Consider the following 60,496-nt stretch of genomic DNA (forward strand, 5'->3'; position numbering starts at 1 on the left):
TAAAAACAGGAGTGTTAAGAGTTGCAATTGCATAGTAAGATCAGAGAAAAACCTTGCACAGCAAGTCGTTTTAGTCTAGTTGCACTTATACCTTTCCCTTATAGCTATAACCAAGTAGTGATAAGTAAATAATATTTCAGGGATGCATACATTTAGCCACACATGTGAATTTAAAAAGAATGAGTTAAAAAAGTATATATCCAGCTTAGCAAAAGAGCTAGTGTTGAAAAACAATGATACATTGATGACACAAACAAACAAAACAAGTTGAATAGAAGAATAGGCATGGAAAGATAGCAGTAGAAGAGAAAACAAATACAAGAAATGGACAGAAAATATTTACATCGATCAAAGACAGTTTCAGCAAGGTCCAAGATTGAACCACCAGTCATCCACACCACACATTGATTGATATGAGGCTAGACAATGGAGTCTCACATTTTGTTTGTACGGTACTCTTTTTTCACCAATAACATGAATTCCTTTGAAAGTGGGACTGTCACTTAGAATTTTACAGTAGCATTTTACTGTCGGCTGGCTAGAAAAGGAGAGAAATTAAATAAGGTGCCCAATGTATTACATAGAGCATACTGTATGCATGTGGAGTGGGAGGCAAACACACAGTGTAGCAGAGGTCCTGTGCAGGAAGTGCAGGAATACTTAGAGTCTGTGTAAACAGCAGCCTGCTATATGAATTCTGGATTGTGTCTATTCAAGCACAATCCATACACAATCTATAATACTTATATATTTTTAGAAAGGGAGCAGGGTGGTGAAACTAGCCAACTGAAAATAACATTAGGATAATATTGGTGTGTAACAGAGGGGATTAACAAAAAAGACAACAGATGAAGCTACTCCCTTATTAATGTAAAGCTGCCCTAATATGTATTGATATGAACACAATTGTTTAACAGGAGTGTGATAATAATAAAAAGATAAAAGGAAAGAAAAAAAAAGATATAGATGAATACAATTCTCAACGCCTTTTGGTGCATATATACTCGTGCTATCATGAGAAACAAAACGAGGACTGACATTGTTTAAGGTGAATTGATTGGATAAATGTAGTTGGATACGAAGGTTTGAGTTTGATATTAGTGTTTAGCCATATCATGCCGGTATCCTTTAGATTCTGGTGGTGCCTTCTCCCATGTGTTGCCTCACTTTTTGAAGAACTTCTTGTTGAGGAGGAAGATGAGAAGGTTGACATTGACTTTGGCCTTGTCGAACATCTTCATCACAGCCACACCCTCGTACTGCAGCTGCAGCAGGTCCTGCATGAGCACACACATTTATCACACATATACTGTATATCCAGAATACTCATTATCATCATCATCATCATCATCATCAGTAGCTTGGTTTCCACAATCATCTCTTTTGGCCCTAGACTTTCCTAGTATCCTTTCATGAATTTGGAGCTCCACCTTACTTGAACTAAATCATGATTTATAAAATGAAGCAACTGATTGACTCACCTGGTATTTGAGAGGGAACTTCTCCATGTCCACTCCCATGAAGCGAGCCTTCACCTGGAACGTGCCTCCCTCCTCGCTGGGCACAATGTCAAAGATCACATTCTTAAACCTGAGGGGGGACACACATTTATGTTTAGGCTCCTTTCTGGGGACAACAGGGAGGCAGTAGGTAAGAGGACTGTGTGTGTGTGTGTGTGTGTGTGTGTGTGTGTGTGTGTGTGTGTGTGTGTGTGTGTGTGTGTGTGCATGCATTCTCACTGTGTGACTGGCAGGTCCTCAATCTCAAGCAGGACCCCTTTCTCGTGTAAGCGGGCGGCGGTGTAGGTGAGAGTGGCCTGCTTGCTCTTCTTCCCTTTGCTCTCTGTTGCCTTCTTTCCATTCACCTTACTGAGAGAGAGAGAGAGAGAGAGAGAGAGAGAGAGAGAGAGAGAGAGAGAGAGAGAGAGTCAGCAGAAGCAACAAAGTGAAATTGCTGCAAGCATGGGCGATCCACCTGAAGTTTAAGAAGTGTGTGTATGTACTTATATTTGGTGGTCAGGTTGTCCAGACAAGTGATGGTGGCTGGGTGCTGCTGTCAGAGGAGTGTAGTGTGTGTGTGTGTGTGTGTGTGTGTGTGCGTACCTGTGCTTCGCGGTGAGGTTGTCCAGACAGGTGGTGATGTACTGGCTATAGTAGTCCACCTGTTCGCTGTGGAAGGAGCTCTTGGAGTGCAAGCTGATCAGGGTGGGTCTGAGCTTCACCAGCTCTGCCTGACGACGCTGGCGGTACAGACGCTGATGACGGATGTCCTGAGGGGTGGGAGGGTCAGGGTTCAGAAAACACTCTTCTTTATGCTCAGACAGGATGAAGGTACACAGTGCCCTCCATAACAAATTGTGTTTGTTCAGTGTTTAGTGGTCCTAAAACCGTGGTTTGTTATATTGAGTCGGCTCTTCAACACTTAAACCTTCGTAATATACAGTATATATATAAAAAAAAAAAAAAGGAAAACAATAAAAATTTTTTTTTTTTTTTTTAACTGCTGACATGGCTCCTCCTCTGGCTACCTGCTACAAGAGAGTACGTTACCATAAAGTGGTATCGGGAGCAGATGTATCTGTACATGTAATGTATGTAATTTTACGAGTACAGTATCGGGTACGAGTACTGGTATCGGTGCATCCCTACTAGTAGTTGCTATGGCAGTATGTTTGGGATCACTGTATGATGAAGCACCATCCAGTGAATTTGGAGGCCTTTCTTTGTTCTCGAGCAGACAAGATGTTTCTGTACACATCAAAATACATTCTTCTGCTGCTGTCAGCACTAGTAGCTTCATAAATTAAGACCAGTTAACTAAGTTCTAGTGGAAGCTATACATGCCCAAACCACATTTCTGAGATGAGGTGGCATGCTGTAAATCTTGGGCATATCCTTTTTTCTCCAAACATGTGTGTGTGTGTGTGTGTGTGTGTGTGTGTGTGTGTGTGTGTGTGGCTATGAGCTGTAGCATTGTAGATGGATTTGATGACAGACAGTGATAGTTTGATCGACAGTTGAATGTCCATGCCTGATGGACATCCTGAAGAAATGGCACCTTGCCTCTTGTCAATTACTTTCAGATTGTAATCTCATACCTGATGTGTCTCATACTTGTGTCCTTTTGTTGGCAAGGGGAATGATATTTAAGGAGATTAGGACAGCACAATCTCAGCACAGCTCGGTCTTATAATATATATATATATAAATGTTTCTAGGGCATTTCTGCTTTATCGGGATAGAGACAGTAGAGATTGACAGGAATGATGGGTGAGAGAGACGGGGGATGACACACAGGATATGTCGATGGCCAGAACAGAACCAGGAACCATGATGATATGGCATGTGCCGTAGTATGCTACCTCACTTGCGCATCCGAGCAAGGCGGCTTTTGAGCTTCTCTCCTGTGTTGTCCTTGACACGTATGGACACGTATGATTAGACTTAGTCAGGGTTTTTCTTTGAAACTCTACTCTATTCTCATTCTTCCTATGTGCATTAATGTGATATTGTGGGCTAGATAAAGGGTCTGTTAATACCGCACGACATAATCGTCACCAGGTTCTCCCATTTAATGTCTACGGTTCACATGCAGCGTTAATGACACGTAGAGTGAGTTTCAGATATTGGCCTGAGCGTAAACTCCTTGAAATCCAATTTATCTTAACTTAAGAGCATGGTAAAATAGCATTTTGGTTATTCAGGGTATATACAGGAATCTTGAGGTTAATTTCAATACCTTTCTAAGACTTTTTAAAGACCTTTCCAGACCTCACGACCACTTCGAGCTGTAACCGTTGACATCAGTGACGCCTTTAACTTAAAAGTTTTAGTTTGCAATAGACTAGACCCACTATCATACAACAGAATTTCCGGTTCATCTTTGTTTTTTTAATAAAACTAATAAATTCACGAACTTTTACTACAAGTTTTTAGGACTCAAACTCTTTGGACAGAGTCTAATTCAGAAAAATACCAACAAAATTCAAGACCTCATAAAATCGTGATAAGACTTTTTAATACTTATTAAGGGTCTTGATTTTCTCAAAATTGATTTATCAACTTTTAATACTTTTCAAGACACTGCGGATACCCTGTTATTCTTAATGGAATCTAGGGGTATGTGTGTGTGTATACCTTGGCTATGAGCTGTAGTATCTGGGTCTCTGAGTCTGGTGGGGTCAGGACTCCCAGACTCTCCAGCCTCCTCAGGCTCCTCTGGATCTTCCTCTTCTTCTCCTCCAGAGTCAGGTTGCCGTCGGCAACGAGCGACTTGTTTCTCTTCATCTTCTCCGGAGTGCGGGCGTCTTGCTGGGCGCGACGGTGCATCATCCACCCGTGCTGCACTTCCTGTTGATGAGGGTGCGATAGAACACAATGCATTAGCCCTACAGGCCTCTCTTGGTCTTTGTTTTGACCTCCCATGGTTTTAATACAAGTTGAATTAGTGGGCTTGCTTCAGCAAGTCCAACTATTGTTATTGCTCATACTTATTCTTCAAAATGTTCAGTATGCTACAGCTTTTAAGCTATTCACACCAATCAAACTTGAGTTGCTTAAATGTATCTTTTTACACTATACTTTGTGTAACTCAAAAACTCTTGTCTTTTAACTGTTAGAGTACAGAGCTAAAAGAAGACAAGATGCGTCCTTTTTCCAATACTTATGGAGGGCACTGTAGTACTGATATGGCGCTTCTCCATTGACCAGACCGGGTACGGTACAGGACGGCACGCATTTGTACCTTACCCGTACAGTATTTTCAGAAACGTTTCTCCATTATACACAACAGACCTGCCTCCTAGAATGTATTTCGCACCGGCCGGCAGCGTGGATTTTAAATCCTCAATTTTAAACCTCCATTGGCTAAAAGCTGTAATTTTGGCTCTACAAGTGTTAACATCCTTTTTTTGTTGTTGTTGTTTTAATATGTTTTCAGGTGAGAAAGTTACCATATATATTCCCAAAATGTGTCCCGTTTATATATCTGATCTGACATTTTCCCCCCACTTCAGTTCGCTAGCTACATTACATTGCTTAGATACCTTCACTGCGGGGTTCGACAGAAACATTGTAACATAATTGCTAAACAAGTTGTAAAATGATTTGGGGGGCCAATATCTTTAGCTAGCTAAAGTAACTAGTTTACTATATTGTGGTCTTAGCAGTTGGTAAAAGAACAGGATTAAAATAAATAGGCTATATATGAGCAATAACATATCGTGGGCTTGCTACAGCAAGCACAATAACAACCAAATTGTTCCGTCTGAAGCTACAATACTGGGACCATTCGTGACTAGGCTACAGGCTGTCAAACACTAGGCGAACGTGTGTAAGACACAAATAAACTTGGGTTTAATGCATTTCAAGTGGCATCTCTGTAATCATGACGATGTAGTCATGTCTAAGAAAATAATGCATTTCACCATGTAAATTCCCAATATAATGAAAATACCACCGCTCATCCGTGATCAGACTTAGCTGGGGTGCTGCAGCTGAAGTATCAAATAGAGTGCAAAAAAGCAGCATTTGCACACTCAAAGCTTTCGGTCTCAAGGCTCTCGGACCATTGTAAACAACAGCTGTATGACGCGTCACTTATCAAACCAATCAGCGGTCTGCAGCGTCACATCGTAGCACGGATAGTACCTTTCGCTCCAAGTCAGAAAGGGTAGCTAAAATCAGTGCGGGTACTACGGCCCGGTTGGGAGTGGAAAAAGCAAAACAAAGCGGGAGCACGGGTTCTGCTACGGTACGGGACAGCAGTGACGGTAGTAACACGGGTGTCCTGGCTAAATTCTGAATCCAGCCGTTGTCCCAGCTAAATTCCCAATCCTGCCTCAATCCTTCATGGCTACCTATTGTCTTTTCACAGCCAATGTTTCTCTAACCACCAAAAAATTACGCAAAGTGATTGGATCCATCGAATAGACAATTCTATTGAGCCTGAAGAACCTCCTCCTCCACAGTGTTGTTTTTCATTTTCATCCGAGTTTTACAAAATGAAATTATTTTGAACACCTGATTACTTATTCAGGGCTTAAAGTGGGAAAAAATCCTGTGCCTGAAACTTTTTCTTGGGGAGGGGGGTCACAGTTTGAGATATTGGGAGAGCGGGTACAGAAGACAGCTTCTTGTCTCAATGTTTAAATGCATTAATACTATTTTATAGTCAATACAAAATATATGTCTCAATGTTAAAATGCATTAATACTTTAAATGAATGTGCAACAATACTATGTGCAATATGACAACCCTTGTGTACATAAGGTTCAGATATAGGAAAAGTTAGGATATTTATAGCATAGCATAGAGTACAGCACAGTGTTTTATTGTATTGTATAGTAGTATAGTAGATAGTGTACATAGCCTTTATTTATGTAAACCAGCTCTTTTCCCTTTTTTATTTTACCCTTGGCCCTCGTGTTTTTAGTCTTTTTCCAAGCACCAAGGGAGCCCCCCCTCCTAAATGGCGTTGTATGGTACCTGTACTGTATTACAGTTTTTCTCAATTGCTAAAACACATTTCACAAAACTTTCCTCCATTTCCCCAAAACTCTAAACACAACACACTTTTCTAAAGCTACATAAGCAAAACCACACCTTCTCTCTTCAAAACTCAAACTCAAACCCTACCCCTAATCCTAACCCTAACCTTACTGTAACCCTAGCACCTAACCCTAACCCTAGTTTTCCCACATGTATGATAGTCATGCATAAAAATAAATCTGCGCTCCCTGTCTAACGTTATATCTAACATTACATATTTTACATTACAGTAAGGCTGATTTTGCATGATAGTCATGCATTTTTAGATATCTATTTCCCCCCTTTAAATGGCATATGATGTCCGAAATTTTACTAAAGTTCAGCCGCGAAGTTGTTGCACTGTTGTCCTATCGAGTTTTACGTAAATAAAGGTTTGAAAAATGTTACCGTATTCCCACATGTACCGTAACATGTACAATACTGTACTGTATCACAACTCAATGCAAACACTACAGAGGATCCATTACACACAACAATACTCACTGAAAACAATGTTCAGAGTGTGATGTTTTTTTATTTATTTATGGAACTATACCACACACACACACGCACACACACACACACACACACACCACAATCATTTGCAACAAGTGTCTTACATTTTGAGTTGTTATGTTTAATGAATGAAGCCAGGTGTGTTCATTGTGTTAACATTTTGCTGACTATGGCAAGCATTTTGCATCACATGAGCTTTAATTTGAGAATTTGACATTTTGAGCAGAGTTTTTTGCAACTTGTGTTTTAGCAAGACAAAATGTGTTTAGATTTATGAGAAAAGGAGGATTGTGTTTTGTGAATTGTGTCTTCATGTGAAATGTGTTTATGGTTTTGGCAAATGGGAGCTACCGTAGTTTTATTAAATGTGTTTAGAGAACTGGTCATTTGGTTTAGAGAATTGGCTTTTGTGTTTTAGCAATTGGGAAAAACTGTAATGACAATAAAGACCATTCATTCATTCATTCATAATACTGTTTTATACTTAATAAAAATAAAATAAAATTAGATGTCTTTAAAAGGCCAAACTGATTGCATCACTTATTAAGCCACTATCACTATAACAATACAGAATAAAATATATACATGTCTTTAAAAGAACAAACTGATTACTTTTTTAAAGTAAATATTAAGCCACTATCACTTATATTCTCCTTCTTGGCACCACGTCCCATAAGGCTTCCCGTCACTACTCAGGGGTTTTCCTGGCTCAAAATGAGGCGGAGGTGGTACCAGTGGTGTTTGACATCGGGGGGGACCCATGAAGCAGGGCTGTCTGGGGGTCCTTAAACGAGCATCAAACACTTAATTTCTTGCATTCTGGTGAATTGATATGCACCAATTTGTGCCCTTTCGCCATCAATTTATGGTGGAAATGTCATTATATATGTAAAGGAAAAAACAATATTCAGGCACCAGATGGCCATTCAAAATATAATGTAATATAATGCAATATAAGGCTCTCAGGCATTCTGTACTTTCAAATATGTATTCTCCTTGAGCAGTCAACATCAACTATCAGCTGTTTCGCTAGCAAACACGAAAGCTAAGTTATTTGTGAAACAGCGCCCCCGCCACCACGTCGGCGCAATGCCGCAATTGCACTTTTATTTTTATTTTATTCTCCCGCGCCGGAAATCCGGCACTGTGCCGGAGTACTTTAAGCCCTGCTTATTGGAATGATTCTCCTCAACTCAGCATTGACAGCTGATGTGGTAAACGTTCTGGTGCCTAAAGGCTGTCGTGGCATCACAGTGTTTCCCCTAGGTTTGCTGCCTTGGGGGGGTGGCATGGACACCCCCCCCCAGGGGGTAAGACCCTGCGACATACCAGCGTCATGTCCAGGGGTGTACTAACTTGTACATTAAGCCGCCTCACGCTACTGAAACAGGAGATAGGCTCCTGCCCTATGGGCCATTAGGCTGGAGAACCATCGGTTCTTAAGGCTACTTACTTATGTGGTCTTGACTACCTGTCCACTTTCTCACCTGGTTCTTGCTCTCTCTCTCTCTCTGGTGCACCATCCTGCTCTCTCTCCTTCTCTCCCTCTCTATCCTCCTCTCTCTATTTTGCTGTCAACCAAAAGGCAAACATAACAACCAGAGTATTTATAATCTAATAAGAGGTATACATTGATCCATATCAATTTATAACATAATTATAATTGAATATTGGATTGCTGTGGGCAATGCAGTCAGATAATGTCATTTTGACTTTACTCTCTCACCTGAAAAAAAAATCGTATGTCCAACTATAAAAAACAGACATTTCCAATGCTTCAATCCACTGACCATGTACTGTAAATATGCCATTATGGTATTACCATAAAGCCCAATTCTAGCAGAATAAGAAAGATAGTATATCTACTTTAAGTAAAATAATAAAGTGCATCCAGTTAGCTCTTTAGCTGGCATGTGTGCAGCAGACTAGCTCATCTAATCACCTCTGAACTAGCTAGTTAGCTTGCTAGTTCTTTGACACTATTTTACATACCATGGAACTATAATCAGACACTTTCTAGTCATAATAATAACGACCAATTTGAACCAACTTGCTCTAGAACACTCAGCAATTATATTTGCTAACGTTTCAACTTGCTTACTTTCATCTGCAGACATGTCACCCTGCAAAAACTGTCTCGCGTCGCGCGCACACATTCGCGCACAATCTTGTACGCGAGTGTGCGAGTGTGTCCAGCGCGAAGCGAAGTGTGGAGAGATAGGTTTGGCTATGCGAGACTACTGGCGGACTAACGTTACCAACGAGCCTATGGACTTGCCACTTGCCAGATTCGGGTGGGGGCATTTAAAAAAAAGCAGATATTTTAGCCTACTTGTCAGATGTTTGGTGTCTACGTCTGTAATAGTTCCTCTTTCTTGGGGGGGCGGGGGGTTCCGTTGGGGGGCCGGCCCGCCCCCCCAAGGCAATGGTAGGGGAAACACTGCATCACTTGTGGGTGCTACCCATTGGTAGTGACTTCTCCCACTTAACAAAGAGCTTCGGGTGTCTGGATTCGTTTTGAATCTATTCGGTTCTCAGATCTGTGGTTATAAAGGCAGACCCAGATGAAGAAAGGGACATGTTCAACACAACCAGAGAGAGGGCTGAAACTGTCGTAGAAGCTCTAAAGAGACATGGAGGGATGAAAGAGAAGGAGGGGAAGTGAAAGAGCCAGTGAAATGTACCTGATCCTGTGAGGTGGAGGCTCTGAGCACCTCACTCAGTGTGTCTCCGGGTTGGGTTCGGATCACATCAAGGATCAGCTGCTTGGTGCTAAAACACATACATTTTACATTAAGTACCGTACCCTAAATAAAGAAATATCACAAACATCCCTAACAATTCTATAAAGACCTGATGATTTATAAAGAGCATTACAAAATGCTTTTCGATTCCAGCGACCCAGGCCGACGAGAACCTATTTTTCCAAATTATCTTACAAGACATCCGTTGCTAATGTCATGCAACCTGTGTGTGTGTGTGTGTGTGTGTGTGTGTGTGTGTGTGTGTGTGTTTGTGTTTGTGTTTGTAAAAACAAAACGCTAAATGCAATATTTGAATATTCTTTATGTGTTTCTGTATGTGAAATCTCATATGTGCTCTCAGTGAGTCAGTCTGTCCCCTGCCTGGTTACTTCCCCAAGCGCTCATTCCCAGGCAATCATTTATTTTCTTCTACTGCCGCTGACATCAAATCTATCCATCAACATGGCTGAGAGCTCAGAGCTTAATGTGGAGGCCAGCGTAGAGCTCGGTTCTTAACCCGAACCAGACGGCTCCTCTCTTGAAGCATTGCATGTGTGACGTTTTGACAAACTATTTGCGGTAGCGAGAGACTGGAGTCGCACCCCAGTTCACTCTCTCCCCCACTTGCACGTTCCCACTTGAACAAGAGAAGACCCGGCAGTTTATATGTTTCTCTACAGTATCTAAATTTGCAACAGGGAAAAAGCCAGCGTGAATATCATAAGACCACCTGATTGGTGAATGATGTGTTTTGTTTCTGCTAATGTAACGGAGGTAACCGGGCGGATACTAACTATCAATCAGGTTTTCAGGAACAACTGAAAACAATTACAATGTGCTGCTGCCACCCAACCCCCCTTGGATTATGTAACTCAGTGCCTGAGATACATGTTACATTCTTCTACACTCGGGAGACGGTTTGACATTGATTTTTCACACATACACTTAAATGTAGATATTTGAAATATTATATATAAACAAATATTCTAATCTAGTTTTTGGGACATTTTGACAGCCTGGTGTGTGTGTGTGTGTGTGTTCGTGTTCCCTACCTGAGTAGGATCCCCTTAGCGTCGGGCCGGTCGTCTGAGCCCCTAAACACATCAAACCTGCTGGTGAGGGTGAGGGACACCTCCATCTTGCTGTACTGGGCCAGCGTCTGCTCCGTCTGGGGGTCGCCTGGGTTCAGTGCACCCTCCCCTGCCATGGCACAATCACACATGCTTCATGGACCAGTAAAGCTCAATACATAACAGTTAACCAAACATGTATTGCAATGCATCTATTGCAATCTGAGATGTACAAAAATCGTACAGTGTTTCAAGGAACATGTAAACATCCGATACAATAAGAAACAGAGATATATATACAGTGGGGAGAAATACGTTTTCAAAACATGAACAATTTGTAAATTCAACATATTTCCATTGCAGCTATTCACATGAAATTTAGACCAGACATTTTTACATTCCCTGCTGCAATGGAGATATATATAATTCAAATATGTTGAATTAAAAAAGTATTGAAGAAGAATACTTATTTTCCCCCACTGTATATATTCCTTTAAAGAAATGATAACTTACTGCTTGTTATAGCAGTAAGGACCTGACATCAATGGAAAAGCACATTTTACATATTATGATTCAAAGCTGTGATAAGTCTTCAGTTCTGCTGTCAGGGTGGGAATAGGAAGAAGGTAGAAGGGAAGAAGAAGCAGGCAGGGTGGGAATAAAGGGATGAAGAGGCAGGCAGGCAGGGAAGAAAAGGAATGAAGAGACAGGCAGGGAGAGAATGAAAGAAAGAAGAGGCAGGCTTGCCAGTAAAGAATTCCATTATACAGTCATACACCCTCCTGTACCCCAGTACATATGACAATAACACATTGAACTTCAACACTTACCAACCAGAGCCTGGATAGTAGGCACCTTCCCGAGGTCTGTCAACAGAGCCAGCAGTGGGTCAGAGGGGCCTGAGCACAGGGCGTCCTGGTGCTCGAGCAGAAGCTGGAGACACAAACACAGACACAATGAGCAACACACGTGTTACAATCCACAGGTCCACGGGTCTTTAAGAGAACAATTAGATGTCTGTATACTAGGGCTGTCCCAAACGACTATTTTTCTAACGATTAATCTAGCGATTATTTTCCGGTTAGTCGATTAGTCTAACGACTAATTTAACGATTAGTCTAAGGATTATTTTTTTTACTGTTCGGTTAATGTATCACTTAATTTTTCCCAAAATAATGGCTGTATTGTCTCTCTCTGTTTAACAGTGTCTTTATAAAGCACTCTGGGTAATAGCTGCTGCTCTTATAAAACAAAGCAGCGTGTGACATGCACATTACTCAGACGGCCGCCCCTTTAAATGATCAGCTGATGTATGGGGGCTGTCTGTGGGCCCGCAATTAAACACAGTCACCTTTAATTCGGCGACCTGCTGCTACTACTACTACTACTACTACTACTACTACTACTACTACTACTACTACTACTACTACTACTACTACTACTGTAACTGCCTCTGTCAAACAGCCCCATACACAGGGCAGACTCACTGCTATGTTTAGCCAACTTGAATGCCAACATGGCCATCAGGGTTTTGCCTGGCTCAAAATGAGGCGGAGGTGGTACCAGTGGTGTTTGACATCGGGGGGGACCCATGAAGCAGGGCTGTCTGGGGGTCCTTAAACATCAAACACTTAATTTCTTGCATTCTGGTGAATTGATATGCACCAATTTGTGCCCTTTCTGCATCAATTTATGGTGGAAATGTCATTATTTATGTAAAGGAAAACACAATATTCAGGCACCAGATGACCATTCAAAATATAATGTAATATAATGCAATATAAGGCTCTACGTCGACGCGTCGTCCCAGCCCTACTGTATACGATGGTGACTCTTATTCTCTTAAATCAGAAGTTTGGTATTCTGTGATAGTGAATTCTACCACAGTTCCATCCAGACCTTGTGGGTGTTGAGCAGCTCACTGATGGAGATGTAGATAACAGGCTTGTTGAGGATGACCATTTCAGAGTACTCATCAATGCTGAAGCGCTCCCCTGGCTCTGGCACATCACAGGCGGCACGGAGGAACTTACTGGAACATATACAGTACATGAGTGGTGTCTGACAGTGGCTTTATGCAAATGCTTAAAGAGGGTGTTGGTAGCATTCAAAAGGATGTTAAAATAAAAAAAAATCTATGTTTATGCTAATATTAAGTAGAGCTGTGTGGCTCACATTTGAAAGGAGGGGCAGTGCCAATTATTAATCAAATATATTAACTAATCTGACAGTTCTCACCAACATCAACGACAGAAACGGCTTTTGGGTAAAACATAATTTACTTTGAAAATGAAAAAAGGTTAAGCTAATAATAACAAAAGAAAGCCTCCCCAGGCCCTGGATTGAAAAAACACTGTTCTCGCTGACAAATGTGGAAAGGCCCTTAAACACACCCCTGTGGGACCCCGTACCTGAATTTGGCATGGGTCATGGTAATGTATTCGTTGAGGGAGCGCAGATGGGCACTGTCTCCGTGGAAGTGTTTGTGGGCTGCGGCATGCTGCAGGATGCGGGCTATTGAACCCAAAATACGACGCTGTTCTGGTAGAAGGGTGGAACCGACCGAGAAGTCCACCACGTCAAAGCCGTCCGGTGCCACCACAGCAGGGTTCATGTAGCGGTAATATACCAGATTCCCCACAATCTGCCAATCAAACAAACAGACATAAATCACTACAAAGGGCGTAACAAAATGTATGTTTGATTTTCTAAGGACCACTTATGTAGCACGTTAAATATTTATGGTATTAGGGTTTTATTTATTTATACCTATATTTATGGTAAGAATGTTTTAAATCAAAATGTTCATCATCAGATGCTAGCCAGCCTAGTGGCATTCTTTCAAGCAAAAAATAAATAATAGAAATCTTTGATTTGTAAATAGTGTAGAGTCAATGTACCTTATACAGCTCCTCTTCGCTTGTCTGCGGGAACTTCTCATGGAGAACATCTCTGAGGACCTTGGCTGTGTAGCGCATCCCATACCTAGAACATCAGGAATCAGTCTTGTTGAATCAAGTGTGGAATTCTTACAAATGAGCATTTAAAAGTGCAGGTTACTGGAGATGATTGAAGGGCATTGTATTTAAATGGAGTAGATTGTGGGTGGGTGGGTGAACTGCAATACATAAACGTTATGATGTGAGACTACATCCATAATGGAATGTTATGGTTGAATATTTACTTTTCTTATGGTAACGACACTTACGGAAGTCTGTCCAGGTTGTTGGTGATGGCGTTGAGCACGCGGTCCGTGAGGTTCTTAAGGTTAACGATGGCGATGTCCAGACGGCGGTGCACTTCAGGGTGGGCCAGGGCCTGTTCCGCACTCACCTCATAGGGCAGGGAGCTGAGAAGATCACAGCACCAGTTAAAACAGCCATCCAATATCAGTGTGCGTCTGCGTCTGCATCGGTCTTACCTGCCAGTCTAAAGCTGTGTGTGCGTGTTTTATTTTTTTTTAAACAGTAAGCCTGTGCACGGTCACTGTAAATCTGTTGCATGTCAATAACCTTATTGGGTTCCATTTATTGTTCCGTGGTGACATCCTAAGGCATTGTCATCTCATAGTCGTGGCTCTGTTCCAGTGTCCAGAGGAAAAATCTCCAGAGGAAAATACACCTCCTGTGCTTTACCAGTCTAATACACAATGTAACAACATCGTCCAGGCATCTTTTGGCTATTTCAGCGACAAGGCAATCCGCTCAAAAGCGGAGAAGGCGGCTATTTATCTTATTATTATTTATCTCTGCCTCACGGAAAGGGAGTACCATTATGATATTCCTACCTCCGTAAAGTTTACCATCGCTCTCCTGTAACCTTACCCCTGCGCTAATAGCATTCACCTCCAGATGCTTCATCTCTTTCTCATGCTCAACCTACAAAAGACGACCCCTAAATACACAAACGACGTGCAATGTATTAAACACAAAACGCAGCTACACAACAGTAGCGTGCAACACAACATTGCAAACAACAACAACGCTTAGCTGTCTGCATCACAATGACAAGTGCAACAACAAGCAACACAGCAGACAACAAAAGCGCTAGCTGGCTACAAAACGGCCCATATCCTGCTGACATACACTCTCCTCCTTACTTCCTGTCTTTTTGTACTGTCTCTGTCCAATTAAAACAAAAAAGTGACAAAAAAGAGAATACTAAATAAAATAAAAAGGGCCACAGCGCAGGTGGTGCTCCAACACCACCTCCCACAAGGTACCCATATGGGACAGTCAACTGCATCAGAAACTGTCACTAAAGACAGAGGAACGTGTGGCGTCTCTTCACTGGTCACCCAAGAAAACAATCAACAGAGTGTGTGTGTGTGTGTGTGTGTGTGTGTGTGTGTGTGTGTGTGTGTGTAAATCTACATCTATGAGTTTGTCTTGCTCTGTGCTGACCTCTTGTGGCCGGTCTGGGTCTCGGTGTGGTTGATCCAGCTCTTATAGATATCGACAGGGTCCGTGCGGATGCTGAGCGTGCGGTCCTGCAGCACCTCTTGGATAGCCGGGCCCAGGATCTCCTTCAGGGCGTTCTGACCACGCGCATTGCGGTAGAAACTCACCAGCATCTTAATCACTGTAGGGTTCCCCATCACCACATCCCGGGGCTGGTCTACATTCAGTCTAAGGGAGGGATAGAAAGAGAGAGAGAGAGAGAGAGAGAGAGAGAGAGAGAGAGAGAAAGTTGGATGTGAGAAATAGGAACTTTGTGAGTGATAATTAGATGCAGAGAATGGTAGAGCAGTCAGACGGATCTCTTGGTGCAGGGCAAGGAATGTGTAACAGTATTTATTTAACTGTGTATGTAAGTGTGTACATTGCACAGGTCAGCAAGTGTACTGGCTGATAATACTCTGTATATATCAGTGGTGTGCCGTCAGGGCCAGCAAGGCCTTCTCTGCTGGCCTAAACATCATCAGAATATACATTTTATTTTAATATATTTTTTCCACAAATATGTATTAATGATTCCCCATAGTCTATTCTCTTCATTTCATAGCTTTCCTCTTGGTTGCGCTGCTTCCAGTCTCCGATTGAGATTTGGAGGGCTGGCCTTTATGTTAGAGCTTTTATCCAATCAAAATGTTTTGCTAGGGGGCTCCAAAATCTGCCCAGCCTGCACGCTAAACGGTGCCGCGGATTCGACCTGTAACTTAACGTTGGAACGAGAAAACCTGTGGCGTTCCTAGTTAACCTACGTAGATGCGAGCAAAAGCAACAACGGCGCCTGCTGTAAGGCTCAATGATGTCAGCACCCAGCACGTCTTTTGATTGGATACGCACTATTGATACGCACTATTGATACGCACTATTGATATTCACTATTGAGATGTGTAACTATGCCGGTAGATGTGAAACTTTTGAAAGTGCCAGGGAAACGGAGCGCCACAACGAAAGCTTTCGTTGACTGATCGATAATACTGATCGATTGTGTCCTGTTTTTGGGTAAACAATAACTTTCATTTAGGGGACACGATAAAAGTGCCGAGTCCACAAACAGGAAACTACGTTGAGCTTCTTTCTTTTCTGGCTGAAAACAACCCAGATTTACATTACCACCTGTCCACAAACAAAGTGTTTACTGGGACGTCAGGCAAAATACAAAACGACCTGATTTTTGCTATTGCTGAAGTGGGAGAAGAGATCAAAATGGAGATTAAAAAGGCACCCTTTGTCGCTATTATGGTGGACGAGACGACAGACGTGGGTAATGTAGCGATCTTAAAGATGTTAGTTTAACACTCTTCATTGTAAATGCGGATTTATTGATTAAAAATGCTTCGGAAATATTAATATAACTCTGTTGTACTTGTCTGACTATGTTAAGGTGATGCAACGCCCGGTTATACTGTGTTTCTGTCTAGTTTCTAGAGCCATGGCGTCATAACGATGGTATTAAGAGGTAGAATAATTCAGGTAGGAATGTGTCGGACATCACTGAAGGCCTAGGTGTGAAATGCACCGCCCGCCACTGGTATATATATATATATGTAGTATAATATACACAATATATATGTGTGTGTGTGTGTGTGTGTGTGTGTGTGTGTGTGCGCGTGTGTGTGCGTGTGTGTGTGTGTGTGTACTGACTTGATCTCATGACGCAAGGCAGTGGTGAACAGCTGCAGCAGCAGGTATGCCTCCCTGCAGTCAGAGCCGTAGTTGAACAGTGTGAAGATGACCGTCTCCATGAAACGAGTGGTCTTGTTCTGGGGCATCAGGAAGATGAGCTGGGCCAAGTACAGGGGTTGGGTCTGAATGAAAAAGAAAACACATACAAGTTATATATACAGTTCAGTTCAGGGACAGTGAAGCATTGTTTCTTTTTTTTGGCTCTATACTCCAAAAAGTTAAAATATAGATTCACAGCTTTTATTTTGTGGTATTTGTGTACCGGTATATATTGGTTTTATCATTTAGAAACAGAAACACTATGTATACACACTATTTTAGGGCACCAAGTACCGTAATGGGACAATTGGCATGACAGTTTCTGGTTAGTCAGAACCATCACTGACAGCTCTCTTATGCCTACACAAATTACATCTAGTATTGATTCTAGACTTTGTATTTGCCTTTGGAGTCTTCTATAAGGTCAAGGAAACCATAATGAGGCTGACATTTTAAAAGATCAATCAGAAACATAGGTGAAGGTAGATGCAAAAAAAACAAAACATAATTAAATAAGAAAGAAAGCACTGGTGAGCTCAGCAATGGCAAACTGTCTGGGTATGCCAAGGAAGACTTCCACAGCGGATGACCGAAGAACGCTCAACATGATTAAGAAATACCCCCAAAACAACTATCCCACTGATCAGGAACACTCTGTACGAGGTATATGTGAATGTATCAGACAGAGACTACCATCCACAGAATACGTCACCAGCCGAACTATAAAGGCTTCACTGCATGGTGCCAACCACTAGTTATCCTCAAGTTGCAGTTTACTAAAAAGTATATACCGTAAAAGCAGGAAATTAAATGCATGTTTAAGTGGATTTAAATCCAAAGATTGACTTGACCAGTCAAGACTTTTTGGCCCTAAAAAATATCAATAGTTGTTATGGCAGTACTACCGTATGTTTTGGGCCATTGTCTTACTGTATGAGGAAGTAAAATCCAATGAATTTGGAGGCATTTGCTTGTACGAGCAGACAAGCTGTTTCTGCACAGTTCAGAACACTTCAAAGTCCCTACAGAGATACTGTACATATATCTGCCCCATGCAGATAGAACTTGAAGTCAGCAGAAGAAGTCATGTCACAGCACAAATAAAACGTCCTAATCTTGACTCTAAAAACTCTTGCATTTTAAGGTTTTCGTGGTTTTCAAGCATCCCATCTTTGTCATTTCATATCCCTTTTCTTATGTGGGGGGAGGGTGAGTGTGGCCCTCCGCTCACCTGGAGCAGGTAGAAGAGGTGCTGGTAGGCCTCTAGTTTCCCCCTCCGCTCTTTGTTCAAGGCCTTGAGCCCCTTGCCCTTGTCCAAAGACATCATGTCTGACAGTTGCTCCTTGTTCTTCTTGGTCAGTTTCTTGCAGTGGGAAACCACCTCCTGTACTCACAGAGGTTGACAGACACAGGAGTGAGAAAACAAAGTATACTTCAGGTAAAACGAGACATGATGTTTGAGGCCAACATGCTTGTGTCCTGCAGCACTCGAGTGAGCGTGTGTGTGTGTGTGAGCGTGTGTGTGTGTGTGTGTGTGTGAGTATATGTAAGAGCGTAGTGAATGTACAGATGGGTCGCTCTAGATCTGTTTGTTTCTATTAGCCAACATGTTTACTGTCATTGTAAAAAAAAAAAGAATAAACAGCAGTGATAGGAGTTAGCTCCTAGCATAAACAGATGTGGGGACCATGCATGTACAGTCTAGGTGTGTGTATGTAGGTGTGTCTGTAACATGTTCATCCCTACCTGCAGCGTGACGCGGTTGCGGACCAGCAGGCCTATCTTGAGGTCCATGAGGTCCAGATCGGTCTCTAGCTGGCGGTTGGAGCGGATGGTCCTCACCACCTCCTCCCGCAGCCGCAGCAGTTCCCCCTCCTGGCGGATGTCATTGTCGCCCATGTCTAGCAGATGGGCAAACTTGCGCACCACCGACAGGGGAGGGGTAGTGGAGTGGACTAGAGAAAGAGAGAGGGGAGAGGGGAGAGGGGAGGGTTTAAAGCAGGGTTTCTCAACGACAGGCCCGAGGAGAATTGCAGAATTGCACGTTTTTGTTCTCACCCTTCAATAACACACATCCGGTTCCATTAGTCATCTTATCATCAAGCCTTTAAGAGTAGGATAACAACATTTCCCAAATGTCCTTCCCCTAACGCTGAGGCGGTTACTGTTGAACTGAACCACAACTGTTGTGAAAGTGTTCCTTTGGGTTTCCTTCTGACCATGTCTACTAGGAGAGAACAGGAATTTCCATAGAGTCATTTCTGTGCTTGTGTCAGGTCAAGTTAGGTTTCCCTACCAGTTCCACTAGCATAGGTATACACCAGCCCTGAGCTGCCGCAAACTTGGCTGGTATCTTACCAAGCATTCTGTATTCCCCGCGGGCCCGGTTGGCTCGGAAGAACGCCTGGATCTTTACAATGGCACCAACCTGTAGGGTCAAGAGGAGAGGTTACATTTATTTCCCGTCACTTTAATTTCCTGAGAAACACTAGGTTAGTGGTAAAAACCTAGACCTAATTAAGACAAATGAGGAGATGGAATGTTTGTTGATTAGTTCGATGGGACGGACGGATGCACGCTCACATGTCGTCTGAAGAAGCGTTGGCGGGACTTGTATTTCTTACGAGCCAGCCACATCTTCACAGTGGCCTGGATCTATGAGACGCGCACACAAGCAGAAATCAAACAAACAATAGAACTTGGGATGTGGATCACAGACTATGTAACTATACTGCATAATGAGTGGCACCTACATTTTACGACACCACTAGACTTTCAATCGAATGTGTAAGAAGGAGACGTATACAGTAGTGAATAGATAGTTAAACAAACCTTAACCACAGCTCTCCAGTTCTGGTAGAGGTACTGCAGCCTTCTTCTGTAGGCCCTCTCCTGAACGAACCTCCTCCAGTGGGACTGGAAACACAGACGCACGGACAGACACACGGACAGACACACGGACAGACACACACGAACACCATGAACACTTAGGAAAGTGTAATCTGTTCTGTACTAGTGTTGTAGGGTTTTGTGTGGTGAAGACACTATCTGTCATTTGAAAAACAACAAAACATCAGCCCATCAAAAAAGGCTTTTACCAATGACAGATTGTGTCTGTAAGGACTGGTTAAGAGGTGACTGTAAGGACTGGTTAAGAGGTGACTGTAAGGACTGGTTAAGAGGTGTCTGTAAGGACTGGTTAAGAGGTGTCTGTAAGGACTGGTTAAGAGGCTACTGACCTGGATGGTGAGGACAGCCGGGAGCTGGGTGTTGAGGAAGTGCAAGCGGGCCCCAAGCCTCTGCCTGAGTAGGAAGCCCCGGACCCTGGCCTGCAGACTCACCACCAGGCCCTCGCTGGCCTTCCATTGGCCCTGCCGACTGTGTTTCGACGTCACGCTGCTCAGCACCGACTGCAGGGGGTGATGGAGAGTTTAGAAAAGGGTAGCTTGTGGCCTGGGGTGGTGCAGTGGTCTAGCACCGTGGTCTACAGTGCACACATATGCCCATGTCGGCATGGGTTCGAATCCGGCCCATGCCCTGCTGACATGCCTTCTCCTCCTTACTCTCCTGTCTACCTTCACTATCTCTATCCAATAAAATGAAAAATATGAGTGGGACTGCCCCACTCTGAAAAAAATAACCCAGTGTTTCCTCTACATGCATTTCATTGTGGCGGTCCGCCACGATGGAATTTCCTCCGCCACCATTCAGATTTCTCAACCCAAAAAAAAGTTTAGGCCGCTTTTCAGACCTTCACAGCGCTAGACACACCCACAAGCGCTGAAACTGGACCAGTCCGTGTGTGTCGCGAGTATTGAACTTGAGGCTGCGTTCGTAAATTCGCTCTGAGAGCCCCGGAGCGCACACTGGGTTCAACGTCATAAAGGGACCAAGTCATTTGATTGGACAAGAGGCATTCCGTGAGTGCTGATCAGATTTCCAGAGCGTATTTACGAACGCGCCCTGGCTGTCACCCGAACACCGCGAGCTAGCGTAGTGTAGTGTAGTATAGGATGCGTAGTGTAGTGTAGTGTAGGATGGAGAGAGAGACGAGAAGCCTCTCTATGTGTTACCTATGTCCAGTGTACTTTCGCCGCTGAGGGTCATCAATGTGTACGGCCCAACCAACGTGGCCAAGAGAGTCTCCCTTTTCAAGAAACTTCGGTCTCTCCTCCTCATCCCCACACCAGTCCTAGTGGGGGGAGATTTCAACTGTGCCCTCCGGGATGAGGACCGCAGCAGGCCCAGGAGAGACCGATCCACTACAGAACTTCAGTCCATCATAGACGACTTCCAACTGGTAGACGCCGGTGGCACCTCCCCGCCGACACACACAAGGGTGAGTTCCTCCGGGAATTCTTCCTCCAGGATAGACATGTTCTTGCTCTCGCCAGGTCTGAGGATGGGAACCCTGACCAGCCAGGCGGCCCACTTCTCGGACCACAGGATGTTGACAGTGTCCCTGGAATGGGATGGCCAAACAAGAGCGGGTAGGGGTACCTGGAGGATGAATACATCGATCCTTCAGGACCCAACAGTGGTGCATTCCTTCTCCAGGCGCTACCTGGAGTGGAGGACCCTAAAAGAACTGTTCGACTCCCCGATAGAGTGGTGGGAGATGGTTAAGGCCAGGACAAAGGGCTACTTCGGGTCAGTCGGAAGGAGGAAAGCGGCAGAACAGAGGGCCAGGTTTCAACACCACAACGCGGCCCTCCAACGCCTAAGTCTCCTACAACTGGGTGGTCTGGATGTGGCCCGAGAACTGGCTGAGACCAAACAACACCTTGCCACCCTCTACCGGGAGCAACAACAAAAGAAACAGTTCAGGGAAAAACTCCAGGGCCTGGAGGAGGAGGAGAAATGCACACGCCACTTCTTCCGCAAGGCACGGTCAAAACACAAGCCTATCCTGTCCCTATACGACACCAATGGGGACACCGTGTCAGACAGAGGCAACATCCCGGGGGTGGCAAGAGAGTTCTACGAGAGTCTCTACAACATCAAGACAACCGACGAGACTCTCATGGCCACCTTCCTGGATGGTCTGGACCGGGTCCCCGAGGGTGGTGAGAGTGAGAACCCAGAGCTGACCACGGAGGAGCTCACCCGGGCCGTGCACTCCTTGAATACACACAAGGCCCCTGGACCGGATGGGATCCCAGCAGAGTTCTACAAGACTCTCTGGGATCTCCTCAAGGAGGACTTGGCGGAGGTCTTCAAAGCCGTCTACAGGGAAGGGAGGCTTGGAGAGTCAATGAGACAGAGTACGGTCACACTGATCCCCAAGAAAGGGGACCTCAAGGACCTCCGGAACTGGCGCCCCATCAATCTCCTCCCAGTGGACTATAAAATTATGACAAAAGCCCTCACCCAACGGTTTCAAACCCTCCTCCCCTCAGTTATAGCCCCTGACCAGACCTGTAGCGTCCCCGGTAGGTCCATCAATGACAACCTGCTCCTGGTGAGAGACCTCATCCTGCACTCCCAGGAGCGGAGGTCCCCTTTAGGCCTTCTCAGCCTGGATCAGGAGAAGGCCTTTGACAGGGTTAACCATGGTTTCCTGCAGAGGGTGCTGAGAGGCATGAACTTCCCCCAGCACCTGCTCAACTGGACCGAACTCTGCTACAACAACATCACGAGCAGAGTTCGGATCAACAACCAGTTGACAGACCCCTTCCCCATCAAAGCTGGAGTACGGCAGGGATGCCCCTTGGCCCCTCTACTGTACGTCATCTACCTGGAGCCGTTCCTACGGAAGATCAGGAGCTCCCCCAACATCATGGGCTACCCTCTACCAGGGGCCCGGGGGGAGAGGCTCAAGGTGGTGGCGTACATGGACGACATTACCATCGTCGGCACGGATAGTCGCTCCATTTCCACAGCAACGAAAGTGGTGGAGGACTACTGTGCAGCCACTGGCGCCCTGATCAATAGGAGTAAGTGTGAGCTGTTTCTGTCGCAGCACTGGCAGGAGAACCTGGCAACCTCCTTCCCTGTAAAGACGGAAAACATTAAGCTGCTGGGGATCACCTACCAGAAAGATGGAGGAGCCTCCGGCAGCTGGAAGGAGACCATCCGCCAGGTCCAAAAGAAGATCTGTGAGTGGAGTGCACGGCCTCTCACAATGACAGGCAAGATCCTGGTCCTGAAGGCTATTGTTCTTCCCATTCTCCTTTACCTGGGCAGGGTGTTTCCCCCAGACAGAGCAGTATCCAAAACCATCGAAAGGATCATGTTTACCTTTGTCTGGGGGAGCCAGATGGAAAAACTAAAACGCACCACCCTGTACAAAACAGTGGAGAATGGGGGGAAAGGGGTCCCAGACATCCTAAACATCATTAGGGCACAGGGACTCTCCAACCTCATCAACAACATCAACAACAAAGATAGGAAAGCCAGGTTCTTTGAAATATACTATGCCACACCCATCCTCCGGACACTCAGGGTGACCGCATCAATAAATCACACTGTGCCCTACAGCTGGGACCCCCCTCCTGTCTACAAGATATGGAGGGACTTTGCCTTCAAGACAGGATTGTCCGCGGCTGGGCTGGCCTCATGGAAATACAAAGACATTATGACCTTCATAAGGTCGAAGGAAACCATTACTCACCCCAAGGCCAGCACAGCCGTGGACTCCAAACAGGTATGGAAAAACATTAATCATAAATGTACTAACAATAAACAAAAAGACATTGCCTGGATGGCTGCTCATGGTTGTCTCCCCACTAGGGAATTCTTGCATAGGCGGCACATCGCAACGACTGATAAATGCCCCCACGGATGCACGGACACAGAACACATTAACCACCTGTTCTGTGAGTGCTCCGTGGCCAGGCGGGTCTGGGCCCTGTTTGTTCCCTCTGTCTCCCTAAACAGCCTGCTGACCCTGCCCCGCTTGACGGGCGATAACATCCTGTATGGTCCTCCCGGGGGGTGCACAACCCCCCAACTACAACAAGAGTGGAGGATCATCAGCGCCGTCAAGCAGGTACTCTGGGAGACGAGGAACATCAGGGTCTATCAGAAACAGAGCGTCCACCTGACAACCCTGAGGAGGAGAATCACCCTCTGCCTCAGGGACCATGCTATTGTTGACTTTAAAAATAACCCGGATCAAGCAAGAGCGGTGTGGGGGGTGGAGAGATGGAAGGACGTCATCCTCTAAACCCCCCCCCATGCCGCGCCGCATCGACCAACCCCCCCCCCACCCCGGGCCTACCTCACTACACCACCAGTTCCTGCACTATCACCTTCACCACTGTTCCAGCACAAGCCCTGGTCAGCAGTATCACCATCACAAGGACCAGGAGAGGAGCAGCGCACAACACCAACAGGGAAGTTTACTGCACCTTCCACCACCTACACATGTACACAGCACTGACCCACTTCCTACTCTCACCAGAATATCAACACACACAACCCACAGCCGAACCAGCCGTCTCTGCCAGCACCACCAGCACCAGGATGACCAACACCACTGGGTCACAGGGAAGTACTGATCACCCGCCTGACACCAAAATGCACACTACACAAACCATGCACACCTCCCTTCTCTCACTCCTGTATCTTTTCAGGCACATGTCATATCCAGCTCTGACACCTACCCAGGCTTCCAGACCCAGGAGCAGAGACCGGCGGGAACCACCACGTCACCCCAGCACCAACCCCAGGTTCCAACTCAGCGACCCCAAACCCCCTGTTCCGGGCCCCCCCCCCCCAACTCCAGGCCCCCAGCTACAGGCCCAGTCCCCTACCCGCCAACCCCCAACCCCCAGCCCGGAACAAGCTGAGAAGAGCCAGGGAGCTTTTTCCCTGGATAAGCTGTGTACAGGTTTTTCGCCTCTGCTTGCCTGCCATGCGCCGAGCTCTCTGGGCCTCTCCTCAGGGGCCTCCGGTTGGCCTGCGTGCTCGATCTGCTCCGCCGCTGGGGCACCTGGTCCGGCTAGCCTCGTGAAGGGCTACAGGAGTCTGAGCCTGGTGGGCTGGGCCGGACGCGCCGGTGGTGGGTCGGGTGAGTCGGGTGTGTGGGGTCCCTCGGGGGAGGGAGGTGGGGGAGCCACGGCTTTGCACTGGTGGGCAAACTGGATAGTAGTCGCTCTACAACTAGAGGGCTGCAGGGGAATTTTTTCCCGGATGCACAGCGAACAGGTTTTTTACCCCTGCCTCCTACCGACACTGGAACCTGGACACTGAACACTGAACACTGAACATTACACTACACTGGACAATACACTGAACACTGAGCACTTTAGTTAGTTTAATGTTGGTTGTTGTTGAATGTAATGTCTTAAATGTCTGATTGTTTGATTAATTGATTGTATACACGGTGTTGCGTTTTTATAAAAACCAATAAAAAACACTATGTCCAGTGTACTAGAACCACTCTAACAGGAGTGTTTGTCCGTGAATAACACCGGCTATGCCCGGGGTAGAAACACAAGACTATAGCTGGATAAGGTCTATAGGTCTACACGGTCATTTTAAGCCGTCGACCAGCCCTCTACGACCACGGGAAGTCATGTTAAAAGTGAAGATACTTCTGTTAAACTAAGCTAAGCTAAACATCGCTAATCGCTAACTCCCTCCTGGGCTTAAAGTGACAAGTAATAACGTTGTGAAAAAACCCGTCAGATCAGTGTTTTTGTTTTTATTGACAACGGAATTACATGCTGGAAAAACATGCAGACACAGACAATAAGAGACACACGGGAGAAGTACAGGAAAACATTTTATTTTTTTGGGCCATCCATCCTCGAGTTTTGGCTGAAATTGCGTCGTTGTTTTGAGCGCGCGTGCGCGTTTCATGCGCGTGCACGCGAAAAATTCGCGAGCGCGCAGCACTACCCGCCACCATTGTAAAAATTCCTGGAGGAAACACTGTAACCTATATATAAAAATAAAAAAAAGGGCAGCTTTGAAGCGTGCCATCAACATTGTACTTGCTTCTGTCCAATATTTGTATTCCTAATATAAGCTTTTTGTAACATTCAATTCGGAGCGACTAGAACCAAGCGATAATCATTAAATAAAGTTGATAAGAAAATGTACACCCAAGTTCATGGACTACTAAAGTTTAAGGACTACATTCTGCTGTAGAGAAGCCCACCGAAGGTCCCAGACACATTCTGAATTCCAAATGGTCCCTTGGACAATCCTGTGCAGTCATCAGTCCTGAATGTTCCATTTGATTCAATTCCTACAACTAGATTGACTAGAAATACACATGAAATGGATTTTGGATAAACTTCCTCTTTAAATACATATAGAAGGAATTTAAACTAGCCCAAAACAGAGTGCGGAGAATAACAGTGCCGAAGCTATGCTGTTTACTGAGTATAAGGGTTTTAGGGTCAAGTCAGTAAGTCAAGTCTGACCTGTATCTCGTGGCGGGTCAGGAACACGCTGCTCTGGAGGAAGCCCTGAGGCCGATCCCAGGTGCCCTCCAGTCTCTGCAGGTGGAAGTAGTAGGAGGTCCCATCATCATTCTTGGTTCTCAGCCAGGGGCTCCTGTTGTCTCCTGAAGCCCCAACACATCAACAGACCAGCAGGGTTGGTGTTACTACTTGAGGTTCTAGAAGCAGCTTGCACAGAGAGTGTTCTTCACATTTGTTCCTAGTGTGGGCCGCAGTGTGTTTAGTCCCAGCAAAGCACTGAAACACACCGCATTCAACTACTCAATGTCTTAAAAGGGATATCAACAGCCGTATCACGATAAGGCCCAATGTTGCATATAGGCAACAATGTATTTAAACACCTGGTAAAATGTCTGTACATGATCAATTCACGAAAGGAAACTACGGCCTGTCCCATTACTTAACCCGTTTCCGGGTTACGACGAATGTTTGTTTTGCTGCTGCTGCTGGACAGCGCTAGAATCTTAAAAACTGCTATCTATACTAAACTCTATTGAGAAAGCATTTCCTATAAATAAATAGCTTTCCTATCCTATATAACATCGGGACCTCGTTCCGCCGAATCCGACGCCGGGAGGCTAAATCGGGATTACCAGCGTTATTAGTTAGCTGCCGCGGCTAACCAGCTAGCCATCTTTACACTTTTTAAACGGACTTTTTTCTATTGGGATACCTCCACGAACTACTAACTACAATAAATAGCTTTCCTATCCTATATAACATCGGGACCTCGTTCCACCGAATCCGACGCCGGGAGGCTGAATCGGGATTACCAACGTTATTAGTTAGCTACCGCGGCTAACCAGCTAGCCACCTCTACACTTTTTAAACGGACTTTTTTCTATCGGGATACCTCCCCGAACTACTAACTACCCCCACTAGACCACCACTACCCCTACTAGACCACCACTACCCCGACTAGACCACTACTACCCCTACTTGACCACCACTACCCCTCTACTAGACCACCACTACCCCCACTAGACCAACACTACCCCTACTACTACCTCTACTAGACCATCACTACCCCTACTAGAACCTTATACACTTTTATATCACATATCTCTGAAACACTGATTGATCACTATCAAATTGTTTTTCTCTCTCTCTGCAAATAACACCATTTTTCTCTTTCATGGCCTGCCAGCGCTGCCTGGAGCTTAGCTTCCAGGTTGAGGAGATGAAGGGTCGAATCTCGAATCTACACCATATAATAATTACAGACATAGAAAGCACACAAACCACAACATCAACATCAAAGTCTCCACCTGTAAGCCCAATTCCAGGTGTAACTCACACTGCCCCTATATCACCAGAGACTTGGATCACCGTCAGGAAGAGGAGTCGTACCCACGACTCCTCTGGCGCCAACCCCCATGAGGCCCTCCTGCTGCGGAACAGCTTCGAGGCGCTGCAGAGCCACCAGTCCACACCGAAGCCGAAGAGAGCCAGGGCCTGCACCCCCACCCCCAGAGACCACACGCCTGACCCCGCCCCCGCCCCTAGAGACCACACGCCTGGCCCCGCCCCCGCCCCTAGAGGCCACACGCCTGGCCCCGCCCCCGCCCCTAGAGACCACACGCATGGCCCCGCCCCCGCCCCTAGAGACCACACGCATGGCCCCGCCCCCGCCCCTAGAGACCACACGCCTGTCACCACCCCCGCCCCAGAGACCACATGCCTGGCCCCGCCCCCGCCCCAGAGACCACACGCCCCCCCTCTCTCTCTCCCCCTCTCCCACCCTGGGCCCCCTACAGGTCCATCACGCCACCGGCAGAGGAGACTACAGTTCGCGTCTCCTCCCCCCCCCGCACCCGCTCTTCTCCCCCCCCCCCCCCCCCTCTGTGCTTGTAATAGGCTCGTCCATGGTCCGCCATGTTGTAGTCCCGAAGGCCAAAACCCACTGCATCCCAGGTGCCAAGGTGAGGGACATCGCCATGGCAGTCCCGATGCTGATGAAGGATGCCCCCCCCCAGGTCACCTCCGTCATCGTCCACGTGGGTGCCAACGACATCGGACGGGAGAGGTCGGAGGAGCTGAAGGTCGACTTCCGAGCCCTCATCGCCACCGTCAGGGGCACAGGTAAGACCTGCATCATCTCGGGCCCCTTCCCGAGTCCCAGGTATGGCGACACCAAATACAGTAGAATTCGAAGTCTTCACCTTTGGCTACAGGGATACTGCTGTCTTATGCAAATCCCATTTATAGACAATTTCACCACGTTCTTTAACCGTAGTGAGCTGTTTGCGAGAGATAGATTTCACCCAAACAGGTATGGTGCCCGCCTGCTGTCGATGTCCATGGACCTCGCTGTCCGATGTCATTGGCCGGTGCCCTGTCAACGCTGATGTGGGATGAGTCCGATCCATTCCTCTAACACCAAACATGCCATCCAGACTATTGTCTCCCATCGGACTCCCTCCACCACAAATAAGGCAATACATGGCGCAAATTTGAGAAATCTATTACCCATTTCATTAAGTATGCCCACGAGTCAGCCCCAGTGTCAAAATGACATCTCCATGGCAATTTTGAATATCAGGTCCCTATCTAACAAAAAAACATTTATCATAAATGAGCTCATTTGTGATAGAAAACTCGACTGCATGCTACTCACAGAAACCTGGCTAGATACAAATGGAGCAGCAGCCCTTATTGAGGCATCTCCCCCCAACTACAGTTTTTTCCAATCAATCAGAAATGGAAAAAAGGGGGGAGGAACAGCTACCATAGCTTCAAATAACCTAAACTGCAGGAGCATATCCTTTGATATATTCTCCTCCTTTGAATATCATGCCACAGTTATGGCATGCCAACCACCTATTCTTACGGTAACTGTATACAGGCCGCCGAAACCAGCCCCTACCTTCCTACCTGACTTCTCTGAGTTCCTATCCATTATCCATCCCAACTATGATAGGATTATTATCACTGGTGATTTTAACTTTCATGTTGATAATGAGGCTGACTTGAGGGCTAGGGAATTTATTGACCTCTTGGAATCCATGGATTTTGTCCAACATGTCAATGAACCCACCCACAATCATGGCCATACCCTTGATCTTGTGATTACAAAGGGTCTTGAGGTCTCAATATCAGGTATCAGCGACCTGGCCCTCTCTGACCATTTCTGTATTTTCTTTACCATTGTAACACATAAAGCTGAAAGCAATGCTGAACGTGTTGTTAAAAAACGTTATCTTACCCCTGCAGTGGCTGAACATTTCAAAGCTTTAATGAACAGTAATCACACAACTCCCACGTTATGTGAAAACGACTTAGTAATTACCTTTAACAATAAAGTAAAAATGGCCCTAGACTCCCTGGCACCTACCAAACTAAAAAAGGTTGGAGCCAAGAGGAGAGCACCATGGCGAAACAGTGAAATAAATCTCTTAAAGAGAACATGTAGAAAAGCTGAGCGCAGATGGAGAAAGAGCAAACTACAGATTGATCAGAATACTTTTAAAGAACATCTATCTGCCTTTAACTTGGCAATGCGAAATGCTAGGAAAAATCACTTCTCAAAGATAATATCTACAAACAAGAATAACCCCAGGGTCTTGTTCTCGACAATTGATTGCCTTGTAAACCCTGCTCCTAGGACTCTAGACGGCGCAGCCTCTGTCACCAAATGCGAGGAATTTGCAGCCCACTTCAGGGATAAGATAACAAATATTAGAATGTGTATTACTCAGGAAAGACTAGGTTTGTGTAGCACCACAGATCCGCCACCACAGAACATGACTATGAGCATGTTCACCATGATTAGTACGGAAACACTAGGTAAAATTGTGTCACAGCTTAAACCGTCTACGTGTCCTCTTGACCCTATTCCTACCACCTTTTTTAAGGACATTTTTGAATCTGTGTCTGATGACATACTAGGCATTGTAAATCACTCCCTACTTAAAGGGATATTTCCTGCGGCGCTAAAAACTGCCCTGGTTAGACCCACCCTGAAGAAAAGTAACCTAGATCCTTCTGATCCAAAAAACTGTAGACCAATATCCAATCTTACTTTTCTAAGCAAAATTTTAGAAAAGGCAGCGTATAGACAGCTTCATGAATTCTTAGTCCTAAATAATAGGTATGACCCACTTCAGTCAGGTTTCCGATCATACCACAGCACAGAAACCGCTTTGCTTAAAGTAACTAATGACCTTAGGATAAATGCAGACTCGAAAAAACTCTCGATTCTTGTACTCTTAGACTTAAGTGCAGCCTTTGATACGGTAGACCACTCCATACTTATTGAGAGACTTGAAAACTGGGTTGGCCTCTCAGGTCCGGTCTTAAACTGGTTCAGGACCTACCTGGCTGACCGTGACTACTTTGTAGCCCTTGGTGACCATAAGTCAAAAAATTATAGCACAACCTGTGGAGTTCCCCAGGGGTCCATTTTAGGACCGTTGCTTTTTAGCCTATACATGCTACCCCTCAGTTCTGTTATCAAGAAGCATAGCGTTAACTACCACAGCTATGCTGACGACACTCAGCTTTATATCTCAGTAACTCCCAACGACTACAAGATGATCGACCACCTGATAGACTGTATTGCCGATATTAATATTTGGATGACACAAAACTTTCTCCAACTCAATCAAGAAAAAACAGAGGTATTGATCATTGGCGAGAAAACTGGGAGAGAGAAATTATCTGCACACTTGAAAACACTAGCTCTTAACACTAAGTGTCAGGCCAGGAATCTTGGTGTCATAATTGACCCAGATCTAAATTTTGAAACTCATATAAATAACACTATTAAAACATCCTTCTACCATCTAAGAAACATCACTAAGGTACAATCATTTCTCTCCCAGGCAGACACTGAAAAATTAATGCATGCGTTTGTTACTAGTAGGCTAGATTACTGTAATGCTCTCCTGACAGGTCTCCCCAAAAAAATGATAAATAGACTACAAATGGTTCAAAATGCTGCTGCTCGTGTCCTTACTAGGACCAAACGGAGAGCGCACATCACACCTGTCTTGAGATCACTACACTGGCTCCCTGTCAGTCATAGAATAGACTTCAAGATCCTTTTACTAGTTTATAAATCACTTCACTGTGATGCACCCAATTACATGGTGGACATGCTCATAAGATACACACCAGCTAGACCCTTACGGTCTAGTGGCACGGAACTTTTAATAGTGCCAGAGGCTAGGACAAAGAGATTTGGAGGATCAGCTTTTAGCATATATGCTCCTAGATTGTGGAACACCCTACCTGAGGGCCTGAGGTTGTCTAAAACTCAGGACATTTTTAAGCGTGACCTCAAAACCTACTTATTCAATGTCGCCTTTTGATACTACGGGAGACATTGGACATTATAGAACTAGGATCACTAGGCCACTACACCATACTCGTGTTTTTGAGATTTGTATTGACAGGAAAATGGACCCGGGTGCTGATGAGGCACTGTCAGCTCCAAATAGCACCTAGAGCAGTACTGGAACCGGTACAAGAGTGTACCAGGACCACCATCAGGTTGTATTGCTGTCATCTTTACTGTCTCTATTGTGTTGTTGCATTATAACTGTGCTTAAGTTTCTCTTTTGGCAGGACCTGTGACCATACTGGATGCAGAACGATGCAAATACAACACAAAATTTATGGACAGTGTGTACGCCGATAATATGCAAGGAATTTTTCCTGGATACATGGTGTACAGGTTTTTGCCCTTGCTTGCTTGCTTTGTGCCGGTGGTCCTAGCCTCCCCTGGGGGACCGCTGGGTACTGGTAAGCAAACTGGCTAGTAGTCGCTCTATTGGTAGAGGGCTGCAAGGGAATTTTTTCCTGGCTACATAGTATACAGGTTTTTTACTTTTGCCTGCTCGCGGCTCTGTCAGTATTGATTGATTGATTGACTGATTGACTGAACATTTTCATTGTGTGAAGCGCATTGAGTTGCATCTTGTAAGAAATGCGCTATACAAATAAAATTTGATTTGATTTGATTTGATTACTTATGCAGACACTTATTCATGTCTTTTTTGCATTAAAAAGCCAGAGAAGTTGATGAATGCTAGGGATGTGCGTAACTCGATTAATCAGTGGGTGGTATGAACGATTAATAGATTTTTCGATGTGTGCCAACATTCACAGACAGCCATGGATCATCGTCAAGAAATCACTTAATATCTTTAACGCAAAAAAACCCACCTTTAACAGTGAACAATCTAATTTGTTCTGGTATTAATCCTCATGAATTTCTTCTTCTGAATACTTAAGCTAACATAACAATAATGCAGAACAGAAAAAAGGCAAATAACCCATTATGTATAGCTGTCCAGCCATTTCGAATTACAATGTTTACCTGTGGTCTAGCTATAGCCTACCCGATATCAAAACGGCCAATTACACACAAACAATTATAAAGATTAAATGGAATTTGTGGTAATAGCTACTCAGGTCAGTTTTGGCTATGTGAACGGACTCAGCATGCATCTATTCGAGAGGTGAAGTGCTGGTTTTTCAAATTGGAACCGTGTACTCATGTCAGCAGCATATCTTTAGCCACCATGTTGGCAATTAGGGCAGTAGTTTTTTTAGCTGCGGGTTCTGTCACATGCCTCACCTTCTCAATTATCTTCCATTTCTGTTTAAATTCAAAACCCGAAAGAGTCCGGTAAAATTTCGGAGAGACTATACTTACCCATGTTAGTGTCATAGGGAGACTGAGGGGAGAGAGAGATGGACAGAGAAATATCGGTCTTAATGATTTATTGTACGCGGGGCAGAGCTTTTCTTTTTATTGATTAGAAAGAAACTAATTCATAGGGGGCAACTTTTTTCCCGTCTCCCTCTTCTATACCCTCTCTCTCGCTCTGTGGGTGAACGGCGCATGTTTTTTACCTGTTCTCCAGCTGTATTCCTGGTGGTGATTTGCAGGAATATTTGACATTTTTACAAAGCGACCTGTGTGTCTTATCGTCATTGTTATGATTGAATATGTTTGTGATTATGACATGTATATTTGAATAGCAAGTGGCAGCTGACAGACTGAGTTTTGCGATCCATGAGAAGATAATTTTATATGAAATGTCAGATATGGATAAGGCCTATCTCACATAATATCAAATTGCTCGAATTTCAGTCGGCTGTAGGATAAGCTATGAGCCTATCTGCATTGAATAAGACATGTAAAGGCTATCTCAGGTAATGACCATGAGATATTAATTGTTAGTCCGTTGTTGCCGATAGGGCTTCGCTTACGATAGCATCGTTGACGTGGAGCCATGGTAAGATAATTTTGGTCTACCCACATATCCCACACTGGACACGATTGTCTATTGTTATTGTTAGCCTATTCCAACAGCACTCTGTAAGAGAAGGGTCCAGCTGCGGCCTCTGCTCTGTAAACTAACTTACACAACGCACAGTTGAATGACGTCAGACTCTCGTCCCGTTCCACACTCATAAGTCATAAATAATAATAATTACTGAACTATATATGCTTGTGTATTGTGTATATAGTTTTTCTGTGCATGATTAATACAAAAACAACTACTAGTGCTACAGAACCGACATTAGTTCTGTCCGTTAATTTGCTTGATACTCAAGTCAAACTTTGGCCCTATTTGATTGTGACCTACAGAGTAACCTTACTGAGAGGCTTTCATTCTAACACACTAATACAGTACCAATGGACTTGAACGTATTAGACGAACACAGACCTCCCATGCCTTTGGCTCTGAGAAGGGCACTGAGTTCCGCCTGATAGCCACCGGCACACTCTGCCACCAGGCTCCGCAGCGCCACCTCTGGTAGACGCAGAACGCGCAGTGTCTGGGACGCCTTGCCCTCCTTCACCGCCTGGTTGACTGCCGCCATGCCTAGGGACACTGGCAGGGGGAAACACACATCACGCACACAGCCTGTCACAATGTGGTCTCCTTTTCTAGAAATAACTGGTATAATATATCTGACGGCTACAGATTCACGCTGTGGAGATAATATGCTGACTCACTCTTTAGGGCTCTCTGAGTGTCCTGATTGGCTCTTCTGACGCCCTCCTGGATGTCAGCCAGCCACAACTCAGCTCCTGGGTCACGGCTCACCTAAATAAGATAGAACAGGACACGGCATTGTTGACATCCCCTCTTTTGGCTTCAAATGGTTTCATCAAAGGCTGCACAGATTTAAGCTTGTTTCCTTCTTGCCTCCTATTAAAAGACTCTCTAAAAAGGCACAGCTGTTCTGCTGTTCAATCATTTCAAATTATGATATGATTATATAACCATATATTGTTTTAGCAATAACCATAGTAGTACTGTCATACCCTATCATAACCCAAAATATAAGGCTGTTTGACTTTCTTTTTATAAAAAAATGTCATTGTAAACCAACAGCATGCTTTAAAATGTGTAGTTCAATGTCATGGTCCCGGCATCTAGAGGCCTGTTGACGAATTTGAGAGCGGTCACTTTTTTCAAGTACCATTTCCCAATTGCACAACTGCACCTTTAAAAGGCCCACTGATGTGACTTTGATTTCCATATCAAATCATTTCTGGGTAAATGTTATGTTACATACTTCATTTGTTTAGAATTAAAATGCTCAAAATGAAGCAAGACGTAACATATTTATCATAATTTGAAACAGATTACAGGTTGACTGGGTGTGACGCTAAGATTTTTGATTGACAGTTCATCTTGTGAGCCTTTCATTCCTAAGTTAAATGATTATCTTTTAGCTGAATCTAATGGTGACTAATTTGTTAGCAGTCTACAGTGCCTCTTATATGGATTTATGCAGCCATTCTGTTTGTAGGTGGAAGCTATTACATTTTTGGCAAGTTACTTTAAAGCTAGCTTCGTAATATTCTTAGCAACTCCACTAAATTAGCAAACAGGTTGTTTTTTGAGCTTGCAAAATACAACACTGTACAAGATCTAACTTTAGCTCCACAATTTCTTTGCATTCTGAACTGTTATGCTGCATTTTACTTAATAAATGGCCACTTTCATCTAGTCTGAGCTGTTATCTGTCCCTGCCTGGGGCTGACACTGTACATTGTTAGTACTGGCTGAAATGGGAGGGATGCAAAATATAGTGTTTCCTCTACATGCATTTCATCGTGGCGGGCCGCCACGATGGAATTTCCTCCGCCACCATTCAGATTTCTCAAAAAAAAAAAAAAAAAAAAAATCTCAAAAAAAAAAAAAAAAAAAGGAACATTTTAGCTGATTAAAATATATCTGATCCTAGATCAGCGCTATAATGGATGTTGACTAAAAGTGCACCTAAATCCACGCCCATCTCTCTCTAACCGCTGATCCAAAATCAGATTAATGACATTCAGTTGACGACGTGACACAAGGGCTCCTGATTGGTCTAAATGTGAACTGTGGTATTATTGTTATTGTGTACAGGCCACCGTAGTGACATCCGGGGGGTATTCCATCAACATCGCTAAAGGGAAAATCCAGGTTTAGTCTGATAAATCTCGCGAGAGTTCTTACAAATATCCAGGCATATTCTGATAGGTCTCGCGAGAGTTATCAAAAATAAGCCAGGATTTTCCTTTAGCGACGTTGATGGAATACCCCCCAGGTCAGGTGGGCAGGTTACGACGAGACAACAAGAGACCGGTATTGTAGAGCTTACAGAGCGAGTTAAAATAAAGACACTTACATTGAAATACAGAAGGACTCACGTGTATGTTTAATAGAATAACACGACATGGTGTCAGAAGTCCTGTAAGTGAGTGTTAAGAGTTAGATCGGCCGACAAGTGTCATTTGAGCTCGTGACGGTGAGAAGGGAGAAGAAAAGATGGATGCTAATGCTAACGTGGGAGCAGCTGCAGTCCAGAGAACGGCGCCAGTTTCAAGTGCTACGTTAGCAGACATTAGCAAGTCAAAAAACGATTCTTATGTGCCGTCACTTTAGCAACGACACAGTATTGTCAAGGGGAAAAGAAGGGGAGACGATTTTTTTATTGACAACGGAATTACATGCTGGAAAAACATGCAGCTAAAATTCAGGGAACATTTGGACAATAAGAGACACACGGGAGAAGTACGGGAAAACAGGGCTCATGTGGGTCTCATCAAAGGTAAGAGTTTGTTTTCTTTAACTCAGCTGATACTCAGCTGTTTACCGAATGCTCCATCTGACTGTGATTTTACTTCTGTAATGTGGTGGGTTGACATAATTCACGCACGGAACTATAGGTTGAGACTATTGTTCCGTCCGTAGTACCCAAGTTGTTTAGACTGTTCTATTTACTGCTTGAGTGTGTTGTTGACAATCGTTCATGTCCTTCATTAAACGTTTAGCTTTGTCATTTGATACGCCGCCTACGACTACCATCTCTCTGCACTACAGTAAACAGTTAATCAGTAACGTTAGCCGCTTTTGTGCTCATGTAGGCCTACTTCGTATTATATTATAGCTGATGATCTTTGTGTGTGTATGTGACTGTCAGTCACAAGTTTATATTCTGTATATTCATAATTTTTTTTTTTTGGCCATCCTCTAGTTTTGGCTGTGATTAGAAAAAAAAAAAAAAAAAACGTTGTTTTGAGCGCGCGTGCGCGTTTCATGCGCGTGCACGCGAAAAAAATCGCGCAGTTTATTTTATTGTTTTACTACACAGAACACATATCCTATTTGAGTATAACATGAGCCGGTTGTTGTGATGGATCCAAAGTCTCTTAAATGACACCCATCAAAAACAAAGCAAGCAGAGATGCGGCTCACTCCTGGTTCAAGTGTCTCTTTAGCTTGTCAAACTGTACCTCAGCCTTGCACTTCCTGGCGTTGGTTAGCACGTGATGGTAGTGGCGGGCATTGATTGGCTCGACGTCCCCTAGGCCACTGGAGGGCAGCAGCAGCGCAGCCAGAGTCTTCTGGGGGTCATCGCAGCACAAGGCCTGATTGATCAGCCCGATGGTGAGGATCTCTGAGGTCCAGCAGAGAGAAAGGTATGTTAACTGTTCAAAATAGCTACACTAACTTTACTAACCATTACAACAGGTTGATTCCCTGACACGTACGGTCATGCTCCACCTGAGCTGCGGCGTTCACAGAGTTAAGTCCTCCCTGAAGCTGGTTCCACGTCAGCAGGACTCTCCCTGCCTTCCTCTTCAAGTCATCCAGCTCCTCAAAGTACCTAAGTGTGGCACAGCACACCCCTTGTTGATACATGACAGCTTATACACTCATATTCTCACATCGTCATATACTGAGCCCCTTTCTCCCTTGAAAAACACTAACACATTTTCACAGCATCACGCATTGCTGTGCCTCTCCCTCACACAAACACACTCACAGCCTCTCATATTGCCCTCCCTCCCACACACTTCTGGGACATCTAGAGTGGACACGAACACACACACCTTTGGACCAAGCTGTCATCTATGTCAGATAACCCAGCGGCTGGGCTGACCAGGGTGACACAGAAAGCCCCCGTGTCTTTGGCCTCCACAGCCTGGTTGATGAGAGCCACAGAAGAGAGCATCTCCACCGCCACATACAGCTCTTCCTGCTGCAGCACTCCCTGCAGGAACAGAGGAACCATTTTTGAAGAATGCATCTTCCTCAAATTACTGTAATTGTATTTTCTACGACAGTAACCGATTTAATATGTTTTATAATATTGTTTGGAAGGTTGATGAAAGTAGAACATTTTTATAACTACATAAACCCTGATGTTTTAAGTTTATGATAAAATAGATTTCTACAACCGATTAAATAAAATAGTTATAATAAAAAAAGACATGACTCTTGAAAATGATTTTCTTATTTTTATGAAATCACACACACCTCAGGGCTTTGCTGCTGCAGTGAGGCCAGTTCGCTCTGGTACAGTGCAGAGGCAAAGGGGTAGACGTCAGGAAGTTGGGCTTCAGGGTTCATGAGCGCACGGGCCGTCTGTCTGGGATCCCCATGACACAGGGCCACGTTGATGGAGTTCACTGCTTCCTGCACTGTGTACCCGCACACGCACAAAGTTGAAATCCATCCGAAATGTAACATGTTACGAATAATTCAGCATTTAACAGTCTATTCATTGTAGTATCATAATCCCATTTCTGCCTTGCAATCTGCGGTTATCCTCACTTCTCTACTTCGGTTCTCAAACCCCGCTTCTTCAACATGCAAATAGCTGATATACCTTGGTAGCAGTTGGTAATGATGGCAAAGAAATGTGATGAATACAAATTTAACTTGAGCTTTTTTGAGTGCCCTGTTAGCATTTGGAGTCCCACCTCCATCTTTGAATCTCAGAGAGGCCAAGGTGAGACCAGGCAAATTCAAATGCATCAATTACTTGATTGATGTCTTGATTGAGTCTCTGTGACACTATAATACATGTCCCATACAGGCCAGACAACATATTTTTATATATACAGGTGTGTGTGCATAACTAACTTGTCAGTGAGCTCTGGGCCTCCGCGTTGGCCACACACACCCCCTCTTGCAGCTCATCCTCATCCAGAGGGTCCACACACCCCAGGTCCTGCCACAGGTCAGAGGGTAAATGTCAGTCATTGGTATGTGTATGTGTGTGTGTGTGTGTGTGTGTGTGTGTGTGTGTGTGTGTGTGTGTGTGAGAATGAGAGGCCATTGAAAAGCACTTTGGAATAAGGCGCAATATAAGTGCAGTCTATTTACAGGTGGTTGCAGTAAGCATATATGTATACTTAAGTAATGACATTGAAGCACTTGCCAACAGACACCAATAGCAAACACAAAGTCTATAATCAATACCAGACAGCGACAGCTCTCTTACGCTTGCGCAAATGATGTGACGGAACCTGTCAAGCCAATTGTTCCATTATTTTAGGGTACCCTAAAATAGGGGGACCATGTATAAAACTACGTGTTTATACAGTATATATTATATATAACACAAACACCATCAGATAAAAGCAGAGTCTGTACTTTAACATCATAATAATTGTTTGATTTAAAATAAAACATTTTGGAGTATAGAGTCAAAAGAAGAAGAAAAAAAGTGGTGGTGTGTTTTAAATGTCTAAACAGAAACCCCCAGGAGATGTGCATGTGAATCATGCGCTTACAGTATATAGTTGTGTGTGTGTGTGTGTTCTTTAAAGTGTTTGACAGGAGGGAGTGTGTATTTGTCTCTTACCAGGGCCTTCTGCTCACGGTCACTGGCCAGCTGTTCCAGGTACCAGGGCGCGTGGTCTCTATGGAGACCTCTGAGGGCCAGACAGGGGAGCTGGAGGCAGGAAAGGAGGACCAGGGGGTCCGCACACTCCAGAGCCTCGTCCACCTGCTCCACGGCCGCACGCACTGGAGAGGCAACGCAGCACAGTGACCACATGGATTTGGGCTTGGAGACATGCTGCTGCTCTGACCGGGCAGGGCAGGACCACTGAAGGGGTGCTCATAGGAATATGTAAATAGAAGTGGTGAAAAAAGGTCCACTTGATTCCTTTTAATAACCTTTAATGCTCATACTTCACTCAAACGCAGCATTAAAGATTATTGAACAGTCCTGAAGCTTTCATTTTTTTTTACCACTTCTGTCACAGATTTGGGTATGTTTGGTGTGTTTTTTTTTGCACCTACACACTACCATCTAGTGGACGATAGAGAGAGTGAGTGAGAGACAGAGAAGACGAGTGAGAGAAAGACAGAGAGGAAGACACAGAACGACAAGAAGAGAGAGAGAGAGAGAGAGAGAGAGAGAGAGAGAGAGAGAGAGAGAGAGAGAGTAAGAGAGAGAAACAGAAAGTGCAAGCCTACTCAATACTCACCGTTCACTTTGTTGATGTTTTTTTGAATCTCTTTCTGGCTCAAGTACTCCTCGTAGATGTCTTTTTCCTCTGTAGCGTGACGCTGGGTGTAGGCCATGGCAGCCTTCTGGGCCCGCGCCTGCTGCAGCATCTCCTGGTAGACAGCTGTCAGGTCCTGCTGCAGGTCAGCCAGCATGGCGTTGGGGTTACGCAGGGCCTGGCCGGTGCCCTCCGTGTGGCCCCTCTCCACCGCCTCGTTGATGGCTATGACCGCTGCGTGGACTGGAGAAGTGGGAGAGACGTGAAGTAACAGTTTTTTTTACCATGGACAGGGAGGACAAGATGCGGTGGACAAGAGGTGAAGACAGACATTGGGCCGGTTTCACAGACAAGGCTTAATCCTAATCCTAGACTAAAAAGCATCTTCAATGGAGATTTTACATTGAAAGTGTGATTTAGTCCAGGACTAGGCTTAAGCTTTGTCTTAGAAACCGGCCCATTATGAAATAAAGTGCTTTCTTAAGAAGTGCAACAGTATCAGATGAATTTGCATTTCCATGAACGTTAAAAGCACAACATGAGACAAAATGACAACAAAGGAAGACAATGTAGCACCACCTACCTGCAGCCTCATCTACAGAGAGTTCATTGGCCAAGATTCCCCCGATCTTACTGAAGGCAGGCATCTGGATGCCATATTTGTCCAGTTCCCGTTTCATGTTGTTGATCTCCTCCTCTGTGAGGAAAAAGGTAACAAAACATCCCATAATTTCCCCATTTCCATGACACTAAAGCTACAGCATATCACTTCAATTTGATACGGATTTAAAAACCATGGCCCAAATCGAGACACAGTTAAACCCAGGGATGCAAACCGGTGATGGCCCAAAAAGTTTTTTTGGGCATAAAACATGACAAAAAAATGTTTGGCGTGAAAACAAAGAACATTTATGAAAACTGTTGACCTATATATTTTGAGGTAAAAACAGCTCAAAGGTGACAAGTTTGCACCCCTGTAAAACCAAATAAAAAGCGTCAAACTCAACTGTGTGGAAATGAAAAACATTCTGTAAAAACAGAATATGATGTGTTTTCAGTAACTCAACTAACTAAGCAGAAACATACCAGTAAACTTGACCTTGCCACAGAGGTCATGGATTGGAGGGGCCAAACCCAGACGGAAGAGGTACATGCTGTAGGAGAAGAAACAAACGTACCATTTGTTTCACAGTGCAATTATGGGTTGTGATTGAATTTGGAGATGCTTGCATTTGAACGAGTCACAGTACACAGGTTTGTCCCTTGCAAAGCATTCTACTGCCTTTAGAGAAGACTGACCTGAGAGCATGTATGCAGTATACAGCACGGGGCATGTTCTTCTTGTCATAGATGTCTGTGGTCTCTGGCTGGAAGAGCTGACAAAAAAGGGAATGATTAGTCTTGGTTGATTCAGAAATTGACCATTGACCTCTACCCAGGGGCCATGTGAAAACGTAGAACTGGAGAACATTTTGATAACATGTAATTTGGTGTGTTTTGTACATAATTATGCCCAATGTGACTAGTGGTGTCACATTTCATAACTTTGATTGGAGGGACTTTTGATAACACAGCGACAAAGATAAAAGATCCTTTTATTGTACACACACAACCAAGGTTGGTGGAATTCCTATTCAGTACAGCATAGTGGGGAGCTCTACTGACATACAGCAAAGGAGACAATACAGGGTTAGGTGGAACTACTACCACATTGATAACAGCGAGTTCAACCCTTTCAGATTTACAAGGAGTGCCCAATCAATAAAATCATTTACCGTTGGCAGTCCCACCTCCACCATCGCACTGCGCCAATGGTTGATGTTGTCTGTGTGGCGAAACTGCAGTCCATTAGCCTGAGGGAAGAGTATGAGCTATTTGAGGAATTTGCATGATGACACTTCCTTGAGCTTTTCAAACATTGTCACTACCCTGAAATAAAGTACTATGCTTGCTGCAGAAAAACAAAATAAGCACTAGTAGTAGGAGTTTGACCGCAAACGCATTACATCTGAATACAAAAGCTAATGAAAAAAGACATGAAAGCTTATTATGGCATACATATTTTTAAATGTGTTAAATGTAGGGTAAATAGCAGACCTTGTAGCGCCCCTGGTCCAGGTCATAGATCTTTTTGAGGGGGACCATCTTGGGAGCGAAGCAGTGACCCAGCTTGGCCAGCAGCACCCCGTTCCTCAGTCCCTCTTCCAGCTCCACCGGGGCAGGCAGCTCCTCATGGAGACAGGCTTCCATCCACCTGTCAAGGGAGAGTGGAAATACCTCATTTGAGAAGATATTTTCTAGTTTTGCGGAAACATGGGTAACAAAAAAAAACGGAGAGGTTTTTAAAGCTGCACAGTTCTTAAAGTAAAAGTGAACATCCTTTGACACACATCCTTGCACACAACATTTAAAAATTACAACACATGAAATAGCTACGATCCGGTCAAACGGGTTAGATGTTCCTGTACTGTATATTGACCACTTACTCAGGCTGAAGCAGTTAGTGCTACACCCGTGTGTGTGTGTGTGTGTGTGTGTGTGTGTGTGTGTGTGTGTGTGTGTGTGTGTGTGTGTGTGTGTGTGTGTGCGTGAGTCTGTCTGTGTGTGTGTGTGTGTGTGTGTGTGTGTGTGTGTGTGTGTGTGTGTGTGTGTGTGTGTGTGTGTGTGTGTGTGTGTGTGTGTGTGTGTTTATGTGTGTGTGTGTGTGTGTGTGTGTGTGTGTGTGTGTGTGTGTGTGTCCGGGAAACAAGCCTAGATTCAGAAAATAATGTGATAACCGACCTCTTAGCCTCTTCCAGACGGCAGAGGTATTGGTAAACCACATTCTGAACGCGTTGTTCGTCCATCTCCTCAGCAGTCAAGCGCTCATCTGTGAAGTCAAGTGTCAATCATGCGTGTAGGTAGTTAAAATGGCTAGCTAAGATCTACGATGGCTTACTAACAGCTTAATAATAACAATACGTGAGCTTAGAATGATAAGGTTCTATCTCCGTTTAGGGCAGTTCAGAGATATTGAGCGTCAAAGTTTTTACATTCCATTATGTTTTGTGAGATGGAACCTTTGTATTTGATGAATTACTAACCCAAAAAAAAATCTACATTTTAAAAATAACACCACACAGGCATTAATAAACACCTAATGGATCAGATTATGTAAAAAACTAAATTTTGACCAAAAATGGAGATAGAATTCTAACGTCACGAATAACCAGATAGCATAGGTGGCAAACTTACAGCCTGAACGCGTTTGTCCGGCCGATTCTCCCATTTTTCCAGTGTGGTCTTTTTCTGGCAGCTTTGTGTTGTCAGTCAGTCCACTTCCTTGATCTCTTCTTGCTGTCAACTGCCTGGCGTCAAGCTGGCTTCTCTCGTACGAAAACACTGACCTCTTTCAAACAATGCTCTTCCTGCTCCCATGCAAAAACTATTTTAATGAGATAGTTGCTGTTGTATATGCATTACAAGTTTATACATTTCCTGAGACATACATCTCCAAGTAAGCCAAGTAAAACTAACTGCTGAATCTTTCTCGCCTGTATACGTCCAGTTCTGTTCCGTCAAATTTGAAATATCCCGCCAGCCTGTCGTTGGCTAATCGGACAGCCGCTTTGCATTGTGGTATATGCAGTTTACTTTCGAGAAATAAAACTTCAACACACCACGTGTTCACTATTAAAGCGTTCCGGGTGTTCACTTTTAATTAATAGCGTTTCACATGTTAGCAGAGTGTTTTAAAATAGTAATATCTAACAGTAAGAGATTATGTTTACTGCTTCGGTCTTTTTTATGTTGGCGTTTCTAAAAATAATAATTTAATTCTTTTTCACTTCCGGTTGAATGTTGCCATGGAAACGGAGTCACTCACGAGCTAGCTATATCGTTTCCCTGGCTGCATCACTACAGCTACAACCATGTTAAACATGTGCCGACTTTTTGTCTTTACTTTTTGTCTTTACTTTCTTGTCTCCAAGCTAGCTGTCAGAAGGTACCGGTAAAAGGTATTTCCAATCTGCAACAAATGGTAACGGGCAGTCAAATGTCGTGGATGGCTGTTCTCTGTTGAGGAGCTAGCGCCTGGGACACGACCCCACCTGGAAAACGTTAGTTTCATTGTTTTCACAACATATGGCGATGTCTAGCTAGCTAACAAGAGAGAAGACGTGTGTGTGAATTGTAGCCAGGAACTAAATAATTATAGAAAGCTATGTTGCTGCATGATATACTTTAAAACGATCGGATCAACAATAAATGAATGAATGAATGGTCTTTATTGTCATTGATATAGTACAGGTACCAAACAACGAAATTTGGGAGGGGGGGCTCCCCTGGTGCTAGGAAAGGAAAAAAAAAAACTAAAAACAAGAAGGGAAAAAAGCTGTGAAGTGTGTGAGTGTGCCTCTGCCTCTCAAGACAGTCAGCAGGTGCATACAACCATTATGGTATGTATTATTATGTATATTATGGTGATCATTTCACATTTATTGAAGAGGACAAGCGATATGTGAGTCACCATGACACGACCAAAGGAGGGCAGTATGTCTCATATCATTTTGAGCTCTCCCAGTGTAAACAGTATGGATATTAATATATAGGCCTATATAATGATGGTGGTGGTGTTTTTTTAAACCTGTCACCCCCTCCCTTTTTTCTCTGTCCGCTCTTGGTCACAGTCTCCACAAGTTCATAATGCTCTCCTGTGCAGCCTCTCCTCGGTGAGCCCAACATGGCATCTGATAACTCCCCATTACATGAGGGCAAGAAGAGAAAAAAGAAGAGTGACAAGGCTGTGAAGAGTAAAGACAATGGTGCTGCTGAGGTCCCGGAGTTCCAGGTGGACATTGAAGAGCTCACAGCCTCGGGGAACAGTGCCCTGCAACGTGGACATTGTGAAGAAGCCCTCAGCTGCTTCAAAAAAGCCTTCAAAGCTTCCATAGAGGTGAGGCTACTCTTTAGCCTAGATAGGCAACTAGTCCCTATTTTCGGGGTTTTTGGGACATAAGTAGAGAGTATGTGTTACCTACATCTTCCCGCCCTTTTTTAATAGAGAGAAAGAGCTGGACTCACGGTTTGTGTCGGTTTATAATAGACTGGCCTTCTACGGCCTGTTAAGTTGTCGACAACACTACCGACACATCAAGCTGCTGATTACTGCAGTGCTGTAATATAAGGTTCAGCACAAACATGCCCGTCACAGCTGAAATAAACACCCACAGTCAAATGTGCTACGATGTGCCGTACTGTACACAACCCGGTGATGTAGTAGTGCATTAACAAAACCCCCGCACACCCTGTAGCTCTCCAGCACCAGGTTGGTGAACTCTGCTCTCTGCTCGTCCCCCACACAGCTAAAGGAGACCAGGGTGCAGCAGGCGTGTGCCTTCAACCTGGGCGCGGCCTACGTGGAGGCGGGCAAAGCCCAGAAAGGGTTGGACTTCCTGAGGCGGGCCCAGCCGAGTGAGAGGGGCGAGCGGGTGGCAGACCTCCAGTTTAACCTGGCCGTGGCGCACGAGGCCCTCGGGGAGCCCGGGCGTGCGGCAGGACACTACCTCCAGGCTGCCCAGCTCTACCGCTCCCAGGGGGACGGGGCCAGCGAGGGGGACACGTGTATGAAGATGGCTGACTGTCACATACTGCTACAGGTCAGATCAGATTCAACTTTGTTGCCATTTACACTGAGTATAAGTACTGAGACAACACAATGTAGTTTTGGCATCTGACCCCAGTGGCATAGTGCAAAAGACATGATATCATATGATATATATGTATATATATTTATTATATTGTAGACAGCCCCGGGTAGAAGGTGACTTGAGGAACCATTAATGTCAATTTTGGGGCAGGGAAAGTCAAGTTCAAAAGCTTTATTTGTTGAAAAGAAACTACATTTGTATTCAGCTTCCATGGAACAGACACAACATCACATATCACACACAAAATACAATAAAAGATTGTTCAATTCAGAAGGCACATGGGCACATAAAAAGGTACGATATGTAATTTATAGAGATCAGTCGATTTTTGTGCTGAATATGAAATCCGTGATCAGCCGATGTTGCTTTAGTTTGTCCGATACAGTGAGTTGTGGTTTTTCTTATCAGCTGTATGACAACACTAGGTAGAGAGGCTGTGCTAACATACACAGGGAGCTGCAGGGGGGGAGGGGGGGGGAGAACCATATCTCTGGCTGTTGTTTATTCATTCACTTTTCCTTATGGATAATAAAGTCGGTAAAGTGACGGAACAAAGCCTTTTTTGCCATGATAACACTACTCACGGTTGATTTTCAGCGATTAGGATACATTTGAACCTTTTAGCATACTTACAATTAGAGATGACAGGGACAGTCTCCCTGGAGTAATTTAGGGCTGAGTGCCTTACTCAAGGGCATACTAGTGGTGGTGGTGTTCCCAGGTGGGATTTGAACTCATGACCTTCTGATCACCTCCAAGACCTCCAAGTCACTATCCACTAGGCCACCACTATCTCAAACGTTAATAGCTAACGTATTGGCTAGCGAACATGGGCAGTTGTTTTCTCCTAAACTAATTGGTTAAGCCATTAAGCCTTTGTTTCAAACTATCCAACATTTTACAACATTTGAAAAAATAGTTTTGTCTCTACTGTTGATCTGAACAGCTATAGCTCAAGCATTGACTGTGTTAAGATTGTCAATAATATGCTTCACTATTATATCACTGAATTACTGTCAGAGCTTATTTTACAAAATTATCAGTTCAGCATTTGTTTATTTTTGGTCTTTATTGGATAGTTAAAAACAGTAAAAAATCTGCACAGTAAGAGTATGTGGATACTTAATTTCCACGGCAATCAAACAAACCCCAACCAACAATATCAGTATCGGACCCAAAAAGAGAAGTCTGTCTATCCCATATCATTCATCCTCCTCTATTTCCCCTCTATCCCCCATTACTCAGGTGGCATACTGTCCTGAAGTATGATATTTCTGCTAAGTCCAAAGGAGGAGTTTTTATATATATATATATATATAAATGAGGGATTACCAGGACCTCTTCATCCTCAGGCACATTTAAGAACATGCTGAGGTAGCATTTTTAAAGCCAACCCTGTATCTCCTGCAACGCAATGACATTCTTTAAGCTCATGCCTGGAATACGTGACCGGACTGAAAATACGTTTTATGTAAGCAAGCACAATGATTTAATATGGAAAAATGTCTCTGTTTAGAAAATGCTCAAGTTCTGCACTGAGAACATGCTCCAGTGTCCAAAACACAATCATTGATGTCAGTCGATTGGGTTGTCAAGAATATTATTACAAAGAAGAATGGCATTACCTTTAAAGTTTTCGCCTCCCTCCGTTTCTCTGATATTGAGCTTCCAGTCTTGATGGACTCTTATCAGTGTCTTGAGTTAAACCCCATTGTAAGCACTGAGCAATTGACTTAGTTGCTAGGGCATGGTGCAATAACGTTTAGGCTATTCCCTCTGGAATCATTATTTGTTTAGGTGTGCACTTTCTGTACTTTGAATAAAAGCCTATGTATTATCAAGATATGATAGTCGGTGAGATTCTATTCTATTTGAGCACATAGTGTATTGCCACAAGCAGATGACCGTATGGCAATAACTGTAGCTTCTCAATAGAGATGGCTCTGATTTGAGATGTGTGTCTACAGACCCAATACTGTTGTTGTGTTCTGCTGCTACACAATTGCCACCTTATGTTATTGTTATTGTTTTAATTATTATTATTATTATTATTATTATTATTATTATATTGCATTTACATAGTTGATTGTTGTCAGTTGATTGTTGTATTGTGGAAGAGTTAGCTTTCCCCAACCATTTTGGTACATTGAATACACTATATCCTATTAATTGAATTGAATCGGGCAGGACTGGACCCAAGCAGCACAGAGCTTCCAGCGGGCCGGAGAGAGCTACAGGGTGGCAGACAGGCTGGACTATGCAGCCACGGCCCTGAAACAGGCAGGAAGTCACATGCTCCAGTCGGACGACTTCACCATTGATGACATCCTCCCTGTACTCACGGAGTGTATTGAACTGAGCGACAACCTCACAAACCCCGAGGCGCTCGGTAAGTGGTGAATCGCTGCATTTAAGGGAAATGATCGGAAACAGAAATATGTAGGGTTTCATATGACACGACTGTGCAATTATTTGCTGAGTTAGAGAAATAGTATACATAAGATTATGCCAACACGACACGACAGCTGGTGTATGGTTATGTTCAATCGATGTTTACCTTGGAACCTTTTTTCTTCCCTTCTGTCTCCCTCTCTTGTCTATCTTGTCTTCCTCCTAACATTTTCATCCTCTCCCTTCATCCAATGTATTCCTTTCTCCCTGCTCCGCCCCTCTCCTTACTCACCTCCCTCTGTGCTCCTTCCCCCTTTCCTCCCTCTCTCCCTTCCCCCCTTATCCCAGGTGAGCTGTACAACGACCTGGGCCTGAGCTTCTCTCAGCTGAAGCTGTTCCAGGAGGCTGCAGGGTGCTACGAGCGGGCCCTGCCCCTGGCCAGAGACCAGCCCCGCCGGCTGGCCGTGGTACTTCAGAACCTGGGCGCTGCACACAACACCATGGGCCAGCACAGCACGGCCCTGGACTACCACTGCCAGGCTGCCAGCCTGCATGGTGAGGGGAGGGGGAGAAAGAGAGACAGAAGGCTAGCCATCCTGCATGGTGAGGGGAGGGGGGGCGGGGAAAGAGAGACAGAAGGCTAGCCAGCCTGCATGGTGGGTTAGGGTGTAGAAGGAGTGAGGGGGGGGGGGGGGACACTACCACCACATGATGATGGGAGAGAGACAAGAGAGAGAGATGCAGCTAGCCTCTAGGAAAGGGATGTAGCCCTTACGATGAGGTGGGAAGAGAGGCAGCCAGTCTACATGGTGAAGAGATTGATGGTAATGAAAGAGAAACAGAAAACAGGGATGGAGGGACAGATTCTGTGCTGTATTCCAAAAACATGTATCTAAGCTATCCAGGCTATCAATGTAGCTTACATATTGAGAGAAAATGTATATTTGTGGTGCAAGATTTGTGCTCATCGATATGTGTGCGTATGTGTGTGTGTGGGGGGGGAGAGACATAATATCATTTCATGACACATCCTCATTTATCTTTCACTAGAGTGTGTGTGTGCATGTGCGTGTGCGTGTGGCTCCCATTAGCGAGATTCTCATTAGAGACAGAAGTGTGTGTCTGTGGGGGGCTGAGACCCAGAGGCCTTACCAGAGTGCTTACTCAGCATCAGTAAATGACTTACTCTGGTGTGTTACAGAAGGTTTTGCATGGCCTCAATGCTATGGTGATGTGGAGTGTAAGTATGCGTGTTTGTCTTGATGTTATAACTAAGGCTGTACACATAAAGGGCAGTTTGTCCAAGCCATTTCCATGTAGTCATGGGCAAAAATGTTGGCACCTCTGGACTTCTGTCCGATAATGCACCACTTCTCCCAGAAAGTTGTTGCAATTACAAATGCTTTGGTATTTCACATGTTTACTTCTTTTGTTTCCATCCGATGCCCCACAGCAGAGAGAGAGGACAGGGAGTGCAGTCTGCAGCGCGACACACACACACACACACACACACACACACACACACACACACACACACACACACACACTAGAAAGCATTATAAGGATTGTTAATATTATTATATGTATACACACCAATTTCACCACTGAATCACTATTTTGTATTAAATATAAAATAACATTGCTGCCACAATGTTCAGATGTAACAAGTTTTACGGTATGAACTGCATGTTAATATACCTGATCTGTACAATTCCAAACTCGTGAAAAAATAGTTGACGTGTCCAGTCTATTTCTTGCGGGAAGCCTGGTACGTAACCATGGAACTGTCAGAACTGTTGAAGTGCATGCAGCGGCACCTTGAGGATAAGCTTTGAATTACAGCCTTATGATTTTCTTTGAAAATCCCCTAATTTTCTCATCGTCTCCTCTCGCTCCCTATCTGCGTGTGTGTGTGTGTCTGTCTGTCTGTCTGTGTGTGTGTGTGTGTGTCTAGGTTCATTGGGTAATCGTCGCGCCCAGGGCCGCTGCTTCTGTAACCTGGCCTACGCCCTCAGTCAGCTGGAGCAACACGAGGAGGCAGCAGAGAACTACCTCCATGCCTTACAGGCCTTTAGAGACACAGGTACTGGATAGTGCCAGAGATTGGTACTGCTGCCAAGTCCAGACCACTCATAGAGAATGAACTGGAAGCCAGCTACCTACTCTGATTTATCCCTTGACCAGGCCACCCACTCCTGAAGGCTTTAAGAAATACACTAGGCTTTGAGCTGGCAGCAGTCATCATTACGGCTCATTATTCACATTATTCACAAATATGTTTCACATTGGAGATTCTAAAACAGTTGTACAAACACATTGGTCCCAACGGATGTTTATTAATGTGAACTCTCCGAAACATTTACAGAACTGATGTCAGCAGATGAGCCACAGCCGTTGTACAACCCAGCAATTATAAAAACATTCTGTAAACGTTCTGGAGCGTTCACATGAATAACATAATCTGCTGTGCCACATCTGTTAGGGCAAATGTGTTGCACACATCCTCAATAGCTAGTGTGTTGATGGATCTCTCAGATCCTCTCATATCATCTTGCAAGAGTTTGTTCGCTTCCTTTCTCTATCGATATTTTGTCCACATTTTTTCCTCTATCACTTCCTCCCTATATCAGTCATTTTGGGGCCTCCCATCATACTCCCTCAACAGTTTATTGACTTCAGCTGTCATATTTTTTTTCTCTCTCTCATTTCCTTTATCACTTTTATTGATCAATGGCAGGTTTTCTGTAGCGTGGTACAGTAGGCTATATGCAGTGTAAATAGATGACTTTGGGTGACTCCATTTCCATTTGATTTATATTTGACAGATGCCGTCACCACCTCTATGGACTCTAACGTCTCCATATCCTCTCCTCCTTGCATAGTAGTACTGTGTTACAGTATCTGATCGTTTGTCTCTGTCACACCGCTGAGCCATGCTGCGTACCCTAATGAGCTTACTCACCTCATTTTCACTCTTATACTCTCTCTCTGTCCTTCCGTCCGTTCCTCACACTGTTACATTCCCTCTGTCTTTGTCTCTAATCTCTCTATATAACCCTCTCTGATTGCTTCCTCTCCTCATATTCTGTCTGTGTGTGTGTGTGTGTGTGTGTGTGTGTCTCTGTGCGTGCGCGTGCGTGTGTGTGTATGTGTGAGTCTCTCATCTCTCCTCTCTCCTCTCTCTCTAGATGACTACAAGGGCCAGTGTCAGGCGTGTGAGGGTTTGGGGGAGGCTCGCTTTAAGATGAGAGACCTGGAGAAAGCCATACTTTACTACAAGCAAGCCTTGGGGTTACTCTCAAAGTGCAAGGTGAGGAGCTCCATACCGGTACATAAAAAAAGAACATTTTATGTGTTCATTTCAATATACACCCATTTAAAACATGATATTTAGACACAAAGTCAAATTAGTTATAATTTGAGATATGTCCTTTCGATGATATGCAATTGATCTGAAGTCATCATGAAGTGAGTTCTCTACCCGCAATGTCCAACCTTTTTTGGAAACATGAAACAACCCCCTCAGAAGTAGTAGTAGTAGTTTCTAGTGTGTTGCTAGCTAATAAGATCAGAGCAGAGCCACCGTTGTGCCCACAAGGCTATGTTATATTACAGCCTGCTTCATTTGTTTCATATTTTACCAGGTAAGGTGATTTTGTTACATCACAGTAAATTCCTATGAACAACCAAATTATATTGTAAAAGCATTGATAAAAGGAATTTTCATTTAAACTTTACGTTGTCAAAATGCATTTTCAATAGGGTAACAGGAAACGTATTGATTAGGAAACAGCAATATAACATAGCCATATTTGTCTTTCACCAATGGAAAATGCTTCAGAGTTGTGTACATTTTAGCAATGATGGACCGAATCTGTCACATCTGTGGAATCTGTGCATATTCATTAGTGTCAATTTACCTAAAAGGTTCTTGCCAACTACTATGTGACACATTGTCACCCGTCTGGGGGGGGTCTTTAACATAGCAAATCAAGAGAGTTTATTTTCCTTGGATAGGTTAACATTACATTCTCGATAGGCGGGTTATTTTAAGGTATATCATTGTTTTTACATTAAAAAAACATCCATAATTCAACAACAAAACATCAGCCCTGCATGTCGTTCAAATCAATGTGCTATATTGGCATTTAGAACCTGTAAAAAGCGGCTGTCTGTTTCTGTGAACCACCATCCCCATCACCAGGACTCCTCTAGCTCAGTCCAGGAGCGCCTGGTCACCAAGCTGAGTGAGGCGCTGCAACACAGGCTGTCTCTCTCCACCCCTGCAAGATCACATGTTAGTTACTGTACACTCCTTCACAATCATCACACATCTTCAAAAGCATTACCATATCTATACATCCACCAGCAGTATGTACTGTACTGTATACAGTACCAGTCAAAAGTTTGGACACACTTCCCCATTCAATTGAATGGGAAAGTGTGTCCAAACTTTTGACTGGTGCTGTATACAGTACAGTACATACTGCTGGTGGATGTATAGTTCATTCATGACACTGCTGTATTGAGCTTTTTCATCTGTACCGACAACAAATTCCACCGACCTTTCATTCATTCATTCATTCATTCTTCGGGTCATTTGGGGGTCACTACTGTATAGCATCCTCGGCGACCCACTCAAAATGGGATTGGCTCTGGACAGCCTGTAAGGTAAGGTTCTATACTCGTCAATATTCTTTGGTGACTTCCGTAAAATGTTCTAACATTTATACGTACAATTATATACACGTGCAATTAATTTATATATTCTATAGCACAGTATGTGGTTTATTGTTGGAATAATGTAACTGCTGCTGACATGTTCAAATGTCAAAAACACACAGGCAAACTGACATGAACGGTGTGAAGCCAGGTCCAGGCCTCCAAAACCAGGGCTTGGAATTCAACCAACACCCCAGGAGAGGCGTTCCAAATGGGCATAGGGTGAAATACAGGCCCCAGAGTAAGGCCAAGCCCTCTGTCTCATATCATTGTCTGTGAAATCCAAATACAGAGAGTTTTGTTGGAGCGTTATTCCGATCATTAGACAGTGGCTCTACCTCCTGTTCCACAGCCGCCCCACTAATAAGAAATTAAATGTATATTGACCGGTCAAACATTGCAAACATTAAGAGTTTAGTCTAGTGTGTTTGTTTGTGTAACTCAAATGTTCATCACGCCATGTCAACTATGCAGGATTTATCTGAACTTCTCATTAGCCATGTACAGTAGTCATATTCTTCGAGAATCAATCAATCTCTGTCAGTAATTGAAATTACCTTTACTTAATTACCCCTTTCACAAAACCTTTTTTATTTATACTAAACCTGGAAAGTGTACCCATAACACAAATGTGTATCAATTGACTGACAGCTGTGTTGTTGGCCAGGGAGTGGAGCTGGCTCTGCGGCACTGTCGACTCAGGAGCAGAGGAGGGAGGAGGGAGCCCCAGAGCCGGATAGAGAAGAGGCACGTGGAGAGGCTACCGGAGAGACGGGGGACTCTGAGTCACCGGTAAATGGGCCTCCCGCTGAGCAGCTGGCCTATCTGACGCTGCTGCCGGCAGCCAACAGGCAAGGACAGACGTGATACACATACACACAACTGCAATGCAAAAACATGCACAAACACACACATAAAAAGATAAACAAAAACATGCACACATATACTACACGCTATGCAAACACAAAATCCCCCAAAACTTCATACTGTGCCTCTGGCCTTGCTTTGCACTGTATATAGGGAACTTTGGGAATATCTGTATCCATCCATCCATGTAATAGTGGAATAACAGAAAAATTAAGATTCAGATCCATCATCAGAACATAAGCAGAGAAACCTCACTACCATGCGAGCACACGCGTGCAATCACACCTACACACACACACGCGCACACACACATACACACACACTTAGTTAATGTGCAGGAGGATAACCTTCGTCCACATTGATTATCCACTATCCCCTATGAACACATACACACACACACACACACACACACACACACACACACTCAGTTAATGTGCAGGAGGATAACCTTCGTCCACATTGATTATCCACTATCCACTATAAACACATTCACACACACACACACACACACACACACACACACACACACACACACACACACACACACACACACACACACTCAGTTAATGTGCAGGAGGATAACCACCGTCCACATTGATTATCCACTATCCCCTATGAACACATACACACACACACACACACCTGTCCAGATGACAAGATGCCTGACAAGATGGCGCTGTGGAAGGCTGCTGTGTTTGGGTGCGCTAGGCAGAAATATTGCAGTAGTTTGTTTATTCTGCCGTTTTTAAAGACTTTTTGATATTGCATTTCAGGTCATTGTTACCTGCACAGCATTTTTGCACTACTGTTCTACAGCACGTACAGCAGTACAACTACTATCACGTTTTCACCTTCTTACCTCATCCTACTTGTTTCTATTATCACCTTACTCATTTACTTTATTTTATTATTGCTGCTATTGTTGATTGTTGATTTTGTTGATTTTGTATCCTGCTTTATTTTTATATTGATTTTGTATTCTGCTGCAATGCCAATGTCGAAGAACCTGAACCCTTTGGTATAGGTAACCACAATGTCACTGTTGTTGCTGGTGTCATTTTAATTATTCCTCAAAAGTTCTATCGAGGAGGTCAAAGAACTGTCATGGTTGATCGTGCCTCTTCCACTCTGCCCTCCAGGAATCTGAATAATACATACGAGCAGCCAGAAGCCCATTACCAGAACCAGACACTGTCAGACAAGCTTGGAGTCACCCAGCAGAGTAAGTAGATGCGATGCAACATCAGGAGCTCGACCTTTGTGTGATGTCACCGTGGGTTATTTTACCTGCTACACTTTTCTTTTCTTGTTTTTAGCCCAGTCACCACCCCCATCAAACAATTACTGTGAGGTAAAACACTGTGATTCAGTGTTTATTTGATGGTATTTGTATGCATATTGGTTTCACCGTTTAGAGATTACTTGACACGTTTTATGCATAACCCCCCTATGTCAGTCAGTCCATGGAACAACAATATCGAAGGGAAGTTGCCAATCAGGGATCAGACCATCGTTATGAGGTTTCTTCATTTATGTTATCAAATGCATGTTGTTGTTAATTTACAGTAGGCTGTTTGTTTTTCTGTAGGTGAACACTTGTATGAAAGCATTAAAGCGAGGACAACACAGACTAAAAGCGAGGACAGCAGGTAGGTTAAGTTATGTTTGTTTTATAACGTTTTTTCCACGGATTTGTCTGGATTGAGGAATTCTGGATACTGACTGAATGATGGCATGCTGTGTTACTCTTGTTGACAATGTTCTTATGTGTGTTTTAGTGAGACCCCGTTGGCCCAGGGCTCAGAGGGGCCACCCGCTGGTGCGTCTCATAATGAAGAGGCCATGCCACTGTTCAGGAAATGGAAGTCTCAAATCTGTTTGGTCATGTGATGTGACCTGAAGCACAAGTATTCAATAGTATTGTATTGTATGTGGGTCCAATTTGCTCTGCAAATATGGGTAATATTTCACTGTAAGCACGATCTTTTTTTAAGTAATTTTTTTCTGAGTGAGGCAGTCCCACTCATATTTTTTATTTTATGAAAAGAGAAGCGGGCATGTCAGCAGGGGATGGGCCGGATTCGAACCCATGCCGACATGGACATATGTGCGCACTGCAAGGGAATTTTCCTGGCTACATAGTGTACAGGTTTTTATTTTTGCCTGCTCTGTCAGTATTGATTGATTGATTGACTGATTGACTGAAAATGTTCATTGTGTGAAGCGCATTGAGTTGCATCTTGTAAGAAATGCGCTATACAAATAAAATGTGATGATTTGATTTGATCTGTAGACCGCAGTGCTAGATAATTGGACCACCCCAGGCCACGCCTCTTTTGAAGTGTAATAAAGCCTTATAAAGATATTCATAACACTTTTATAGATGCAGTCACAGAACAGTAGCAGTATGAAACGTTAAAGGAATAAGGCCCCTTTTGTGATAAATTCCAAATATTTCCCAGTCGTGCTTTATTGCTTCTTTATAAAGTTTAATACTGCTAATGACTTTATCTATTAAGCTCTATGAATGATGGGAAGGGTATATGATACTATATAAGTATAGTTAGAGGGTTATAATTGCAGAATATCGTTTTGCACTTTACTTCCCTCTGTGGCCACTCAATTCCATATTTTGAAATGCAATTTAGGGACAAAAACAAACGTTTTATTAAAGGGAGCAAAAAGACAAGTTCCATTTCCTTCTCATCTCGCCATTACCAATTTATCATTGGCATTTGGCCTTTTTTCTTTTTTTATATTCTGACCCTGTTTATGATTGACAACCTCTCATTTTGCCTTCTTATTGGTCTCTAACATTTGAAATGCCTTGGCAGTCAAGAACCTTAAAATTGTATGTAAATGTCTCACCATGTTGATTATGTTATCTCACCAGAATAAAAGTTGTACATATTTTAAATAAAATAGACGGCTCCAAAGTATTTAACTGGTCATTTTATTTTCTAAATTGAAGCTTTACCCAAATCCTGAAAACAAAGCCACCAGTAGTATTGGAAAATTGCCTTGACATGTGTTTCTGTTTAGTCGGGTGTGTTCCATCACATGATTTGTGCAGGTATAAGAGAGCTGTCAATGTCTAGTATTTATTCTAGCCTTTACGTTTTCTTTTGGAGTCTGCTATTGGTGTCTGTCAACATGAAGACCAGAGAGTTGTCACTGTAAGTCAAGGAAGCCGTTATTGGGCTGAGAAATCAGAAACAAACTATCATAAACATAACCAAAACCGTAGGCTTGCCAACAACAGTTTCTAATACCATCCAAAAGAAGAAAAACACAAATCCCCCAAAACGACAGTCCCACATATGGGGAACACTCTCCAGGAGGTAGGCGTGTATGTAAGAGACTACCATCCCCAGAAGACTTCACCAGCAGAACTAGAGAGGCTACACTGCAAGGTGTTAGCAACAGATTAGATTACAGTTTGCTAAAAAGTACCTAAAAGAGCCTGCAGAGTTCTGGAAAAAAGGTCTTGTGGACAGATGAGACACAGACTAACATGTATGAGTGATGGTAAATGTAAAATGTGGAGAAAAAAAGGAACTGCCCACAATCGCCGGCATACCACCTCATCTGTGACATACGAGTATGAAGATGATACAGTGCCTTGCAAAAGTATTCACCCCCCTTGGCTTTTTACCTATTTTATTACATTACAACCTGTAATTTAAACATTTTTTTAATCAGAATTTTATTTGATGAATCTGCACAAAATAGTGTTAGTTTTTTAAATGAAATGAGAAATATATATATAAAAAGAATTTTTTAAAATAAAGAACTGAAAATTGGCATGTGCATATGTATTCACCCCCTTTGTTATGAAGCCCCTAAAAACTTCTGGTGCAACCAATTACCTCCAGAAGTCACATAATTAGTGAAATGAAGTCCACTTGTATGCAATCTAAGTGTCACATGATCTGTCAGTATACACACCTTTTCTGAAAGGCCCCAGAGGCTGCAACACCTAAGCAAGAGGCACCACCAACCAAACACTGCCATGAAGACCAAGGAACTCTCCAAACAAGTCCGAGACAAAGTTGTTGAGAAGTACAAGTCAGGGAAAAGCGCCCATATCAAATTCGATAGGCAAAACATGGATTATGCTTGAAGAAAAAATCTTCCCTACTTACTCCCTAGTTTTGCTAGTATTGACCCATTCATCAGATATGTACAATACCCACACATCCACATTCCCATCACTGCCCCCCAACCCCAAGGGGATGAGTAAATGCTCAATCTATTTTTCATTTGTATTGCCAATTATGTGCCCATTAAGCCTGAGCTTTAATGAAATGCAACCAGTGGGCAAATTAAACATGATTTCGACAGTTGTTTGACACTAATGAAACATTGTCATGTCTCAACCAAAGCCGAAGTCACTGTTTATTGTCACGGTAATTAAATGGTAGAATCAAGATCTTTTTGTGGACACTACATTTCAGCATTGTCCACTGAAACGACAGTGCGGTACGACCAATGACGTCCTTCATTGCTTTTGATGGAACGCCTGGAACGCGGGGAACCAATTGCGTCATCATGGACGTGACTTTAACCGGCATACATGATGAGAGCAAGTGGCGTTTTAAACAGCGCATCAACAACAACAACAACAACAACAACAACAACAACAACAACAACAACAATCAATGAATCCTACAACTTGGAGTGTGTTACAACCATTATCATGTTGTTAATATTGATATATGCTGTAGCATAACTTATAATTATAATGTAAATATCTTGTTACATTTTTGTTTGACAAATTATGACTTGGTGGCTTAGTATTTCTCAGAAAACGTTCTAGTCATCTTGCATCAGGATGGTTTATATCTAATGCCAAAGCCACTGTTTATTGTCACAGTAATACAATTGTAGAATGAAGATCTTTTTGTGGACACTACATTTCAGCATTGTCCACTGAAACAACAGTGCTGTACTGTATGACCAATGACGCTTTTGCTTTTGATGGAAATGTGGTAAGTGACGCCTGTAACGCGGGGAACCATTTGCGTCATCAGTTGAACGGCTGATCAGTTGAACCCCCACCTATTGATTGATTGATTGAAAACTTTATTAGAAGATTTGCAGAAGTAGGTACATGAAAGTACATATTACATACAAGGTCAACTAACAGGATAAAAACCCAAGAAAGCCACTGGCTTATTTCAATTGGGGTCCTTGATTCTCAATTCATCGTTACATGTAAGACAGACAAAAAAGCTAGTACTATCTACAAGATAATACAGACAAATAGCTATTACTATATACAAGATAAACACACATCCATCATGGGAAGAACAATACAACAAAACATGAGGTATGTACAGCGGGTAGGACAGGTGGGGACATACACCACAGGTGGGGGCGGGGGACAAAACACAAAGTATGTACAGTGGGTAGTTCGGGTCTTTTAATCTGATTTTTGATTTAGAGGGTCCAGTTACGGATTGCAGCCTCCTGTAAATGTTTTTTGAGAGTGGTTTTGAAGGTGGGCAGTGTTTTGCACTCCTTTAAGATTATAGGAAGGGCGTTCCACATTTTTACTGCATAGTTTGCAAACGAGTTTAACCCCTTGTTTGTGGTGCAACGCGGTTGAACGTGGTTCGTGGAGCTTCCTCTGGTGTTGTATGTGTGGACGTTGTTCACTTTTTGGAAGTATGTTGACAGGTACTTGGGTGTCTTTGTGGTGTAGCGTATCTTGAAGACCAGGCCCAGTGCAAGCTGCTGCACTCTGTCAACTACTCGTAGCCAATCAAGGCTCAAAAAATGAGCAGCGGTTAGATGTGTCCTAGGGTTGAGGCCTAGCAGAAGCCTAACCAGTTTATTTTGGGCTGTCTGGAGTCTTGTTTTATGGGCCTTTGTGGTTCTATAGTACCATGATGTTACGGCATAGTCGAAGTGACATTGAATGAGAGCTCCTGATAGGGTCCTCAGTGTGTTTTTACTGACAAGTGAGGATATCCTGTACAAGAATCTAGTTCTATGGTTAACTTTTTTGATTACTTTTGCTGCCATTTTATCTCCGGAAAGATTTGCCTCTAAGATGGAGCCCAGGTATGTAATATCCTCTTTTCTTGTGATATTAATGTTACCCACTTTTATTTTAAAATTTTCAGCCTTTCTGAGTTTAGATGGGGATCCGTATAGGATGGTTTCAGTTTTACCTAGGTGTATTGATAGTTTATTGTCAGCTAGCCAGATGCAGATTCTACTCAGTTCAGTGCTTAGCGCTTTTTCCACCTGCAATATGTCCCTGTCAGAGACCAGCAGAGCCGAGTCATCCGCGAACAGGAACAAATTGCAATCACATGCTGATGACATGTCATTCACATATATTAGGAACAGTAAAGGTCCCAAAATGCTTCCTTGTGGAACGCCGCAGGTCACTGGGAGGGGGGGGGACAGTGTTCCGTTCACACTAACCACCTGTTCCCTCCCCTCTAAGTAGGATTGCATCCAGCTCACCGATGTTCTATCGAACCCAATTGCTTTCAGTTTATCTAACAATATGTGGTGATCTACTGTGTCGAAGGCCTTCTGGAGGTCCAGCATGACCATGCCGCAGTACTTGCCCGAGTCCACCTCATGGTTGATGTGGTCGTTCAA

At 43.9% G+C, this 60,496-nt stretch overlaps 2 protein-coding genes across 2 annotated transcripts; one reads left to right on the forward strand and one right to left on the reverse strand.

Annotated features, from left to right (window-relative positions):
* Positions 1-1,163: 1,163 nt before the first annotated feature.
* iqgap3 (IQ motif containing GTPase activating protein 3) lies at positions 1,164-43,473 on the reverse strand (the record flags this gene model as incomplete). Its single annotated transcript, XM_080540058.1, has 37 exons — positions 1,164-1,277; positions 1,482-1,590; positions 1,740-1,868; positions 2,103-2,269; positions 4,137-4,349; positions 9,728-9,815; positions 10,840-10,987; positions 11,688-11,790; positions 12,757-12,889; positions 13,269-13,501; positions 13,758-13,842; positions 14,066-14,206; positions 15,261-15,485; positions 16,950-17,113; positions 18,262-18,414; positions 18,777-18,985; positions 19,389-19,458; positions 19,614-19,685; positions 19,863-19,946; positions 20,270-20,440; positions 26,408-26,550; positions 34,129-34,296; positions 34,422-34,512; positions 37,197-37,360; positions 37,455-37,570; positions 37,797-37,957; positions 38,224-38,387; positions 38,833-38,920; positions 39,557-39,720; positions 40,188-40,448; positions 40,789-40,902; positions 41,292-41,359; positions 41,505-41,581; positions 41,981-42,058; positions 42,303-42,459; positions 42,987-43,074; positions 43,440-43,473. 37 exons carry the CDS (start codon positions 43,471-43,473, stop codon positions 1,164-1,166), a joined length of 4,947 nt encoding a protein of 1,648 aa, XP_080396184.1.
* A 1,455-nt stretch (positions 43,474-44,928) lies between these two features.
* Positions 44,929-55,765, forward strand: ttc24 (tetratricopeptide repeat domain 24; the record flags this gene model as incomplete). The annotated part of the gene is made up of 11 exons (XM_080540942.1): positions 44,929-45,141; positions 45,551-45,844; positions 48,083-48,284; positions 48,635-48,841; positions 50,241-50,369; positions 51,475-51,596; positions 52,491-52,583; positions 53,676-53,800; positions 55,015-55,097; positions 55,464-55,524; positions 55,654-55,765. The coding sequence occupies 11 exons, from the start codon at positions 44,929-44,931 to the stop codon at positions 55,763-55,765; spliced, it is 1,641 nt and encodes a 546-aa protein (XP_080397068.1).
* Positions 55,766-60,496: the final 4,731 nt, after the last annotated feature.

This window comes from Nansenia antarctica (assembly GCF_963989245.1).
Source record: "Nansenia antarctica genome assembly, chromosome: 10".
Taxonomy (NCBI): Eukaryota; Metazoa; Chordata; class Actinopteri; order Argentiniformes; family Microstomatidae; genus Nansenia; species Nansenia antarctica.